This window comes from Adiantum capillus-veneris, chromosome 15 (assembly GCF_014529385.1).
Source record: "Adiantum capillus-veneris isolate H3 chromosome 15, ASM1452938v2, whole genome shotgun sequence".
NCBI classification, from domain to species: Eukaryota; Viridiplantae; Streptophyta; class Polypodiopsida; order Polypodiales; family Pteridaceae; genus Adiantum; species Adiantum capillus-veneris.
In genome coordinates, this window is record NC_140945.1 from 133,547,894 (window position 1) to 133,619,982 (window position 72,089).

Below are 72,089 nucleotides of genomic sequence, written 5' to 3' on the forward strand. Positions count from 1 at the left end.
CTGGTTGCCAAGGAAAGACATGTACCACTTGGCCACATATGATGATGGTCAAGGTGGTTTTGAAGGATTGTTGATCTTGTACCTTGAAGAAAAGGACTTCGTATAGCCCTGAGCCATTGTAAAATACCTTGTCCACGGCAACCCTCCTAAACCCTTGATCCAAGTGACCAGCTATCTCATTCAAAGCAGGTAATTTTCCCGTGAAATACAAGACGATAGCCCGAGTTGTGAAGACAGACACCTGGCTGAGCACTACATTTGCAGGCAAGGTTACTTTGTGCTGACCTTGTACTTTAGGATCCGTTGTAAGAGTATCCTGAATGCTAAGGGCAAGAGTTTCTTTATCCAGAATCATTTCTGACACAGCAAAGGATGCTGCTGCTTGACGAGGGTTAAGTAGGAATGCAGAAAGAAGTGCCATGGATGCTCTCCTTATCACTCTCTCTATCTCTGTGCTGTCATTTTTGACTGTGCTATCTTATTTGACTGCCTCGCGAAGCCCTGTGGAGACTCGTTAGCCTCCGGAGACCATCGCGTGCCTCTCTCTTGCTGAAATGGACTCCGCCTCTCTCTCTCTCTCTCTCTCTCTCTCTCTCTCTCTCTCTCTCCCCTTCCCCTTCCTCTCAAATTCATCCTCTCCTACATCCGAAAGCACTAGCGAGGTCACTAGTTCTCCAATGTATAATCTCTCTCCTTTAATAAATGATTTGGGGGGAGGCCAATGGGCACCCACTACTTGATATCAAGCCATTAGGAAAGAAATGGACTCATTTTTGGGCCTTTTAGCTCTAGTTCCTCATCCAATAGGAAGAATGCTAATGTTACGTAGAAAAAGCCTTTTTCCTTATTTTTGAAAATTTCTTTGAAAACTATTTTGGTGAAATTGTCACTATCACTAGAAAAGTAATGCGCTTGATTATGACATCTTTCACGAGTGTCGAATGCCTTTTTATGACCCTAGCTGCTATCCTATAAAGTGAGGTACTTGCACGTGATGTAACATTTAATGGCCTAGTAACTTGTGTGTAGCGGAAAATAGCATGAACATAGTGAGCTTTTCATTAGAATGGATTCCTAATGAGTATAACGAGAGTGCTTGGGTGGAGAGAGCAACAAAAAGCATAACACCTAGTTAGATAGCATGAAAAATACTTCAAAAGAGAGAGAAATTAAGCTATTGACAACAGTTGAGGACCCGATTTACATGGAGTCGGTCCCCCTAGTGTTATGAAGATAGAAGATTCAAGCACTAAGAAAAACACTTATAAAACACAACATCAATTCCCTCACGGTCTCAGACCCAAGACCTCACACAACTTCAAAGATGGTGAGAGCTAGTGGGGTATGAGAGTAGATTGAGAGGAAGAAGGAGTAGTCTTACGCAAAAGATGTACATCTCCTCACATAATCACTCATACTAGCATATCATAGCTTAGTAATTAGCATGCATGGTAGAGGAGATGAGCATGCATTGAATCTTGGCTCTTGGTTGGATTTGCATCACAAAGCCAAGAGTTGTTGGTGTAGGCCTCCCTTCTCACAAGCTTGGAGTAGGTGATAAGCTTTCCATTAAAGCTTGAGAAGGAGAGAGAGAGTCTTCTTGGTTCACACATGAGCTTGTGTGAGTGTGTGTGTGTGTGTTAATAAACTTGAGAAATTCAGTCCCCCTCTCTCTCTTGGTTGACCCCTCTTGCATTTTACTCATGCTCACACCCCATTGGACCTTTCCTACAAAGAAAATTAAGCAGCATAAGTGATAACCTTCTGACATGTATCCCCCTTTCCCCTTTTGTGAGAGCTTTAGGTAATTAATTAATGCAACTAAACTCTCATCGGACCCCTTTGTCTCGTGGACAATAGGAATCAGGCGAGCCATTGGGCTGTTGAATGCTCCTTGGACCCATTCGGAGACTGTCCAATAGTCTTCTAGAGAGCTTAATTCTTATTGGTTCTTTTATTAAGTGTTTTTAAATTAATTAAAATAGATTTAATCTAGCCTAATTCACATTGGTACACCTCCATAGCCAATCAATAGGATTTGAGTACACCTAGTTGGCATTTGGGCTAGGGAGCTGACATGTGTCCCTCATTCCCTTTGTGTAAAGGAAGTTTGTGAGTGTGTGTGTGTGTGTGTTTCTCTCTCATCCTCTACTTCTAGGGCTTGCCACCTCCTATGTAGGACTCATTGAAGACTTTTTGTAAGCACACAAAGCATCCAATTTTCCTAAGCTTTGACCTTTGGACACAACCTTTGAATTTTGGAACCTTAGCATTTTGGAAGTCTTAAGGGCTGAAACTTAGGGTCTTTAAAGCCCATTCTTGCACATAGTTCTTTTGAAGATGGCCTCCCTTTTGGATTCCTATTTTCCCTCCTTTGGATCCCTATTGTGGCCTGTCTACCAGCTTAACCAATATTCTAGCTTTATAAATATAAAACATTGATATTAATAAAAATCTCAATTTTACTGTTCATAGACAGACTATCTGTTATTCATTAATCTTTATCAAATCCATCTTTAGTGTATTATTTAAAAAAAAGAATATATGTTCTCTCTTAATATCTCAACTCATTCATATAAGCTCTATTTAATAGACTATTTAACAATCTTTCAGATCGTGCTAAACGAAAGATATGCCCTGCTACATTCTTTTCGACTTTAAGAACTTCAAAGACTATTCCTATTACATTCTCCCCTTATCAAAATTAACTCTGTCCTTAGAGTTGGTCTAAAGAGAGGAAAACTCTCTTTGCAAAACACTAAGATCAACCCATAATGCATCCTCTACTGGATAGTTCCTCCACTTAACCAAAACTTCCACAATGTCTCTATTTCTAAGATGTTTAAAATTCCTATCTATATAGCACTAAGTCTGGTTCTACAGTCAATGGTCCGTCATCTTTCAACTTAGAGTTGTTTTGTAAAACATGATGCACATTAGGAACATACTCACATGAAATACACGATGCACTTTAACATGAGAAGGCAATTCCAATTTGTAAGGTAATGAACCAATGCGCTTCAAAATTTTAAATGGCCCTGCAAATCATGGAGACAATATTCTATCCTTTCCAAGAATCAAATGAGACTTCTCAGGAATGACCTTTAAGAAAACCATATCACTAGTTTCATACTCCACAACACGATGTTTCTTGTCATAATACAGTTTATGTCTCTTTTGAGATTCTCTAATATTCCCCCTGATTTTGGCCAACTCGCTATCCATTTTCTCAAGCATCTCACATGACAGTTCTACCTTATTCCTCGAATTAAGAAAATGAATAGGTGTAGGACAGTTATAGCCATACATTGCCTCAAACGGAGTCATCCTAATAGATGAATGATATGAACTGTTATATGCAAATTCAACCAAAGGCAGATATTCATTCCAATTAGATTGGTTTTCATTGACATACATTCGTAACATATCTTCTTGAATATGATTCACTCTCTCCATTTCCCCATCAGTTTGAGGATAAAAAGCAGTAGACATGCGATACTGGGTACCTATAGAGTCAAAAGTCGCTCTCCAGAAATGAGAAGTGAACTTAGAATCTCTGTCAGACACTATACTCTTGGGCATGCCATGCAAATGAAATATCTCTTTCACAAACAAGCGTGCAATGGTCAATGCAGCATCACTTATTTTTACAAGAAAGAAGTGAGCTTGTTTTGTGAGTCTATCTACCACCGCAAAGATCGAATCATACCCTCCACAAGTAGTAGGAAGTCTAATGATAAAGTCCATGGATATAGACTCCCACTTATGTAAAGGAATGTCTAAGGGTTGAAGGTCACCAGCCATCATCTTATGTTCAATCTTAACTTGTTGACATTGAAAGCACTCACGTACATAATTCTTAACATCCAATTCCATACACGGCCAAAAGAATGAACTTTTAATCTTTTCATATGTCTTATTCAATCCAGGATGACCAGAAAAAGGTGAATTATGACACTCATGCAGAATTTGCAAGAATACACAAGCGGTCATAATGATACAGATTTTCCTTATACAAGTGATATCTTTTCTCATACATCTCACCAATATTTTCATTCAAGAATTTCAAAATAGGCATAGAAAAAGAATCATTTTCAACTTCAGCATGTATATCATCAACCAAATTAAACCGCACAACAGTCCAGAAATTACACATGGACCTACGACTCAATGCATCAACAACTTTATTTTCTTTTCCACACAAATACTTCAAATCAAAATCATACTCAACCAGCAATTCAATCCATCTTCTTTGTATGTTGTTTAACAATGGCTGAGTGAAAATATACTTCAATCTTTGATGATGATCAGTACGCAATTCAAATTTGACACCAAGAAAAAGATGACGCCAATGTTTCAATGCATGAACAACAGCAAGCAATTCTAGATCATGAGTTTCATAGTTCAATTCATGTCGTCTTAATTTCCTAGATTCATATTCAACCACTCTTCCTTCTTGTGTCAAAACACAACCTAATTGTTCACCACTAGCGTCACAGGACACAACAAATGGTTTGCCTATCTAAGGAACTTTTAAAACACAATTTTCCGCTATTTTAGCCTTCAGGGTCTCAAAAGCAATCTCATAGCTAGAAGTCCACACAAAACCCTTGTCTTTCTTGGTCAATTCGGTCAAAGGACTTGCTATCTTAGAGAAATCTTTAATCTGTGCTCTCTCATATTGTGCTAGACCAATAAAGCTTCTTACATCCCTTACTGACATAGTCTTAACTTTATCAAGATCAATGTGAATCCCCTCTTTAGAAATCACTCTTTCCAAATACACAATCTGATCCTTTGCAAAAGAACACTTACTTGCTTTGGCATACAATTTATATTCACATAAAACTTCAAATGTTTTCTTTAAATGCAATGCATGATCTTCTTCATTCTTAGAATACACAAAAATATCATCCAAAAATTATAGAATGAAGTCATCAAGATACACGTGAAAATTATTATTCATTAAGCACATGAAAGTTGCTAGTGCATTAGTCAAACCAAAAGCCAAACCAAAAGCAAGAGCTGTACATTCATAATGCCCATAACATGTACGAAAAGCAGTCTTTGGAATTTCCTCGGCCTTAATGCGGATTTAATGGTAGCCAGAACAAACGTCAATCTTCAAAAATATTGTGGCACCACTCAATTGGCTAAGCAATTCATCTATGTGAGGAAGAGAATATTTGTTCTTAATGGTCTGCTTGTTTAATCCCCTATAGTCAATGCATAACCTATATGTACCATCCTTTTTCTTTTGGAATAACATAGGACTACCCCAAGGAGATACACTAGGTTTAATGAAACCCTTTTTCAAAAGATCATCAAGTTGTATCTTGAGCTCTTTAAGCTCACCAATATTGAACCTGTATGGAACCGTTGAATAAGATGTTGCTCCTGGATATAGATTTATAGCATGGTCTATACCTCTAGGCAGAGGTATACCAGGAAGATCGTCCGGAAACACATCCTTAAATTCATGTAAGAGATCCTCTACAAATTCTGGATTTTTCTCTTTCTGTTTATCCCCAGATTCTTCTTTAATATCATTAGCAAACACAAGAAATGTCTCACACTCTTATCTAAGTCACCTTATCAATTCCATGGCCAAAACTAGATTTAGAATCTCTTTCTTTCCACGAAGAGTGTGACTTATCATCATCAAATGATTAAAGATATATTTTTCTTTCTTAACAATCAATCAAAACATGATTTTCAATTATCTAATTGATACCAATGATAACATCATGCATATTAATGTGAATAATATAGAAATCATCTTTATGCTTCCGACTCTTCGACAAAGAAATTCTACTAACTCTTTCGTGAAACTATTATTACCACTGGTTAAGTCCAAAAGTCTTTTAACTTCTCGATTTAATTTCAAGTTTAATTTATCAATCAATTTAGACGATAAGAAGCAATGAATACTATCCAAATCAATTAAGAAAATCAAATTTAAATCTCAACTTTTACGCATAAATTCCATCACAGAAGCTTTCAAAGGACGTATCAAAGACATAAAACATCACAAAGAAGGGGTAGATGACTTACCTTTATCGTACTTATCGCCAAAAGTCTCCAATTCAGCCATCTTGGTATATATTGTCTTATCGGTCACCTTGCTCGAGCATTCGAAAGTCTAGTGGTCGTGTTCTCGATATTGAAAGTATAATCCAAATCTTTGAGTTCTTCAATCCACGCTTCTAAATCTTCGCATATCTTTCTTATGCCATCAAACTCTTTAAGCTTAGTCTTCATTAAGAATGATTTGGTTGTCGCTTTTCCCATATCGTCATCGTTTCTTTTTCGCGTTGACGACCTCTACGTCCACCATCACCGTTTCCACCATCACCACTTCCACCATCGCCAGGTATCCGAGCGTCGCCAGAATGATTATTGTTTCCAAGTGGTGTAGCATGGTTTTCGCCTTCATGTTTGCCATCAAGGTCCACATAGATATCAGGCTCTCGTGCTACTTTGCCCCGCAGAGCCTCAACACGCTTCCGATTTTCTTATTCTAAATCTTCTCATAGTCGCAGAATCAGGTCTTCTTGCTCCTTCATCCTCCTCTCGTATCCTTCCATGTCAAGAATCAACCGCTTTCTCTGATACCACTTGTCACAGGAACCGAATAATAGAGATAGATAGCAAAAGGTAGAGAAAGAGATCTTTGTATTGATGAATCTTTGCAGACTTTTGATACAACAGAGGAGCAATTGAATATGGGCGCACTCCGTTGTACGGAGCTCGAACCTCCCGACCACCCCCGAGCTTTAGTTCGCTTGCATGCAGCGTCTCACTTGCACTCGCACTCGCACTCGCACTCGCAGAAGAGGAGATCTCTGAATGATCCCCAAATGCACCACCCGTCGTGCTTTTATTCTTCTTTTCCTCGAAAATCCTGCGCGATTTTCGCACCAAGTATACCTGCGACAATAAGATAAGAACGTGATCGCTAAGCGATCCATAAAGGTTAGATTTTTATCATGAAATTTTGCACAGATCCTGTTTCACACACTGATTTCTGCATTGCCTACCAAATATCCAAAAGAACATACTCGTGCAACCAATTCAACATGATAATCAAAGTAAAAAAACATAATTATATACCTTCATAATCTCAATTGCAATACTCTACCATGAAGAAACAATCCACTTCTTGGTTGATAGCAAGAAGAGCTGTATGATGTTGTATGTGTGTCTGTCCCTGTGTATACTACACTGCTGTTGCCTTTTGTTTATTTTCATCATAACTTTTACAAGCAAACTCAGAACAGTGCAATCCAGGTACTCAAAACGACGAGAATAGATCTGGTCTACAAGGTTGCGCGAACAGATTTGCGAAAAACGTTTTTCCTTTGGCTGAAAACGCAACTTTTAGGTCGTGACTCATAAAAGCTCTTTTTTTGGGTCTCCACTACTTTTTCAACTTATTTTAAGCCTACCCATGCATTTTGAACTAAAACACATAAATATAAAACATTGATATTAATAAAAATCTCAATTTTACTGTCCATAGACAGACTATCTGTTATTCATTAATCTTTATCAAATCCATCTTTAGTGTATTATTTTAAAAAAATAATATATGTTCTCTCTTAATATCTCAACTCATTCATATAAGCTCTATTTAATAGACTATTCAACAATCTTTCAAATCGTACTAAACGAAAGATATGCCGTGCTACATTCTTTTCGACTTTAAGAACTTCAAAGACTAGTCCTATTACACTCTTATATGTTTGATTCCACGGTAGGCCAATAGAAATATGTTTCAATCCGTTTTAGGGTAGACTGAATTACTCTATGCCCTGCATAAGGAGGAGCATGAGATTCATACATTACTTTCTCAGGTAGTGAGCTAGTAACACATAGTCTATTGCCATAGAGAAGATAACCATCTTGTAAAGTAAATGGTTCCTCTTCCTTCTCTAATGCAAGGGCTGAAATCACATCTCTAAAATTGGGATCAATAGCGTACTCATCTATCATAGAAGATAGATCATTGTGAGTTGCTATGGAAACTGCATTCACTCTCGGCCGTCTTGAGAGTGCATCGACTACTTGATTATGCTTGCCAATAATGTGACCAATATGAAAATGAAATTGCAAAAGAAAATTTTCCCACCTAATTTGTTTTGTCGCAGAGCTTGGTCTACGTCACGAAGTACTTAAGACTTTGGTGATCTATCCGCAGAATGAAAGGAGTACCCAATAAATAATGCTTCCATGAGTCTAAGGCATGTAGAATTGCGAGGAGTTCCTTTTCATATATACCTAGATCTTGCTCAAGAGAGTCGAGCCTTCAACTTTCATACGCTATGGCATGCCCTTCTTGGAGCAAAACAACTCCAAGGAAATGATCACCACAAGCATCACATTGGACCTCAAATGGCTTTGAGAGATCCAGCAATGTAAGCACAGGTTGAGAGATAAGCTTTTCTTTAAGCTTTTCAAAAGCATTGTTCTCCTTCGCAAACCATGTATACCTAACATTTTTCCTTGTTTTTCTTTCAATTTGTGAGAACTTTTCTATGAAGCGTCTATAGTATGAACACAAACCTGTTAGGTCATTTAATGGTCTTGCAATTTGTGAGAAATTTTCTATGAAGCGCCTATAGTATGCACACATACCTATAAAGCTTCTTAGTTCATGAGGATTCCTTGGTTTAGGCCATCCTTTTATTACCTCTAACTTTGATGGATCCATTTGGATGCCATCTTGAGATAATGTGACCTAAATACTGAATCTCTTGTAAGAAAAACTCGCTTTTCTTTGGATTAACATAAAGTTTATTCTCTCCTAAGACTTGAAATATTACGTGGAAGTGTTGCTTGTGTCCGTCAAGTGAATTAGAGTAGATGATAATATCATCAAAGAACACTCTAGTAAAGGTTCGGTGAGGCTTGAATAGCTTCTCCATCAAGTGATTGAATGTGGTTGGTGCATTGGTCAAGCCAAAAGGCATGACAATGTATTTGTAAAGACCAAACGTAGTGCGAAATGCTGTCTTTACAATGTCTTGATTAACTATCCTTATTTGATGGTAGCCACTTGTTAGGTCAATCCTACTGAAGTAGGTCAATCGTTGTAGCTTATCGAATAGGTCTTCTACCCCTAGAACGGGAAACCTATTCTTGATAGTGATCGTATTTAGTGCTCTATAGTCGACACACATAGGATATGTACCGTCTTTCTTTTGCACTAGTAATACGGGTGAGCAAAATGGAGATGCGCTAGGCCTAACCATGCCCTTCTGAACTAACTCATACACTTGCCGCATAATCTCCTCTTGTTGAGCTTGAGAAACTCAATAAGGAGGATTATTAGGTGGTGAACTTCTTGAAAGAAGTTCAATTGCATGGTCATCATTGCCTCTTTTAGGAGATAGTTCATAAGGGATGTCGTAATAAAGACATCTTGAAACCCCTTGAGAAAATTAAATAACTCTAATTCCTTGTGATTTTTTATATTTTCTTTTGCTAAAGAATTAGGATCATTTTGAGAATCTTTAACGAAAATCATGTACACGGAAATAGAGCTCTTTACTGACTTATTGAAAGCTTGTGTATTTACAATGGGTATGGTGTTATCCATTTCTTTGGCATGTATGTACATATCTTTTTCCTTGAACCAAAAGTAGATTCTCCTTTCAAGGAATTTAACATTGGCACCCATGCGGTCAAATCATGGTGCCCCTAGGATTACATCCTCATGCTTGAGAGGAGAGATAAAGAAGTCCTCTTTGTCCACATAGCTTTGTACATGGAGCCTCAATTTCCCAATTAAGGGAGTGACTAAAGATTCTTGCCCCTTGAAAGACCGTCTGCGGGTAGGACATCTCCCATCTCATAGGTTTGGATGCCTAGCTTTGTGGCCAACTCTGTGGATATGAGATTGTGAGTAGAACCAGGGTCAAAGAGAATAAAAGCATCATGTTCTCTTACCTTTCCCCAAGCATGGCATAGAGGAAAGTCTTTGTGGGTGAGATTCCTCTTCGTGGATTTCAACCAAGGTAGCTCTAAGAGGCTCATGGCAGGTGTTCTTTTGGGGACAAGCACGGTACAAATGCCCTTGGTCCTCACACTTGAAAGAACGGTTATCCTTGTGATAACGCTCAAGATCTTCATGAGAGTGTTTGTTTTTGCTTTTGTAAACTCCCTTCTCCTTAGCTTTGTTGTTATTGGAATTGGCCTTAGGAGACTTTTGGACCTTGTCCTTCTCCTTAGGCTCACTGGAACCCTTGTTTTCTCTAGCCTTAAGATTTCTCTTAGCCCCTGTTTGGAAATTGATTTGAGAAGCCACCATAGTATGGTGTATAACCGCAGATATGGTGTGTGGCCTTGGGGAGTTGACATACTCTACCATTTCTTTAGTTAATTAAGCCTGCACAAAATGTAAGATCAATGTTTATTCTCCCTTTCCTCTGACTCTAGTTCCAATGTGAGAGCCCTCTCTCTCTCTCTCTCTCTCTCTCTCTCTCTCTCTCTCTCTCTCTCTCTCTCTCTCTCACACACACACACACACACACACACACACACACACACACACACACACAACATGATTCGCATGGACCATTCTCTATTTCTCAGCACAATCATCAACACATAAAAGTATAGAATAGTTCTCTCTCTGTCTCTCTGTCTCTCTCTCTCTCACACACACACACACGTACGCACGCGTGCACACACACATGTACACACACAATGTGTCTAAGACATCCACAACAAATTATTAGACTCCCATGGATGAATTGGTGAACTCATTGCACTTCATTAATGCAATGCAAATGTGGAAGACCTCCGCAACGCTCCAATACCACAACAAATGGCACGCCAACTCTATCTCTCATACACACACCTGCAACGGGTCTCTCTCTCTCTCTCTCTCTCACACACACACACACACACACACACACACACACACTAACACGGATGTGCCGAGATCGAAGATCATTCACCGCATGGAAGGTTGATTGTGAAAACGTGTTGAGAGAGGTTCATTGTGCAAGTGTGTTGAGAGAGGCTAATTGGGCGACACGTAGAGGGGAGTTCTTCATGGCCTTCAAAATGCAAAGTAGAGCTACTCTTCAAATGTCTTTTAGAAAAGAAGTAGTCATTGGTCACCCTTGACATTTGAGGACAGAAGTGACACTCCATGGATGTAGATAGAGTACTACTTTTTTGACTTTGAATTCCCAAGACTAAGTTCTAATCTTTTGACGTTACATTTGTTGGAATTAGGGTTGCAGAGAAACACACACAGCTTGGAGAAGACGAAGGAAGCTCAAGAACACAATAGAGAGTGTGTTACTTAGTGTGCAATAGAAAGATAGATAGCCCTAGAGTGATGGGCATTTATACAATGCTCGAGGGAAAAAACCTCCTAAAGAGGGAAAAAATGCCCCGGCGGTCCTAGTGTGTTAACACACATCACTACCACATGTAGTTGGTAACAAATCCCCCCTGAAGTGATGCGGTGAACGAGAGCTGGCACATGATTAAAGGGAAGTGCCATGACCTGAGGACAGGAGCAGTCCACAAAGGGGAGTAAGCCCAAAGCTTTGCGGAAACCTTCAAGCTTCTCATGAGACAATGCCTTTGTGAAAAGATCTGCAAGGTTGTCCACTGTTGGCACATAAGCCAAGCTGATCTCTCCTGCTGAGAGCCTCTCCCTGACATAGTGGTAATGAACCTCAATGTGCTGACGGGAGAAAAGCGAACCCCGAACCCCGACGGCCTCTAAAACACCGGAGACTGAATGGCGCGCCTCGAGCCTATCATGGCAAAGCAAACAGGGGGCACCACCTAGCTTCAGTAGCTAGGACGCAAACAACACACCACCATAACAAAGTTTTCATCCAAGAGAGATGGATGCTTGGGAGTAATGATGAAGAGGAAAGGGAATGAGATCAAGTGAGAGAGAGAGAGGGTAAGGGAGGGGGTATAGCGGCTTAGTACTTAGGCACCACAAAAGGATGGCGAATCCGCACACCCTTCACACATACACAATCTCACTCCAAACACAAGACTAGGTGGCGATTCCGCACACCTCACATGGGCAAAACATTGCAAGAAAACATACTCACAAAACCTCAAGCTTTATTTAGAGAATAAGGAGATGAAATGGGGAGCATAGGGTAGGGGAATGAGAAGGGAGAGCGTGGTAGAGCACATGGCGGATAGGTGGGAGTTGATGGCAAAGATTTTCACGAGGGTTATGGCCATCATCCTTCATTTAGTTTCCCTTCATCTTCCATAGCCCAAGGGTGTAGAGGTCATGCTCAAGACGAGCATGGTGATTGCGGTGATGGTGATGGTGTGGGTGTGTGTGTGTGCACTAGGCACACATAGTGCATAGTGTACTCTTTGGTGATGGTGTGTGTCCTTAGTGTGATGGTGACCCCTCTTTATATAGGGGAGGAGGGGGGAGAAATTCTAGAATTTAGAAATGAAGAAATCATTATCTACATAGGCCATATGACTGTGGGCCCCACTTGTCTGGCTGTGTGTATATGTGCCAGAATAGCAGTCTCATGAGAGAGAGACTAAGAGAGAGAGATGGGTTGATTAAAAAAAAAGTGAGAGGTGACATGGAGAATAAAGTAATTACAAGAGGGGAGAGAGGGGAGTGTGTTCAGAGGTGAATCTGTGTGCAGATGTGTGTGAACACAAGAAAAATCAGGTAACCACTGGGTGGGGATGGGTCTGTGGGCACCTTTTTCAGTGAAACTGAGTGTGTGTGAGTGTGGGGGAGGCCATCTGGCTACAAGACAAGAGAGATTTCGAATTTTAGAGAGAGAGGGGGGTATTTGGGTCATGGGATATGATAGAAGAGAGAAAGAGGGGGTGGGGTATACTATGTTGGAAGATAGGGTAAGTTGCATGTGAGTTAGGGTGCATTATTGGTGAGAGGTGGGGTAGCTTGAGGGGAGAGAGAAAGAAGAAAGGACAAGGGAAAGAGAGAGGGGGTTGACCTTTTGAGTGGAGGAGAGGAAAAGGGACACCCGGCGGGGCAACAGTGAAGAAAAAGGAGGCAAGGTGGGGATGGGTTACCTTGCAGGCATGAGGTGGCCTATTTTACCTTTCTTATATATTTACATAATCATACTTTATTTTTTCTTACTTTTTCCAATGCCTTTTATCACTCCCTCCCTAAGAGGGGGTTTTCATGGGGTGGGGACGAGAGAAGAGGGGTATGGGAGCTTGGCTTGTGAAAAGCCCCCCATCAGTGCTTTGTGCGAGCATGAAAAACTGGGTTCCTCGCAACTGCCAATGCGCTTTGACTGTCAGTGTAGATAGTGTTGGCATTGTCCTGTCCAACACCCATATCAGCCATAAGGCGTCTGATCCATACACACTCAACCGTAGTAGCTGTGAAGACTGCTCTATACTTAGCCTCACAACTCGAAGTGGCCACAGTAGGTTGCTTCTTGCTCAACCATGATATACATGAACTGCCAAGCATGAAACAAAAACCACTTGTGGACACTCCCGTGTCAAAATAACTAGCCCAATCTGAGTCCGAAAAAGCATGTATGTTTGGCGGCAATGATCCCCCCTTGGGATAAAACTAAGGTAGAGATGTAAAGTGCCACTAAGGTAGCGGAAAATTCTCTTGACAGCCTGTCAATCTTAGACCCTAAGCTATGCATAAATCTGTTGACCTGTGAGACTGCATACATAAATGAGGCAGCCAGCAACAGTTTGGTAAAGAGTGACATCAGCAGGATCGCCCGCATCATGTAGACTCAACTTCAAACCTGTTTCCATGGGAGTGGCAATAGGTTTGCAATCCTCAAGTCCAAACTTACATAGAAATGTCTCTATGTAACTTTTCTGACACAAGGCAATACCACCATCACACTGCTTAAACTGTATACCCAAGTAATGATGCAACAGCCCCAAATCTTTCATCTTGAAAGTAGCATTCAAATGAGCCTTAAATTCAGCAGTATGTCTCTCATTTGGTCCAGTGATCAGTAAATCATCAACATAAACGAACCACAATGAGAAGTACATCACCCTCACGCTTTACATACAATGTTCTTTCTGCTGGACTGTTACGAAAGCCTTGTTTGACCAAATGAGTGTCAGCTTTCTCATACCAAGCATGAGGAGATTGCTTCAACCCATACAAAGCCTTCTTACATCTGCACACTTTGTCCTCTTGTCCTTTTATGACAAAACCGCGAGGCTGTGTTACATAAACTTCCTCAAATATGTCACCATTCAAGAAAGCAGTAACATTTGTCTGATTGATGTACATCCCAACCAAAATGAGCTGCCAATGCACATAGAAAACGTATAGTAGTCATACGACAAGTGGGAGCAAAAGTCTCTTTATAATCTATGCCTTTTTTTTGTGCATAACCCTTTGCAACAAGTGGAGCCTTATGGCGATCAATCTCACCATCCGGTTTGCATTTCAGCTTGTAAACCCACTTCATACCAATGGACTTTTTACCAAGAGGCAAATCACATAAAGTCCATGTGTCATTCTCTATAGGTGCATCATATTGTGATTGCATGGCAGCCATCCAATTTTCTGAATTCTGTGCTTCATCAGAGAAAGAGGCTCCTCAACATCATGTAATCTAGACACAGCCAGAGCATAACAATCTGATGCATAAGATGCATGGCGAGAGACTGAACGATTACGACTAGACAAAGGTGCATCCAATTTACTGTCACGCAAAGTGTGCACCAGCCATTTTGGCATACCTCTAGCCTGCTCATTTTCAGCCCTTTCCACATCAAGTACATCATGTACATTTGTATCAGTAATAGGCTGATCTAAAACATTTTCAGAAACCACCACAGGCTGTACATTTGCCTCATTGGAACTTACATTCGTATTTCCACCATTGAAAAGAGGCAACAAAGTGTCATAAATGTCTTGTGAGCTTACATTATTGTCTCTAGTACATGACAGCAAGGGCTGAATAGAATCTTCCACAAACACTACATCCCGAGAAACCAGAATACGTTTTGTTTGTAGATGATACAACTTGTAACCTTTGCTTTCAGCACTATAACCAACAAAAATACATTTGACAGCCTTATCATCCAGTTTTCTGCGTTGCACTTGTGGCACCAAAGCATATGCCAAACAACCAAAAACACGCATGTGCTCAATAGAAGGCTTTCTATCATGCCATGCTTCATATGGAGTAACAGACTGCAAAGCTTTTGTAGGACACGTGTTAAGTACATAAGTGGCACACATGATGGCCTCAAGCCAAAAAGAATGCGGCAAAGCTTGACTTTTGACCATACATCGTGCCATTTTCGTCAGTGACCTATTTTTCCTCTTAGCAACACCATTTTGTTGAGGTGTATAAGGCACTGTACATTGGTGTTTTATCCCACGATTAGCCAAAAATGCACAAAGGCAGGCACACTACAAGGATAAAAAATCTACACAAAGGCAGGCACACTGCAAGGCTAAAAAATCCCTATTCTACTTCCTCAGTTGCAATTAATAGTACCAACCATTTATAGCTAGCTTGAGGACCTCCATTCTTGAGCAAGAAAAGAGAAACCTTGTACTTGGATACTAGTGTAGCATTTAATGTCCTAGTAACTTGTGTGTAGCAGAAAATAGCATGAACATAGTGAGCATTTCATTAGAATAGATTCCTAATGAGCATAATAAGAGTGCTTGGGTGGAGAGAGCAACAAAAAGCATAACACCTAGTTAGTTAGCATGAACAATACTTCAAAAGAGAGAGAAATTAAGCTATTGACAATAGTTGAGGACCGGATTTACATGGAGCCGGTCCCCCCTCCAAAACGCCTTGTATTATAGGTTTCTCCCATCCAGAGAGACATTATACAATACAATTCTTTGTGTTCCTTCAATACTAGCTAGTCCCAATGAAGATGGAAGCTTCAAGCACTAAGCAAAACACTTATAAGAGTAGATTGAGAGGAAGAAGGAGTAGGATGTACATCTCCTCACATAACTAATCATATTAGCATAGCATAGCTTAGTAATTAGCATGGTAGAGGAGATGAGCATGCATTGAATCTTGGCTCTTGGTTGGATTTGCATCACAAAGCCAAGAGTTGTTGGTGTAGGCCTCCCTTCTCACAATCCTAGAGTAGGTGATAATCTTTCCATTAAAGCTTGAGAAGGAGAGAGAGAGTTTTCTTGCTTCACACAGTTCTCTTTTGTAGATGGCCTCCCTTTTGGATCCCTATTTTCCCTCCTTTGGATCCCTAATGTGGCCGGTCTGCCAGCTTAACCAATATTCTAGCTTTTTCTCTCATGGCACTTCCCCATATTAAATGATTAATTTAACATAAGAAAATCATTCGGGAGAATTAGATATTAGTTATTATAACACATGTACATCTCTTGCAAGCATCAATCACCTTTCCATGAGCTAGTTTCTATTCAAATTTTAATCAATTGTACTTGATACCGATTGATAGGTACTACTTAAGACTATGAAGGGGTCAGGACCAAGAAAATAAAGACCCATGAGGGGTCTCTTGGGCCTCTATTCACTTAGACTCTTGCCCAAGCAAGCTATTGGTAATACTACGGAATCCCCACATGTAGTAATCCAAAATTGTTGATAAAGGTAAGAGAGTGGTGGACTATGAGGAATTAACTACCCATCAAAAACCTTCATGACAAGAGGATACTCATCTGGTTATAGCTCAAAGAATTATTATGTAGCCTTAATGGAGGACATGCGTTCTCTTGACACATTACCTGCTATAAACAACATTGTGGAGGATCATGACTCATCTAAAAAAGCTAAAATCACTTTTCAGGAGGCTAACCCACTAGATATCTATCTCAAAGTGCACATGCATGAGATAGATAGTGATGATCGAGAGACAGAGGTGGTACGCAATTTTTCTCTATATGAAAACTACACTTACAATGTGAAGGGGCCCACTAGGTTTGGAACTTTTAACAAGTGGATTCTTTCTAGTAACCTTGATATTTGTATGGTGCAAGAGTACAAAAGGCATGATAAATCACGTTAAACTATACATTTTAGCGGGATACGTACCTTGGGAAACCTTTGCTGCTATGGAGGAGTTGCAGGATGCATGACAATCTGCTTCACATCAGAACCAAGGGTCTACTTACCATTCCCAGTCTTATGTCTCCTCACAGTCTAGAATAGATAGGATGTAATTTATGGAAAGTTTATATTTACTTGACATTGTTGAGCTCATTGTTTACATTCAATGTTCTATGTTTGATCATTTTCCCCTTGTGATGACTTTGTCTAATGCATATTCTATTCACGGTATGAGAAATGTTGTTCTTGCTAAACCTCTGATGGTTACAATACTCTACTTAAACAACATTCTTTTCAACTCATTGTGGATGAATTGATTGAATAGGTTAATGTTTTGTTTGGGGATAATGATCCTATGCAAGTTTGGCATTGCATCTTTTCCAGTATGCAGCAATGCATCAGGGAAGTGGATAAACTAGTTTCATATTAGAAATACGAGAAATTAGATGCTGCTTTTGAGTATAATAAATAGGCCTTTTCTACTGATGTGATTTCTCCTATAAAGTGAGGTACTTGCATGTGTACATCTCGTGCAAGCATCAACCACCTTTTTATGAGCTAGTTGCAATTCAAATTTGAATCAATTGTACTTGATAGCGATTGATAGGTACTATTCAAGACTATGAAGGGGTCAGGACCAAGTAAATAGAGACCCATGAGGGGTCTCATGGTCCTCTATTCACTTGGTTCTGACCTCATGAGGCCCTAGGCTTAAAAAGTCTAAATCTTGAGTTGAGACATCATAATTGAGTGTTTCAAAGTGATATTCTAAGATTTTTGTATGTTTCGGATGCATCCTTGGTATTCTTTTTTGTATTTCAAAAACATCTCTTATGTGTTTTCTCTCATCGCACATCACAACACTCATTAAGGTTCATGGACATGGATTTTTGTATACTCTTAAGTGTTGAACCGGAGGGAGAGAGCGCAAGTAGACGAAGAGAGACGAAGGAGAAGAGACAGAGAACTCCATAACTGCAAACCCCAAAGTGTGTCTAGAGCACACATTGAGTACACATATATAGTGGGGACTCCTAGGTATATATAACGTAGGGGTTGGTATATATAGCTCCAACATCCCCACTCAAATAGAAGTCCCTAACTATGGATGAAAAAACCCTTGGGGGTACAAGGGAAAAACCCACAACACCATATATATACACTGTTATATTAACAATTATCAAAGTTTACAAAATTCATTTTTCAAGAGCTACATCACTCCATAATATACAATGTGCGCTTTCAAGCGTCTTCTAATGATCCTATATATACAATTGAATTGATGAAAATTCTCCAATATCTTTGAAAAACCTTCAATATCTTTGTGCAGCTTGAATATGTTTGAATCTCTATACACACTTCTTGATGTGACTTTCATCCTGTAAAAAATATCAACTCAAAAAACACCACATCACATTGTCCTTAGAGATCGTTTACGAGGCCATTCTAAAGACGACATAGAAACAGACATAAGGACGATGCAATCACATATGTAGATGACATAGAAACAAACATAATATCAATGTAATCACATATGCACACATATATACAAAGACGGCATATAAAAACACGATGGGGCCCCTTAGATTATTTGTATGCTTGCATGTAGAGAAAATGCATTCCATAACATAAGGTTGATGAAACGATAGATTTTTAGTGGTGACTGACAAGAAGATAGCGTTTCCATAGCCAGACGAGATGATAGATGTTCAGTTGCCAAACGAGACAATAGATTTTCAGCTATGCCGATCCGCCAGCATCAATCTTTTATGAGATGACAGAACTTCAATGTAGCCATAATATTAGTCATCTTGCCATGTCGAAACGCTTCATGCTAGCCATAACACACGGCTTTGACGAGACGAGAAGAAATGCTTTTAGCCATAAGAGAAGGCTTTGACGACATAATTTGAATGTGTTTCCATACCATACACATGGCAATGGACGTACTTATGCATATCATCAACAATCCATAGCCATGATCTTGAGACGTATTTCATCTGCATCAAAGCCAAATAGACGAAAGATCAATATCAAGAACACTAGTTGTGACGATTCCAATGACGATCACAACATATTTATATCTCATTTTGACCAAACTAGTAATGAACTTGCCAATGAAGTAAGGTTGGAACTTCGAAGAAAATACGCTCTCAAAATTAGACTGACATATGCAACCACGAATGTATACACACAAAATACGTTGTTAAAGATGGTAACGTGGCCAAGAATAGAGAACCTCAAGCTAATTTTATCACGCACACTACAAACCAGTAATCCATGTACACTTTCGAAGCAAGTCTGCAACGGCCTGAGAAGAAAATCTGCGTGCACACGACCTGCCCGCAACACACAACCATGGCCTCTATTGCACGCAAATGTGGTCTTGGCTTGCCACGAACTCAGCTCCACAGTCACAACCGCGCATGCACGACTTATGGCAGCGCAAAAAACAAACAAGCCACGAGTGCATACAGGTGAACCGTAGCATAAGCACTGGAAGCGAGTAAAAAATACCACAAAAGCAGATCAGCCGGCCGTTCTCGCAGCAGCTACCATACTCTTCTGCAATAATATGGTGATGGGAGTTGAAGTACCCTATTAAGGGTAGATCATCACTTCTTGCACCACCTGGAAATGTAGCGAGGGGAAGCTTGGCCTACAGCATGAATTGCGGCAAAAATAAAGGCATGAATTTTGCAGGTCTTGTAAACAGTTATTATTAGACTTGTAGTCTTATGGCGGCGCAAAAAAAAAACAAGCCACGAGCGCATACAGGTGAAACGCAGCATAATAAGCACTGGAAGCAAGTAAAAAATACCACAAAAGCAGATCATCCGGCCGTTCTCGCAGCAACTACCATACTCTTCTGCAATAATATGGTGATGGCAGTTGAAGTACCCTATTAAGGGTAGATCGTCACTTCTTGCACCACCTGGCAATGTAGCGAGGGGAATCTTGGCCTACAACATGAATTGTGGCAAAAATAAATGCATGAATCTTGCAGGTCTTGTCAACAGTTATTATTAGACTTGTATGACTGAACGAACAGGCTTGCAGGTCTCGTAAACAGTTAAAACAAAAACAAATATTCTTGAAACTAACGTAATGTATGGAGAGTGGAGAGTAGAGCGCAGTCGTAGGGACGCCCTTTGGACTTCTCCTTCTCCAAACTATCTTCCAGTTGCCGCATTACAAGGTTGCTGCAGGATGTAGTATGACGGGCTCACAGGCAGACCAAATGCAAGCTTCGTTGGTTGTAGTGTGAAATATTAATTGCGTATTTGCGCCCCGATGCTCGGCGCTGTTGGGTACTGGACGAAGCTGAAGGACGGTTGAAGGAGAGTCACTTTGCAGGTATATATAGCTCCAACATTAAGTTGGGCTCTCCAAAAGCATTCTGTACGAGAATGCACTTAAGTGATCGAGCAAAAGTTTAGGTATGTACTATGAGAAATAAAATTCCAAAAAAATACTTTTGTATTTTCTAGAATTACCTCTCTCTATGCTGAGTTGGAGTTTCTTGCAGGGCTCAATTGAGTCCAAGTTTTTCATAATGCCCAAGGGGTGCCACCAAATGCCACATCACCACAACGACCTGTCGACTTAACATATTGCCAATAGGCATGCCGCCAACTTCCACCAAATTTATCGTACCACTGTCGGACATCACCATAGTGCCCAATGCCATCTGCGGAGCATCGTCACCATGGGGAGCTCCAAGGGGAGCTCTTGCCTCCCTTTTGTGATGCTCATAGAGTCCCCATAATAGACTATAAATAGCATAAGTGAGATGCATGTTCCACCACATGTGGGCCTATAATGAAAGCCATGTGGTGACTCATGGACGTTCCCCACTTGGGTGGTGTTTAAAAACCTTATGGGACTCCATTTTTTTAACAACTTTTCCCTCCCCACTCTGAACTCATCTTATTCCTTGATCTAGTGTCAAATTGGCCTTCCAAAAATCCTGCTTGAATCCTTACCTTGCTCAGTTCGAGCTTTCAGAGTCTCACAACACTTTGACTCTTTGATGGCCTAGCACCTCACATCCCAAAAACATTGAAAGCCATTTGACACCATCCCCTATGCAAACACTCCTAACTTCAACCGTCAATATCTAAACCTCCATAGCTCTTATTGATGCACCGTTGAATCCCTGGGATTCCACTATGTAAAAATTGCATATAGCACGTGCAAACAAGAGGTATTTAAATAATCCCTTACCTATATATTTTCAATTATTATATGTACCCCTTTTGTATACCTTTTTGTAAAAACAAATAGCCCTTATGTACGGAACGTTTCACTTCCTCAATTATAAAACCCTTTATGTAAGTACATTTTTCTATTATTCTACCTAATCATAAATCCCTTATCTTGTTCGCACATGCTACCTTACATATTTCCTAGTGGATGCCTTGGGGTCAAATCTTGCCTACTCCACCCAATGCATACTACTTCTTAAATCTCTGGCAAGTTGAAAGAGCTCCATATAGCACGTCTACCGCGGAAAACAAAATACCACATAACTGGTCCCTGACAAATCTTCAACCGGCCATAACTTGCCCATCTAAGCTCCAATTGTGGGTCTAGAAAGGCTGGCATGCACCACAACTTGAGCATTAGAACTTTTAGAACATGATATTTAAGAAAAAATTGGACCCAAAAAAGGGATTTAGACATGAAATGATGATTAATTGAATAGACTTGCTTGCCCAAAAAAATCTAGCCACTTCTCTTGAATGACAGCCCGCCCGGTGTGGGCAACTGTGCATGAAATAGAAGAGGCTCACACTCTTCTCCTAAACACCACACACATTTCACCCCAACAACTTCATTCTAGATTATATTCATTCCATATTTTGTATTGCGTATTCTCTCTTTTTCTGTGAAGAAATGATGAGCAAGGAGCACAATAAAGGAGCTCTTGTGCAATTGAAGAACTCTATGTGTGTGTGCATGTGAGAGAGAGGTTATAAGTACCCGTCATCTACCTCTAGCATTATCGTGCAATACTTTGGAGCAAAAATAATCAAATTTTAGTACTTCTTTCTATTTTATTGAAAACAAATATAAAGCATTTGATATTTTTCATTAAAAAATGGACAAAACAATCGTAGATATTTGATCATTAGATTACTCATGCCCATTTTATTAACCTAATTTAGCATGCTTAATAAAATTAGAGAGAAAGAGAGACATATGAGGATCTGCCAGGGTTTCAACATGACAAGTGGGAACGGCCATATAGAGATTTGATGCCATGGACGCCGGCTTTGCCCTCTACATTCCAACTAGATCCCCGTGCTGCAGTGGGGAATGTAGTCCTACCTCATTGTTTTGTTGAGTATGACCTTGTTTTCATGCTAATCTTCTAAAAGATGCTTTGACCCCTAATCTTTGGGTGAATGGGGAACACAAAGTAACCCTACAATCTAATGTTGTTTGATCCCGTTCTCATAATCCGGGATTTTATACTTGCAATCTTTTGTTATCTAGCTTTTAAAATTGAAACATTATTTTTGAGCTTTTTAATACTCGTATTTATTGAGATGTAGAGAGAAAGAGAGAGAGAGACGAGACAAGAGACACACCATATACACTGCCAAAGGCTGATTCATATTGAGGACAAGATACAAATATATAGGTGAGACCAAGTTGAGTAGAGTGAGCCATATATAGCTCCAACATCTTCCACTCTCCTACCCTCTCCCAACAAGTGCTTCAATTCCATGTAAGTTCTGTTGTTATGTTTTCTGAGTTTTTCAAACGCTACCTTGGTGTTTTATGTATAAGTTGGGGTCTGACGAGCAAGAGATGAATCCTTTAGAGGTGAGAAAAAGATCAAATTTTGTATACCAGGCTCGCGAAGCTTGTTTGAGACCATATAGTGCCTTATGGAGTTGAGCAACAAGGTCTTCTTTACCTGGAATAACAAACCCTTCTGGTTGTTCCATATAAATTTCCTCTTCCAAGTCACCATTAAGAAAAGCAGTTCGCACATCCATTTGATGAGCTTCTAAATCAAATTGAACAGCAAATGCCAATAAAACTCGAACACTTGTAATGCGAACAACTGGTGAAAAAGTCTCTTGATAATCAACACCAGCTACTTGGGAGTAACCTTTTGCAACTAAACGCGCCTTGAACTTGTCAAAAGATCCATCTGCTTTTACTTTTGTCTTATACACCCACTTACATTTAATAGCTGTACAGCCAGGAGGTAATTCAGTTAGTATCCATGTACCTTTAGAGATAACAGAATCGTACTCTGCTTCCATAGCCTCTTGCCATTGATCCTTTTGTGGTGAAGAGATAGCTTCATCATAAGTAATGGGATCTTCGGAAGTAGAAAAAGCATTATCAGCAATATCGTCATCATAAACATGACATGAGCCATGTTCAAAATCAATAGGCAGATCAACAAAAATATCAATATCTTCATTGGAAACATTCGGAATGGATGGTTGTGAAGAGGAAAGTTGCTCTATAGGAAGAGTTTCATCTTTTGAAAGAAATGGAAAAGCATGAAGCAATGATTTAGTATCATCAGAATCATCCATGGACCATGAGCCTCCCATTAGCTGTTCGTTAAAAGTAGCATCACGATTCACAATTACTTTCTTGGAGGAAGGGTCATAGAATTTGTAGCCTTTGGAAGTGTCAGAATATCCAATAAAAATAACTTTAAGACCAGGAGCATCAAGCTTTGTTCGTGTTTCTTTGGGAACATGAATATAAGCAATATATCCAAAGGTTCGAAAATGAGATACAGAAGGAATGTCACCTGTCCATGGTGTGATGGGTATCTTACCAGAGGGTGCAGTAGTAGGAAGATGATTTTGAATAAATACTGTTGTCAAAGTAGCTTCAGCCCAAAAAACACGAGATAAGCCAGAATGAATCAACATACATCTTACAGCATTGAGAATAGTGCGATTCTTTTGTTCAGCAACACCGTTCTCTTGAGGCGAATATGGAATAGTATGTTCATGATGAATTCCACTGTCAGCACAATAACTCACAAACTCTCGAGAAGCATATTCGCCTCCATTGTCACTACGAAGCTTCTTAAGGCGACGACCAGTTTGAAGTTCCGCAGCCTTGTGGAATTGTTTGAAAACAGTTAAGGCTCCAGATTTTTGTCTAAGTAGAAATACAGTCGTATACCTTGAGAAATCATCAATGAAAGTAATGAAGTAGCGATATTGTGATCTCGAAGAAGGTAGAGGTCCACATATATCAGTATGAACAAGATCCAATATGTCAAGAGAATGAGTTGTATTTGAAAGAGGAAAGGGTGTGCGATTTTGTTTCCCAAGAGCACAAAATTCACAAATTCCCATATGGGGATGGGCTTTAAGATCCATGCCATGAACAAGATCACGACGTTGAAGATCAAGGAGTTTTGAGAAATCAGCATGAACAAAACGGTGATGCCATACTTTGCAATCATGATCACCTGGAGCAGTGACAACATTTGCTACAACATCGTTGAGAGAGAGTTCAAACAAATTACCATTTCGAGGAGCAGTGGCTATAGTCTGTCCATCTTTCTCAATTCAGCATTTGGTATGATCAAATCCAACAAACAGACCAAGATCAACAAGTCTAGCAACTGAAAGAAGATTACGTTGAAGATCTGGTACATGTAATACTCCTCGCAAAATTCTAGTGGAAGAAGATAAGGTACCAAGATATAAGTCTCCAATACCCTTTACTTGACAAGTAGTATCATCAGCAAGATAAACAACACGTTGAACTGGCAGTGGATGATAGTTATGGAGCCACTTAGACTGATATGTCATATTTCCTGTAGCACCAGAATCGACAATAAAAAGTGATCCATCGCGTACATGAAGTAGTCTGTCTGGAGTTACTGAAGATAGGACGCAGCTTGTTTCTGGTACAATGTTGTTTCGATGTTCAGTAGCATATGCTCTATTTCGATCTGTGTCGAATCGACGCTTATAGCACATATGAGTGGGATGATCAGATCGTCCACAATATTCACAAGAAGAAGAAGAAGAGTCTCTAGATAAACGTGGTTGTTTTGTGGTAATATTGTGTTCTTCATCATATTGACGTGCCCAACAATCATCTTCAGTATGGCCATTTCTGTTGCAGTAAGAACATTGCTTATTAGGAAATTTGAGAGGAGAAAAAATATTACCGCGACGGCCACCTCTGCGGTTTCCTCGTTGAAATGGACGCCTTCGAGCATAAAAAGACCGTTCCATCTGTTGTGACTCAGTCTCCTCTTGTGAAATCATAGCTGTATCATGACCAGCATTACGACGTTCTTGACGTTGAGAGTATTCAATTAAAGACATGCAGGCTTGGTCGAAATCAAGACCATCTTTATTAGAGAGAATAGTAACAATGTTATCATAAGAAGAGTCCTTCACCGTATCAAGGAGAAGTGTAATCAGTTGCTTTTGTGGAACAGGATCACCGGCAGCAGCAAGTTGATTAATAATAGATTTGAAAGATTCAATATGTCCCGTCATGGCAGTACCAACTTTATATTGTAACTTGTTAAGCAACCCTCTCAAATAAAGTATTTTTGTGACAGATTTCTTATGAAAGTTTGCAATAATCCAATCTTCAAATATAGGTCCTTCAGTGATAAGCACGTTATCATTATCCGTATCAACAAGCTAAGACGGACAAACACGATTTTCAAGAACAACATCGGAGAGTTCATCGCCTTCAAGAATTAACAACATCTTTGCTTTCCAGCCTGGAAAACCTTGACCTTGGAAAGGAGGAACAGAGCGCTGGTCAGAAGGAAGCCGTTGACGAGAATATTCATAGCCGTATCTTGTTGCGAGAAGACGTATAAGATAAGATCGCAAAATTTGCACACCATATAGGGTGAAGGCCTCAATTGAGAATGAGAGAGATATGAGGACTGCGTTCTGTCAACGATAAACGTAAGAAGGATGCTCAAGGAACGTCCAAAGATGTGAGAGACGTCACCCAAAAAAGGCAGGGTAAAGGAGACGTTAATAATAAAAGAGTCCTAAAAATAGAGTGGCGTGAGACGCAAGATTGACCGCCATAATACGAATAGCAAAAAGCTAAATCTTCTCGAAAAAGTTAACGCCAAAATAAGAAAAACGATCGCGGACACTTAACGAAGAAGTAGGACAAAGAAAGCTGCGTCAAGCTCAATTGCAGTAAAAACAACATAACTTCCTGCTGCGAACTCCGATTGACGCAAACCTAGAACTCAAATCGAAGAGCTCGAGGAGACGAACAAGTTTTGGATGAAAAGTGCCATTGTGCTACGCTCCATCGCGCTTTTCCCGTTTCTCCAAATTTTGAGCAGAACAGCAAGAAAAATTGAGATGAAGTTCAGGGTGTCATCAACAAGAAAACGTAATCAACAATTAGATTGATTAGCAATAAACGCCACACAAAACACTAATCATATTCTTCTTAACACAAAACAACCACAGTTAACAAGAATCAATGCTCAAAAATAAAATTTGTAGCAATTTTTGAATCTTACATGCAAATCGCATACACATACTGTTTTGTCACCATGAATTGAATCGGCACCTGATCGTTACTACTCTGATACCATGTTGAGATGTAGAGAGAAAGACAGAGAGAGAGACAAGACAAGAGACACATCATATATGCCACTCGTCAGTAGATGACTTGGTGTTGTCTTGGATGTAAATATGTACGATGTTTGACCACAATCGGACATTTTTAAATTGTTCGTTGATGGTTGTGTTGTGCGTTCCACACACTTTATCAAGGATTAGATTGATTAAATTATTGATTAAATTAGATTGATTGTCAAACCTCCTTATAGGTCCCCTTTGAGAGTCCAAATTTTCCCTAATGCTCTTGGTTTGCTTTTGGTTGTTGCCCGTGTGCCCGCCACCAACCTCTGCCTCACTCGCCGCCCCTCCCCCCCCGGAAAAAAACTTTCTTCTTTCTCAGTGTGTCGACCTCCCTTGTCCTCGTTCGGTTTCTCTTGTGAGAAAGAATTCTATAGAGAAAAGGTCGTGTTTGCACCTCGCCCCACCAGCAGTAGTAGACACAAATGGATGCTCTTGGATGGAGTAAGATGAATCCCCCTTGCGTGACCCCGCCGAGCCCACCATCTAATTTGCTCCATCGCAAGTAGAGAAAGCAAGCCTTGTAGTAGAGGTGGAGCTCCTTTAGGCAACCTCTATTATCTGCAAGATCATTGGCAATTCACCCAGTTGGGGTGAGGTACACAGCCTAGTCCATTTCCACCTTCTAGCAGAGATGGAAAAGATCATTGACATCCAGCTTCTTGTGTAAGGATACTACCAAGTTGAGTTTGAGACTCTGAACACTAGAATGGTAACAGGACACTTTTATGTCCTTGGACACTTTTGTGTCCTGTTAAGTGACCATTTTGCTTGAATTATTTGAAGAGTATGAAAATGAATTTCTAGGTGCTATGTATACACAAAGTTTCCTTATGAGCTGAAAAAAACTTAGCATATTTTTTGGAGTATGGATCTCACCATTAACCTTACTCTTGCACAACATTCTGGAACCTAAACTGTGTGAAAAAAAAGGGTCCTGTTTTTGGTTTTTTTTCAATTTTTGGCAACTATACCACTCTAAACTTTATGTTTGTGAGGTTTAGATGGCTAGAGGTTAGGCCTTCATAGTTCTCAACATGTTTTGATTCTTGTAGGGAGAGCTAAGTGTTAAAATTGAAAGTTATGACCAATTTACAAGAATTGCATAATCCTGTTTTTTGGCCAAAATTAGCACTTTTATGATTTTTTTGGTGGCTTTCTTGATATCCTTATTCAATTTTGATTGTGTAAGTGTAATATATAACATAAAGCTAATATTCCTTGAGTTTTGGGGGATCTAATATGCTATATAGCATAGTATATGATGATGGTTGAGTTTTTTGATTGCTGAAGAATACGATACATTTTAGAGTAGCAAGTATAACTTTCTCAATATTGCTAGTTTCTTAGGACAATTGTTTGTATTTTGTAGGTAGTAACCATATATAATCATAGACTACAAACTTGGCTAGATATTGAGTAGTTTCTATGGGTTTCTAGAGGTCGTAATGCTGAACCCAATTTTTTCATGTTTGTTGTATTTAGCACTTTATCATTGCCCCCAAGGTTCCAATTGTAAGAGATCCATTATCCTTTTGACATGCTCCATGGATCCTTTTGAATCCAAAGGCCCAAAGGGAACTAAGAAAACATGTATATAGTATCTGTATTGAGCGTGACTATAGAAAATTTGATGATAGGTCTGCAGAATGACAAAAATGCAACTTTTTTGTACCTATTTTTTTTGCCCAAAAAAAAAATAGTGAGGTAAAAGCAACCATATGTTTTGGTCACCAACCCATTGAAGTTAACGGGACATTTTATCTCAAGTCCTACAAAAATCCCCACTCTTATTTATATGCAATCAACCATAAGAAATTGCTGTTTTGGGCAAAATGCACTGGTCCATCAACTTTGGAGGCTTGTAGTGACCAAGGGATGAGAAAAATTACAAGTTGCTCATTTTTTCCATATGTAGTAGTTATTGAACTATAAGCTCATGAAAGGATTTTTCAAAATGAGTGGATCTACTATGGTTTTGGAATTTTTTCCCAAAACCCTGAAAGGACACTTTTATGTCCTATTAGGTTACCATTCTAGTGTTAAGATGGCTACCAAGGTCGTTTTAATGAGCCCAATCGCCATCCCAATGGTTCGATCTTATTTTTGAGAGTGGCACCATGGTTTTGATGTAGCTTCGTATGTTCTTATTGAGGAGCACTATCTGCCCATTTTGGCATGCCTCCCTGAGTTGAGGACGGAGTTACTTGCTGCTTCTTTTTGGGATTGTTTCCAAGATCGGGACAATTTTTGAGACCCCCTACATGAAAGCTTCAATTGCATCCAAGGCTGCTAGTGTGCTTGGAGTATTCAAGTCTCCTCAACCAATGCTTCATTTGCAGGAAGACGGGCCGCTTAGCAAAGGCATGTCCTCGCAAGAGATCTCAACCCACACCGCATGCTTAGCCTCGCAAGGCTGAACATGCCTAGTAGATAGGTACCCATGACATGCAAACTAGCACTTCAACAGAGGTCACCAATCAGCTAGCTAATGGCTGGTGGTAAGTGCCCGATCACTGTCAATAGGGACGCGCCTGACAACACACACACACACATCTCCATAGATTAGGTGGAATCACAACACCCATATCCTCTCCAAGAAAACATTGAGTAACAGAAATTCATTGAAAACACTCGTTTGAGCATAGCCAAGCATAGAGTCACACACAAAAGCATAGCTTATTGCGTTCCAATGGAGGTCCCAATCAGCTTAATTTCCTCCTAATTCTCAACCACACACATAACACCTCTTTATCCCTCTCTGCACACACACCAATTTTCTCGCACACCTATACAGTCTAGTGCGTAGGTTTAAATTAGTGAATATTATGTATTCACCAAATTCAAGGGGCCGAAAGAATGAATTTCCTTTCTCGATATTTAGGAAATTCATGTATACTTTGACTTCCTTAATCCGCTCAATGAGTATTCATAACATTGGGCCGACCTTGTAGGGAACAATTCTAGCAAGTTGTTGTTGATATAAATACATTGGGTATTGTATAACTCGACAGGCGTCGAGCGAGTGAGTGGAGCAATGTTGCCCATAGTGATCACGATGTTGAGCTTATATGTGAAGCTACTCAATATATGGCTTCTCTATATATGGCACCCAGGTCCCCTCTATATATACATCATCTCATGTGTGTATTCTACACACTTTGGGGTTCTACTTCTGTGTTCTCTCCTTCTCTCTCAACATGGTATCAGAGCAGTACGGTTTTGTTTTCATTTTTTCTCCTGGTCAAAATCGATTTTGTAAAAACTACTCGAGTGAGGGATCGGAATCGATGTGGTCTACAACTTTGCAGAAGGAAGTTTCTTCAAACTCTGCACCGATTTTGAGTTATCTTTCACGGACTGCGTACATACCTGAAAAACAGCTTCCGCGTTTTGTTTTTGATTTTTCTGCTAATTGGAAATGATTTTGCGGAAACTATTTGCGCGAGAGACCGGAATCGATGTGGTCTACAACTTTGCAGAAGGAAGTTTTTTCAAATTCAGTACCGATTTTGAGTTATCGTTCACGGACTGCGTACATACCTAAAAAACAGCTTCCGCGTTTTGTTTTTGATTTTTCTGCTAATTGGAAACGATTTTGCAGAAACTACTCACGTGAGAGACCGGAATCGATGTGTTCTACAACTTTGCAGAAGAAACTACCCACGATGGGGATTGGAATCGATGAGGTCTATAACTTTGTAGAAGAAAGTTTCTCTAAATTCTGCACCGATTTTGGGTTATCGTCTCGGACTGCTAATATGTTTGAAAATCAAAATTTTACTTTTTTGCTTTTGATTTTTCTCATAATTGAAAACTTCTCAATTATATTTTTCTTCATCAATCATATATTTGTTACTGACGTAACTTTGCTGCAGAAGCCAGTTACACATCGTTCCGATTCAGTCGAGCCGTTGATGATCGTCCAAATTCTATCGAGCTACTGTTGGTACATGATCTTTTGTTATATGATATACTCGTTCATTGATTCTCGTATAATTATTCTTTTAGAGATATAGTTTACGTCGTTTTATTGATAATTTCTCATTTATACCATAGTGATTTTGATGGTACCATGATGATGTTTTGTTAATACTTTGGTCATGGTGATTTTCGTTGATACCATGATGATATGTCATTGATACCATGGTTATTCTCGGTGGTGCCATGATGATATTTCATTGATACCATGGTTATTCTCGATGATTCCATGATGATATTTCGTTGATTCCATGGTGATTTTTGTTGATACCATGATGATGTTTTGTTGATACCATGGTTATTCTCGGTGATACCATGATGTTGTTTCGTTGATACCATGGTTATTCTCGGTGATGCCATGATGCTGTTTCGTTGATACCATGGTTATTCTCGGTGATGCCATGATGTTGTTTCGTTGATACAATGATTATTCTCGGTGATATCATGATGCTTTTCGTTGATACCATGATCATTTATTCATTTTTATTGATATAATGATGATATTTTGTTAATACTTTGATGGTATTCATTGATCACTACATTGATAAATGTTGTTTTATGTAGTATATACACATATCATTTTGTACTTTTACGTTTATACTTTATGTACCATATGTTGTCGTGCGTATATATGTCGTCAAAAGAGTGGCGTCGCGAACCATCTCTTATGGCATTGTGAACGTAATTATTTCATTAACAATGCTAATAATTTTCATGACATGTTTTTTTTTGGAGTCTATGATCTATGTAGGATTGATCAAAGAATTGATTTTATGAAGAAAAACTTGGTGACAATAAAAGATTTATGAAGATATGTTTGGTGATGCCATATTGATGACAACATGAAGACATGTTTGGTGATGCGATATTGATGACAAGCTACACAGCAGATTCACGGAGACACTTTTGATTACAAGCTAATCGATAGCTTTTACACCTCTTTATTGAACCTTTGTATTCATTATTGTATTTGATAGGATAGGAGTAATGTAACTCCTCATAAAACATTCATTGTAAAAGGAGTGATGTAGCTCCTCGTAAACATTTGTATATTCAATGATTTTTATAATATAACGGTGGGTGTATATAGAGCTGTGGGTTTTTCCCTTGATCCCCCAAGGGTTTTTTCATCCACAGTTAGGGACCCTTATTTGAGGGGGGGTGTTGAGCTTATATGTGAAGCTACTCAATATATGGTTTCTCTATATATGGCACCCAGGTCCCCTATATATATACATCATCTCATGTGTGTATTCTACACCCTTTGGGGTTCTACTTCTGTGTTCTCTCCTTCTCTCTCAACACACGACACTGTAGATCAATGAGAATAGTAGTCTGAAATTATAGTGGAAAAATTGGAGGCTGAGAATATCAGTAAAAAAGAAAAATGTTTGGTTTCATTTATAAAATTGAATCTTCTTATTTCACAATCGAATAGTCACCATTATAGTCTCATAAATTGAATGGATCATGGAATAATCTGCTTTACAAACTGGGCAAAGCACTCTTGTTTGATAAGACTAAACTACCTCAATAACAAAGAAACCAATACTTCTCAAGCTAATTGAAAGTTTACTATGGTATACAAAAGACGTTAAATAGAAAAAGTATTATGGAGCAATCTCCTACACCAGTCAAAGCACACTTGTTTGACAAAACTAGACCACCTCAACAACGACGAAAGCAACACTTTTCAAGCTAATTGAATTCTACATTTTTTATACAAAATAACTTCAATAAAAGATTAAGGAGCCACACTTGAATGTTATGTGGGTGCTAAAATGTTGTGAATATGTTTTTTCTCAAGGGGCTAAAAGAATCATTTTCCTTTTTCGATATTTAGAAATGTTATGTATACTTTTAGCTTCTGTCGATCCTCTCAATGAGTGATCATAGCTGTTAGGCAACCTTGTAGGGAGAAAGTCTAGCTTGTAAGAACTGGCTAGCTGCTGTTGACGAAGCCGCATTGGGTGCATACCTCTCCTTGCGTGGAGCCGGTGAGGGGGGCGATATTGCCCATCTTGATCATGGCGGTGGTGAAGAAGGCGGCCTGGCTCTTAGCGTAGCAGGCCACCTGGTCACGTGTGGTGCCGACGGTGGAGTAGAGCACTTGGTCGGAGTGGAGTAGTCCGCGGTTGCTGAGAAGGTTGGAGTAGTAGCCATTGTCAAAGAGAGTGGGGGAGGCGACGTCGAGGTCCACAAAGGCAGCATTGGCACCGGTAGGGCACTGAGGCACAAGCGACGCGCGGTAGTTGGACTCGAGGGCGGTGGGGTCGTCGGTGTTGGGGGTCAACCGTGCAGCGAAGTGTAAAAGTAACTTATGATTTTAATAAGTGTGGACTTACTTTCCACCTACCTCTATTCCCTAATTCCCACATGGACCCCTTTTTACCTATGCAAGTCTCAACATGTGTTCCCACCTACCTATAATTCCCATGTGATGGATAATCCTCACTCCCTCAACTTGTATATAAATCCCATTAGCTGCCCTCATTTGTAACAAGGTCTTGATTGTCCATTCAAGTGCAATCTATTGTCATTGCTCTATTTCTATCTTGCACTCTCTGATGTATTGACACTAGCATATTAGTTAATAGTGATATTAATCACATTTATGTTAATCTCTAAGTTCTCACATGGTATCAGAGCGATAGAGCTTAAGATTAATTTTTCTAATTAGCGCTAAGGGTCTTCCATCTCTCTAGCCCATACTCGAAGCCTCACTCTCCATTCTTTTCAAGGAATCCGGAACCTCGAAAGATGGCCGAGTTAGCTTCTAATTCATCTTCCGCATCCACCTACAAGCCCCGCTACATTATCGACAAGCTTAACGGCACTAACTACCAAGTGTGGAAGATTCGGATGGAACTCTACCTCAAGCAGTTGCAACTTTGGGACGTCACGTCAGGAGTTGAAGAGCGACCTGACCACCCCGAAGACCCCGAAGACAAAGATTCAACATACTTCATCGACACCTATAATACTTGGCATAGTAAAAACAATAGTGCCAAGATGGAGCTCATTCTCCATTGCCAAGATCGGCAAGTCCAAATGGTGAAAAAGCTAACTACTGCTAGCGCCATTTGGAAATTCTTCGAGAAGAACTACGAGCACTCTGACCTCGTCTACCAAGTTTCCCTAATCAAGAAATTGGTAAACACTACCATGCAAGAGGGTCAATCATCCTCTAAGTTTTTGGAGACATGGCAAATACTTCTAGATGAAGTACTTATCTCAGGGCTTACCATCCCTGAAGAGCTTCAAAGTATGCTCTTATTGGCTTCCCTACCTGCATCATGGAGAGCATTTATCACTACACAGGCCACTACGGCTAACTTGCAGCTACAAAATCTTGTAGCCAAGATCCATCAGGAGGAAACGCTTCGCGACCACACTAGCAGCTCGCAGAAGTCCACGGAACTTGTCACTATGACAAGAAACTCATGCCCTTACAACAACTAGAAGCCTCAACATTCGGGCCCTCCTCGACAACACGATAATTCTGGAAGAAAGTCACAATTTCAAATCCACCACAATCACCAAAATTCAAAGCAATGCACCAATTGTCATTGCTTTGGACACCTCACAAAGGACTGTTGGCAACCACGCAATCAAGGTAATCATCCTATCTCTCACCCTAATCTATATCCTTCTTACTCTCAAGGGGGAACACACCATGGCCAACCATCTCCTTTTATTTATGGTCAAGCTCATTATGCTGACATATCTACTTATGATAGCCCATCTTATCCTTTGTAACTATATGCCACCACTATAGCCACTTCATATCCCAATATATGGCTACTTGATACGGGTGCCACCCATCATATGACATATCACCTACACTGGCTATCCAACATCACTTATCTAGAACACTCTCTAGAAGTATGCCTCGATGATAACAACCACCAGCTCGCCAAAGCCTATGGAGATGTTTCCATTAACCTACCTAATGGCCTACACACCACTATTTCTCACGTATATTATGTCCCTGGTCTCAAGAAAAATCTCATCTCTGTCAGCGAGCTAACCGACAACGGCATCATCATCAAATTCGTGCGAGAAGGCTGTCACATTTCGGCACTAAACAAAGATGGTCAGTATGTCACACCTTTGGTCCCCAAAACTGGGCGTCTTTATCCATTGGGTGACTCATCGCCTGCACATGCATATGCATCATCCATAAAAACACAAGAAAACACACTCAAATGGCATTATAGACTAGGACATATTTCTCAACAGGTTTTGCACCAACTCACTCATCGCCAACTTGCACTAGGTCTTCTCAAGCACCTGACTCACGTCACACTTTGTGAGGGCTGCATTCTTGCTAAAGCACATCATGTCCCATTCCCCACTTCATCATCACGAGCCACTGCACCTCTCGACCTCATCCATTCTGATGTTTGTGGCCCATTGCCCGTCAACTCCCTCACTGGCAATAAGTATATGCTTACTTTTATGGATGATTTCTCAAAATACACAACTACTTACTACACGGCCGAGAAATCCTCAACCTTCTCTCATTTTTGCACGTTCAAGGCATTAGTTGAGACTAAACATGGTTGCCACATTAAAACTCTCCGCACAGATCATGGTGGGGAATACACTTCTCATGCATTCAAAGATCTATGTCTTTCTGCTGGTATTCGACATGAATTCTCTATCACCGACCACCCACAACAAAATGGTCATGCCGAGCGTAAGAATCGCACACTATTTGAAGCTTCTCATTCCATGCTTCTTCAAGCTAGCCTCCGAGACACCTATTGGGAAGAAGCTACCGCCACTGCATGCTACATTCAAAACCGCATTCCATCCACCCGCAATCCTACTACTACACCCTACACCCTTTGGCACGGTCACCCACCTCATTTTGGCCACCTTCGCATCTTTGGAAGAATTGCATACCCACTTGTGACACAACCTTTATCAAAACTATCACCACGTGCTCAACGCACAACTTTTGTCGGCTATGGTGATCGCTTTGGCATCAAGGCATACCGCCTCTATATCCTAGACCATCACAAGTTTATCTTTGCCCGTACTGTCGTCTTTGATGAAGAATTCATCATCTCAAGAAAATCTTCTCCACCATTGCACCCTACATTCTCATCACCAGTCCACTCTTCTCATCAATCTTTGTTGACGGCCTCACCCACACACACACCCATGCAAATTTCCCACCCTTCTAGGCACAATCTTGAGTCTCCCTTCACCATCCAAAGGCCTTTCCTCATCGCCCATCCACCTCCTTGTGTCTCGCATTCTCATGCACAGCCAATCGGCAACACTCTTGCACCACCTCTTGCACCCATCTCCTCACAGTTGACACCATCACCAACACCGTCCATCCCGACTGCCACTACTTCCATCACACGCGCAGACACTCGGTGCTCCACCTCGTGAGCTCTCATCACCTTCGCTACCGGTCTCACCTTTTTTCCGCAACTCCCACGAAACCTTGCCAGTTACTCCCATCCCAGCAGATGTCGACGAAGTCGAGCCTCATAGCTCTACTTCTGCCACCTTGCCATCGCAACACACTTCGGCTATACACTTGGACCAAGCCGCCTCTAGTTCACATGGCCGCACCCTCTCTCTTCGCGAGATCTATGAAGCCACCAATTTCTCTGCTGTCCTAAGTGATGAAATGATTCTTGAAAATCCACCAGAGCCTCTTGAAGATGCCCTTCCCCTCTCTGTTCTCGATGCCCTCGCTTCTAGCGAGAGCAAGGAGTGGCATGCCACTATATTGGATGAACTCCAAGGCCTCAAAGAATCTAACACTTGGGAGCTTGTGTCACCTCCTAAGAATCATAACATTGTCTCTTGCAAATGGCTATTAAAGAAGAAATACCACCCCAACGGCTTAGTTGATCGCTACAAAGCACGCCTTGTCGCTCGCGGCTTCACTCAACAACAAGGTGTGGATTACTTCGACACCTATTCGCCAGTACTGGGTATGACTGCATTTCGGCTTCTTATTGCACTTGCTGCTAAGTTTAATCTTCTTTTACATCAACTTGATATAAAAACTGCCTTCTTACATGGCTTGCTCCAAGAGCTCATCTATATGCTACAACCTCCTCATTTTGAAGACCCTCACCACCCTAATTATGTATGTAAATTGCATAAGCCCATTTATGGCTTAAAACAATTTGCACGAGAGTGGTACATCCGCATGCACCACTACTTGCTCAAATGTGGCTGGGAACGTTTTATGGCAGACTATAATATCTACATATGGCAGACCTCTAAAGGCATGGCTATCTTAGGCCTCTTTGTGGATGACATTCCTCTTCTTGGCACATCAGAGTACATGTTGCTACAAGCAATTGATTGCATCTCTCATGAATTCCCAGTAACCGACAAAGGACCTATGACTTATTTTCTCGGCATTGAAGTCATAAGAGATCCAGCACGTAAATTTATCCAATTATCTCAATCCAAATACATTGAAGAACTCCTTCTCTTCTATGGTATGTCCTCTTCAACCCCTGAATTTACCCCTTTGCATGTTAAGCACAAGCTTGCTCCTGAATTTCATGATTACACTCACACTGATGCACTCTACTGCCCATCCTTTCATTTCCCAAAATTCCGCGGACAATTACGTTATCTTATCTCTTGCACCCGTTTCGATCTTTGCTACACAGGCCATATCCTCTCTCGCTCTATGTCAAAGCCCTGTAAAGTGCACAAGCAAGCTGCAAAGCGCACCCTTCGCTACTTACGCACCACTCAACACTATGCCCTCACTTACTATTACGACCCCTCTAGCCCCATCTCTATTTCAGGATATGTTGATGCCAACTGGGCTGGCGACGACCCTCGATGTTTTTCTACAGGAGGCTATGTATTCACTTTGGCTGGTAGTCCTATCTTTTGGCAAACCAAACGACAATGTTCTATTGCAAGTTCTTCTACTGAAGCTGAATACGTTGCTGCTGCTCTTGCCTCCTGCGAGGCTCCTTGGATCTCTCAATTGATCAACGAATTGAAGCTACCCTTCAATATCTCGGTTGATCCAATCACTCTTTTTTGTGATAATCAGTCTACCATCGCACTTACAGAATCACCTTCCTTCTCATCCAAGCTCAACACATTAAGATAAGCTTCCATCTCTTGAAAGAATTAGTCGCAAATGGCTTCATCAAGCTAGTGTATGTTCCATCTGTAGAAAATTGGGCAGACTTTCTCACCAAGTTTGTGCCCGCCACTAAACAAACAACTTCATCGCGTAATTTGAGTTTGATCCCTACCGGATGAACTTCTCATTGAGGGGGGATAGCATGTATCTACGACATGGCTACTTCACAAAGCTCTTTTGTTCATCAATCTCAATGTTACAACGAGAAGTCCACCCTTAAGGGGGGATGTGAAAGTAACTTATGATTTTAATAAGTGTGGACTTCCTTTCCACCTACCTCTATTCCCTAATTCCCACATGGACCCCTTTTTACCTATGCAAGTCTCAACATGTGTTCCCACCTACCTATAATTCCCATGTGATGGATAATCCTCACTCCCTAAACTTGTATATAAATCCCATTAGCTGCCCTCATTTGTAACAAGGTCTTCACTGTCCATTCAAGTGCAATCTATTATCATTGCTCTATTTCTATCTTGCACTCTCTTATGTATTGACATTAGCATATTAATTAATAGTGATATTAATCACATTTATGTTAATCTCTAAGTTCTCACACGAAGGTGTTGCAATTGGCTTTGGCGATGGTGTGGCCGCCAGAGAGCACCACCATGTCCTTGGGGGAGAGGCCGACATTGGCGAAGTTGGCGACAAGGTCGCTGACGTTGAAGTTGAATCCGGGCAGGTTCCGGTTGGCGAGGGAGCGGCTGGCGGTGAGGCTGTCACGCCAGTCGAGCAGAACACGATAGGATGGGCCGCGGCTCTGAAATGCAGACAGAGTGAGATCATTAGCACTTACACTTTGGAATATTAGTAGAATAAACATATGAGGATTCAGATTATACATAAGCGGAAGCAGATGCAAGAAGAACACTTTGAAGCGAGCAACAGATTCAACTAAACCTTACCACCGCCACGGAGTCGCGCGCGGCCATGGCCAGGATGTCGGCGCAAGAGACGCCTCCCGGGAACTCCTTCTCCAACGCAGCCTTGATGTCGTCTATCACCTTGAAGCCCCGCATGGAGTTGTCGTTGGGGCGGGCCTCCTATTCGCCTTCCAGCACGCCCGGGATGCTCTTGAGCAGCAACGACCCATCGCACCCCTGCACATTGCAATCGTGGAAATGCAATCGCAGCAGCGAGCCGGCCATGCGGGCCTCCTGGGAGACTGCGTTGCCCACCACCTGCCGCACGATAGACTCAGCGCTGGGGCAGCTGCTCTTGTAAAAGCTATACTGCAGTGGGCCACTGGTGCCTTGCAAGCTGCGGCCGGCGTCGACGCTTCCCAATATGCCGATGGTCAAGCTAACAAGCAGGAGACTAATGACTAGAGTATTCACAGGACGTCCGGCCATGGAAAATTATATCTACCAGGAGCAGATGCAGATCAGCCGAAGCAGTGGGTAGAATAGCAATATCAACTATGTAGAGCTGATCAGCAAGCGCAGCTCTCTGATATTTAGGGAGTAGCTAGAGCGCGATTTGATCTAAAGTACTGTACAGAAATTAGTTGGTTGGAGTCCCCGTGTCCAAAGTCGATATATGTAGTGGTCGAGGAGATCGAGCTGGCCCTCAAGAACGAGTCTTTGCACAGCTGATCTCTGCAATATGCATGCATGCTCAACGTTGCTCATGCATAATCACTTACGTGCTTCTCACGGCTATGTGCAGCACATAGCTTCTCTCTCTCTGTGTCTCTCTCTCTCTCTCTCTCTCTCTCTCTCTCTCTCTCTCTCTCTCTCTCTCTCTCTCTCTCTCTCTCTTGAGATAAGGCTCGGTTCACATTGCTCATGACACAATCTATCCCACTGCAAATCGCCATAGCAACCAATGGCCTCCTAAAGTGTGGATCCACCTCATAGTCACTTTTTCCCCCACCCAAATTGTAATGTTGGAGTGAAAAATGCTTGAGCGGATAGTTTGGATGCTGCCTTCTGCCATTTGCCTGAAAAGAAAAATCGGGTAAGGCCTCTAGCAAAGTCTAAGAATATGGTTTAAAACTCTCTCTCTCTCTCTCACAAACACACACATATTTTTTTGTTAAACTTTCTTGCTTCTATTTTATATTACTCTCTCTCTCTCTCTCTCTCTCTCTCTCTCTCTCTCTCTCTCTCTCACATGTGTACATGCATGCATGTCCACCACATTGAGAGAAACTATCCTATCTTACCATCAATGGAAATTTCCTTGTGTATCCCAAGCACAAGGTGAATGCACAACATAGTGGATGTCACTAGTCTTTGTGATATGACACGGGTTGAAAATTTAAAAATTGAGAAAATACGTAGAATAGATAGGACAAGCTGAGAATCTACCTCCTATCATAACGTCTCGACCACCCCCGAGCTATCTCACTCTCAATCACATTTCACTCACTCTCACTCCCAATCCCAATATCCCAACACATACACGCAGTCACAATCACCATTGCACTCACAATCACAATCATGTAGCTTGTGCCAATGATAGAGACCGTCTCGAAGAATAGCTAGCCCAAAAGTGACTATTTTTATAGTTGACTCTAGTCTTTAGTAAAGAAAAGTCAAAATAGAGTTGAAAAGAGGCATCGTAGGAGCACACGGTCACAAAATAACACTAATAAAATCCCATACACGTTACTTTCTTAGCCATCTTCAACGGCTTATAGCTCTTCATCGGCTCCAAATGTGTCCAAGCTCGTCTCACATGGAATTTTTTTCCTCGTCACGCTCTTTGATAGTTGTGTGATACAAAAGAGACACATCTAGCTTGGATTATCCAACCAAAAATGAAGATTTACAAGTTGGCAATTTCTATAAAAACCATGTAAACTAAACATGCATTTTTCACTTTTTCCATTAATATATATATAAGGGCTTTAACAAGCATCAAAACGATGGAATCTAAAAATACTCAAAGAACCATTCCTTTTTCTCATGTTTAGGGTTGTGTTTCCTACATAAATCACATTTCCAAAATCTCATATTAGCACCCTCAAAAAGTGGCTCTCAAAGTAAACCTTGGACCGAAATTTGTAACTCAAGGCAAATAATTAAAATGGCCTAGATTGTGGACAAACCTCAAAACACCGAAAACTTTTTTCAACTAAAAGTAATTGCTAAAAATTTAAAGATAAGTCCTCTTACATTCTCTCCTTGTCAAAATTAGCGTTGACCTTAGAGCTGGAAGAAGGGGTGTTCAACATGCAAGACATATAAATGAACCCATGAGGCATCTTCTACATGATAGGTACCCACTTGACAAAAAATTCAACATGAGTTCTACTTCTAAGTTGGCTAACTCTACAATCTAGAATGGTTTCTAGTTCAATCTCAATGACCCATCATCACCAAGATTGTAATTCTCCTATAAAACATGTTGAGGATTAGACACATAGTTCTTTAATAAACTTATAATTCTCCCACAAAACATGTTCAGGATTAAACACATAGTTCTTTAATAAACATATACAATTCAAAATCTGCAATCCACTCTTCTAAAATATGGTTTAAAACTATTTCTCTCTCTCTCTCTCTCTCTCTCTCTCTCTCTCTCTCTCTCTCTCTCTCTCTCTCTCTCTCTCTCACACACACACACACACACACACACATTTTTTTGTGAAACTTTCTTGCTTCTATTTTATATTACTCTCTCTCTCTCTCTCTCTCTCTCTCTCTCTCTCTCTCTCTCTCTCTTTCATGTGTACACGGATGTATGTTCACCACATTGAGAGAAACTATTCTATCTTACCATCAATGGAAATTTCCTTGTGTATCCCAAGCACAAGGAGAATGCACAACATAGTGGATGTCACTAGTCTTTGTGACAGGACACGGGTTGAAAACCAAAAAATTGAGAAAATACACAGAATAGATAGGACAAGCTGAGAATCTACCTCCTATCATAACGTCTCGACCACCACCAAGCTATCTCACTCTCAATCACATTTCACTCACTCTCACTCCCAATCCCAATATCCCAACACATACACGCAATCACAATCACAATCACAATCATGTATCATGTGCCAATGATAGAGACCGTCTCGAAGAATAGCTAGCCCAAAAGTGGCTATTTTTGTAGCCACTTTAGGAAAGAAAAGTCAAAATAGAGTTGAAAAAAGAGCCATCATAGGAGCACACGATCCCAAAATAACACTAATAAAATCCCATACATGTTACTTTTTTAGCCATCTTCAACGGCTTATAGCTCTTAATCAGCTCCAAATCTGTTGAAGCTCATCTCACATGGAATTTTTTTCCTCATCACGCTCTTTGATGGTTGTGTGATACAAAAAAGACACATCTAGCTTGGATTATCCAACCAAAAATGAAGGTCTACAAGTTGGCAAATTCTATAAAAACGATGTAAACTAAACATGCATTTTTCAATTTTTCCTTAATATATATAAGGGCTTTAACAAGCATCAAAACGATGGAATCTAAAAATACTCAAAGAACCATTCCTTTTTCTTATGTTTAAGGTTGTGTTTCCTACATAAATCATGTTTCCAAAATCTCATATTAGAACCCTCAGAAAGTGGCTCTCAAAGTAAACCTTGGACCAAAATTTGTAACTAAAGGAATATAATTAGAATGACCTCCTAAATTGTGGACAAACCTCAAAACACCCAAAACTTCCTTCAAATAAAAGTAATTACTAAAAATTTGAAGATAAGTCCTCTTACATTCTCTCCTTGTCAAAATTAACGTTGACCTTAGAGCTGGAAGAAGGGGTGTTCAACATGTAAGACATATAAATCAACCCATGAGGCATCTTCTACATGATAGGTACCCACTTGACAAAAAATTCAACATGAGTTCTACTTCTAAGTTGGCTAACTCTACAATTGAGAATGGTTTCTAGTTCAATCTCAATGACCCATCATCACCAAGATTGTAAATCTCCTATAAAACATGTTGAGGATTAGACACATAGTTCTTTAATAAACTCATAATTCTCCCACAAAACATGTTGAGGATTAGACACATAGTTCTTTAATAAACATATACAACTCAAAATCTGCAGTCCACTCGTCTAGACTCTCCTTGCCTATGAAATTATTCCATACCTTTGCATCGCCATGCTTTCCAATGCAAAAAACTACAACTTCACACCAATCTAGGAGCAATCACTGTGCTCCTCTGTGTGGGGGCACCAGAAGCTAGAAAGGGGGAATGGGGGAACACATCCATCACAAATGAATACAAGGCCTTGTTATATCTCAAGGCATTCACAACTCCCTTGTCCTATCAAAAACACTTGTAAAATATACAACACACACTAGCAGACTAGTGTCTACACACCTCTCAATGCTCAAACACTTGGCAAGACCACAACACAAAGCACACTCACCACACACCATTTGTTTCAACCCTTACACATGCATACACAACCGTTAACAGCATGAATTTGGGGATGCTTCAAGAGAACATATACAAAGCTTCCAATGTCATCAATATGGATACAATCATGAAAAAGGGTGAAAGCATGTTTAGGTGGTACCACTTTTAGCACCTTTTGGTGGTACCACCAATAGCACCTAGGTGGAGGGAAATTCAACATTTTTCAAATTTGAGAAAAGAGGGAGAGGGAGAGGGAAATTCTAAATTTGCATGCAATATAATTTATGTACCTATCATCTAGATGCATGCGAGCCATTAAGTGGTGGAGTGGGTCCCCTTTTTTTGAACTTACAGTCATCATGGCCTAGACACTCCTAGTCCTCTTTCTCCTTTCCTCTCATGCAACTAGCTTGTCACTTGGACGCACGCCTGTACCTGTGTTCTCGCTCTGCTCCCAGAGCTCGTGTTTCCTCCATTAATCGTGCTCCTCCCATTGCATGTTGTAGCCATCGCGGTCTGCCCCCCATTGCACCTGTCGCACTCTGCCATAGCCCTGGTGAAGCTCTGCCTGTTAAGTATGGAGCCTCATTTACCCCTTGTAATTTTCTATGGTAAAAATGCACATTTGTAAGGCCCCCATTATGAGGAGAAGCCACCATGTGTGAAGAAAAATCACTCATCGAAAATAAAAATCACTGGCCGGAATATTCCTTTTTGCCGGAAAGTGTTCGAAAAATGACCAGTCGGTTGGCCGGTTGGCCGGTTGCCGGTGGTTGGAAGTCAATGGCTGCTAGCCGGTGGCCGAATTCAAATGCGGACTCGTCTTCTCAAGGGCGGCCACACATGGGCAGATTGGAGAGTCCGATTTGAACTTATCTACACAAGAGCTGCAACACATGGCTGCCTCTCATGAGAGAGGGCAACCCTTTTGGCCTATTAAAGGATCAGGCCATTTCTACACACATTTCATAGTGTGAAGTTGATGCAACAAGGTGGGTGTGAGGTGGTGAGAGTGAAGCAAGGCGGGAGCTCCAAAAGGATATAATCCCTTTGTAACCTACTAAAGCCATTGAGTGGCTTCTTTCCTGTGGACGTAGCCCACATTGGGTGAACCACGTATATCGTGTGTACTCTCTCTCTCTCTCTCTCTCTCTACTCTATAATCTCTTGTGTGTGAAATCTCTCTCTCCCCATTAAGTAATCTACTCAAATGTCTATTTAGCTGCGTCATATTTCCTAACACTGCCCCCATTGCCCCCGGTACAAAAGCATAAAGCGTACAGCAACACCCTCTACAGAGATGAATCCCAAGAAGAACACTCCCTCTAGGAAGCACAAAAACCTGACTCAGAGCACAGAGGTGGTATAGTAGGTGGCCCCTGCTACAAACACCACAGCACAGTAGACCCCCGTACAGCAACCACACAACAGATTCCTCCACCAGGTGCATGACCACTTTTACGATGTATGCAGGCTTCTGTAACATAAGGTGTATTGGGCTGCCCCCTCCAACGGCGAGCTCATGACGAGGTTTGCAAGCGGGTTCGGATATGAATACTGTGATGCTTCCAAAGCAGACCGTGACAACCATAACATTCCATGGGCTTTGGTCAGGGATCAAGTATAAGAGAATGTTAAGAGCGAGAAAAGGGGGCTCAATCGGAAAATACATAAGTTCATGTCCGATTACGGCGTGAAGGAAGCCCACACATTTGAAGGATTCATAGAGAATTTTGTGGACGGTCCTGCGGCGTCCATGTCAGGACAATCGTAGTTTCGGGCAGCAAACCAAGGGCCAGGGACTGAATGGCTCAGTACGGCTAGGAGCCGAGGGCCAGGCATGCATTAAGGGGACCTACTTGTTATGGCCAAGGGGTATAAGTAGGGAGGCTGGGAGGAGAACCACATGCTAGTCTACCCTTCGCCCTTTCTTTGGTATCAGAGCTCAGAGGAGGGACAGGCTATGGAGGAAGGGGGAACCTTGCATGGTGTTGCATGCTTGCTTTCTCTCTCTCTCTCTCTCTCTCTCTCTCTCTCTCTCTCTCTCTCTCTCTCTCTCTCTCTCTCTCTCGCACTAGGTTGCCATGGTGTGTGCACGGTCCCTTGGAAAGAGAAAGAGAATAGGGCCGTAGGTCTGCAGGAGTAGCCATGCCGGAGCAGCCCCTTCCATGGCGGGCTCAAGTTGCATGACCAAGCACGTGAGCAAGGGTTCGAAGCCGGGTGACGTGTGCAACAACCCTTGCATGAGGGAGGCGGATGGCTTCGACGTGCACAAAACCAGGCGGTGTTGAGCGTGCCGGATTCTCCCTGGGCCAATCAGTTGAATTGTTCACAGCAGCTCAACCCAAAAAACATTACACCGTGCGTCCTGTTAAGAAGTTTCCTTGCACAGACAGCGGCACGCTACCATATCCAGGAGCTTCAATTTTTTTTGTTTTTTATTTTGTTTCTCACACTATTGGGCACCCTAGGGTGCCCGTGGGCTACCCAAGGGTCTCGTCACACTACCATGTGGTCATAAATTTCCGTGCGAAGCTGCATGGCCATACCAAAACGATGATCTACGGTAGGACAGCCGCACGAGGAAGCTACAGCATGCCATCATGCATGCAAAGGCTGTACAATTGGTCGGTAACAAAAATGGTTGGCACGCCTTGGAAAATTCGGCATGCAAAGGGGCATCAACATGATTCAATGATCATCGGCAATGGATATGGGCCAACACAGGCATGGCTTGTCTGTGAAATCATTGCTGATCCTTTTTGGATTTGAATATGATATCCCACTTGATACAATCGTAGATAGACGAGGTAATTCTGTCTCGACTTTTGGTTAATAGAACAATATCCTCAGTGGGTCGACACGGTGTCAGGAAGTGTGCGGTCTAGCTGGGAAGGTGCAAAACCTCTGGCTGTGAGAGTTCGTGATGAGAGTCACAAACACTTTGTGAAAAAGTGTTTGTGGAGAATCACCAACCCTCTTTCTAAGGGTCACTACAACAAAAAAAGGTGTCATCGACGCAGATATCGACGCATTGCGTCGCTATGTGCGTTGATATCCGTGTCCCTGTGAACCTGTCGCTATTTGCGACGCAGATATAGACGCAGATAGCGACGACCATAACAGAAAAAAAAATTCTTGGGCAGAGGGCAGGTAGCCTGGCCTGTGCCCAGTTAAAAGATGGACACAGCTACAGCCAGACTTCGTGCCCTCTGCCCAAGAAAGCGAGCATCACCAAAATCAACCATGCTCCCACACGCAGAAATTTCGATAGAGTTCCCTTTGTTTCACTATGAGATATCGTGGTGTTCACCGCGGGCCATTACTGCAAAACAAGAGAGAGGAATTCAAAATGAGGAGAGAGAATCCTTTTGATGCTGAAGCGGCACTTTACCACAAATGTTACCGCGTAAATTTCCGCGATTATTGCTGCTCACATTACCGCTAAGACAGGCTGGACCCCCTTCCCCCTCCCTCTCCCGCGGGTTTCCATTTGAATCCAATACAACTCCTACACTCTCCAGAATGCTTTCTCACTTCACTTAATCTCTCTTTCACTCTAAAAATTATATACATAAATCATTGAACTCACAACAAAACCATTACAAATACTATTCATAAGCACATAACGAAACATTTGCAAATTAATCATATACTACACCAAGTGAAAGAATAGAGAGTTTTATTAATTCTCATCTTGTATAAGATCTCTACAAGCACTAGGATCCATATTTAGACCCATAGTATTCAAATCAATAAACAAATTTAGAGATTCTTCCTCCTCTCCATCACCTCCTGTAGAATCATCATCGCTTTCTCCCTCTTCCTCCTCCTCAAGATGACTATTTGCAAGGCTTGGCTGACCTTCTTCAACTTCTACTACATCTTCCTCTGTATCTTGTGGTGATGGTATGATGGGATCAATTACTGGCTCAATGTCCGTCTCTGCAAAGATAGATCTACCCCGTGGCGTGACTGGAATAACATACCAAACTCTTCTTTGATATATACATGGCACATAAAAGACCTGTACGTTACACACTAAGAATAAGATGATATACATAACTTAAATTTTTAATTTAAGTTAATTGCACATAGCCTAAATTACCTGCTCGCAACTACTAGGATACACCAAGTTGTCAGTTTTCCCCGATGGAATTGGGTGGAATCCACCATAATGAGCCCATTTTCATGTCTTTTGACCTCACCCGCAAACCATCGAAATTCAAAGAGGAATTTGTGAAAATATCTGAAATCCACTTTGATTATTCTCTCTATAGTACCACAATATCTGACCTCATCTATTGTTGTGTCAAAGTTTCCCATCACGCCACAATCATTAGTGGTCCGACGCTCATCTATCTTGCGGGTGCGAAAATGTCGGCCTTCGGACCAAATGGAGTTGAAAATGAGACCCTACAATCACAATGCATAAGAGGTTACATCGCATTTCATTAAGTGATTTGCATACATGCATACATAACATATACACACTCACCTTGCGCAAGCATCCTCGCGCATACTCCCATTCTTTAGGGCTTATTTGTTCTCCTTGTGCCTCGGCATTGGTCATGGCATTATGGATCCACTCTACTTGAATCAAGTCAGGATATTTTGCAAGCTCTTTAGGAAAAGGAGGTGCACGTCTACCTCCATGGGACCTCTTCCATGCATCTCTATCCCTTTCTCTAGCTGCGTGGGCTTCCAAGTACATATTGACCCATTTGGTCATGATAGTGGCATTGAGTAAAGAGTAGTTGTTGACTATGGCATGAAACTCTCTATCCATGACCAAGAGTGAGCCTTTTCCACTGGGAATGGTTGAGTGGTTCCTAGGATCCTCTTCTTCACTCCACGGACGAGGCAATGATGGATCCACTGTGATGAGATACTGTGAGACATACACAAATGCCTCTTGCACCACCCAACCTTCTGCCATGCTCGCATGAAAACATTAAAACCACATATTTTTATTAGTAACTCCATAGGTATAAATGCTATCTATATTGTATTTATTTTTCATACCTCCGGCTGTGACCTCAATCTATCAAAATCCTTTAAATTCTTCAAGAATCTCTCCAAGAAGAACATCCATCTAGAGTGAACCACCCCACAAATGGCAATATCCTCAACAAGGTGAAGCAATAGGTGTATTTGGCTAATAAGGATTGTACGTGGGAATGCATCCTCAATAGCACACACTGCCTCTACTGTGAGCTGATGGGCTACTGGTATGGCTTCTACTTCTATCTCCTTGGAGCTCACAAATCTACAGGGCAAACGTTATATAGTAGATGAAAACAAATTCTAAAGTTCATGCATGCACAACATGATATAGTACTTGAAGAAAACCCATTACCTCACAATCTCACCCACTTTGAATATTGCAGCCTTCACCTTAGTGTCCCCATAACCACTAATAGTTATGGGAAGTACAAACTACAAGCAATAAAACATCTTAGTGAATGTCAACCTATATATAAGGACACATAGACACCACAAACTGTTCTACTCTTACCTGAAGGATTTTATGCCAATCATGGGATTTCAATCCATACAATTGAGTGGAGCCACCCTTTTTGGTTTTTGTGAAAGCACCTTTGAGTGACCGCATATATCCCATTGGAGTTCTGATGGATGCAATAACTTTCTTTGTCCGCTCTTGGTCTGCCTTTGACATTATCCACGGTGCTTTTGGAAGAATCATCTTTCCCCGTTGCCCCATGCCGGGCGTGGCTGAAGGGGGGAGACATCTAATGGCTCTTAAATCTTCTGTAGCACCCAATGAATCCTTCTTGCCAATTATGTGATCCCATATAGCTTGCCCAACATTTTTGAATACATGCATAGGGTCGAATAAGTGTTGAATTTTGAACGAAGCCCAATAGGGGAGCGACAAGAAGATTGAGTACCTCAACATACCCTTTGGCAACCCATTGGGAGGCGGTGAGGTACCATGATGCTCCTCCCAATGCTTCGCCCAATCAGCCATGTTCCAATGGAACGGCTGCACTTCATTGATAGGGGGAGCATATCTACGATGTGAAGGAGGTAGTAAGCGATGGTTGTTGGGATAGATCACCTTCCCAAGAAGAGGAGGTCTCTCTGTCACAAGGGAAGGGCCACAAGTAGGACACGCACTATGTCCAGATGTTTCCAATCCTACCAAGAGGTAAACAAACGTTACACATGAGACGATAAACCTAAAGCAAAGAGTACAATTAACATGTGCATACTTACCAGATACCTCTCCAAATCCTGGGTAATCATGCATGGTCCACATGAGGATGCACTTGATGACAGCTTTGCGGTCTTGTGGTGGCCATGAAATGTCAATGACATCTATGCCTCTCCATAGTTCTTGAAGCTCATCAATAAGAGGCTACAGATATACATCCATGTTTTTTACCTTGTGCTTTCCTGGAATGAGAAGTGATAGTAAAATGTTTCCCTTTTTTGTTACCTCCCAAGGCGGAATATTGTAGTTTACAACAACCACCGGCCAAGTGCTCCATGAAGTAGAGCGGTGCCCAAATGGATTCACTCCATCACTAGCTAACCTAATCCTCAAGTGACGAGGCTCATCCCTGAACTCTGGCCATGTATCCTCTATGTGCTTCTACGCTGGTGAGTCAGCTGGAACTCTCATAATACCATCTGTGGAGCAATTTTTTGCATGCCAACTCAAAATCTCCCTCGTACCCTTCGATCTAAACATGTGTTGGATGCGAGGGATGAGTGGAAAATGCCTCAAAACTTTACGTGGAATTCTGTTGCTCTGCATTCCTTCTTTGAACCTAGGCTCCCCGCACGATGGACATGTGTCACAATCGGCATGCTCATTACGAAAGAGCACACAATCGTTCACGCAAGCATGAATGCGATCATAATCCATCCCTAATGCAGTCACCACTTCGCGGGCTTTTCGTCTGTTCTCTGGCATGTGATTGCCAGCTGACAGCATCTTTCCTAGCAATCTATCACAAGAAGAAAGTACATTAGAAGCTAATTTATGCACTCCACAAGCATCCTTCACAATCTGTATACATACCTCAAAAGTGCGTTGACACTAGCATTGCTCCATCCAAACATCGCCTGAAGGTTAAGGACCGAGAGATTCCCTTAAAATGGAGTAAGAGCATCTATCATATAGTGCGGTGTGTGTCGAATCGAGTAGCTCACTCCTCGTTCGCTCGGAAGCTTCTTCGCATACACACTCCGGTTTATGCTCCTCCTCTCGTGCAAAGAGATCCTCAACCATTCTATACAAATGGTCGTCTTCTGCATCCACGTAAGGAGATGGGATGTGGTCACTCAGATAAGAGGGAGCAGAAGTACTTGGCTGATTTGATGTGCTTCCTCCCTCTCTAATGGATTCTTGGCGCATGCGATCTTCCACCCTCCTCCACCAACCACACGCCAATGAGGGGTGACTTCAATAGCCGCTACAATTCGCGGATCGTTTGTTTCCATCCGTGCACGCTTGCGAGGATCGTCCCATAGTCCATAATCTTCTACATGGCTCAAGCATATCCGTCGAAGTCGAGCAATGGCACATTTGCACCGCACGCATGGGCATGGTAATTGCACGGCCAACCACCGTGATCTATCCGGTTCAGTGGACGGGCCAAAATCATCCCAAGCAACCTACATTAATAAATTACATACACTAATTAAAATCAAATTACCAAAGAATGTTAAAAAAATATCAGTAAAAAGTAAAAATTAAACTTTTAGGTTTCATTTTCAAACTCCTAGTAATACTTTCATTTTATATATATTTTATAAAAACATAGTACCAATAGATTTTGAGGATCAATAGTAATAATGTCAGAACGTGGCCATCTGTTTATATGGCCCAAATTTGCGCCGCGGTAATAGACGCGGTAATGATTGCGGTAAGCCACGCGGTAACACTTGCGATAATAGGAGCAGAAAATCAAATTTCAAATTTTTTTATAAATAGGGGCACCCGCATGCCCCGCGAAGATCAAAACCCTAAAATTCGAATTTCATCGTCTTCTCCACAGAAGCCGAGAGCGCGAATCTCACAACCTTGAGCTCTTCCTCCATCTCTACTCTTCTACTCTCCACCATCTCTACTCTTCTGTTGAGATGTAGAGAGAAAGAGAGAGAGACGAGACAAGAGACACACCATATACGCTCGCAAAGACTGATTCATATTGAGGACAAGATACAAATATATAGGTGAGACCAAGTTGAGTAGAGTGAGCCATATATAGCTCCAACACCCCCATTCAAACAGAGGTCTCTAGCTTTGGATGAAAAAACCCTTGGGGAGTTCAAGGGAAAAACCCAAGCCCCTATACAATGTGAAAATATGAACCAGCGATGATGATGTGAAAGTGAATTGTGCATCTATGTACAAATATTCAAGTGACTCAGAGATCACAATGTGAAAATGTGGAGTGTGCATAGTGCATGGTACCTAAAAGATTACAATGTCATATGTACAAAGCTATTACAATAGCAAAGAAGCTAATCTAGAAAGAGTGAGGTCGAAGAAACTCCAAGCTCCGAGCGCAAGAGGATGAAACGTGACTCGTTGAGGCCTTTGGTCAAAATGTCTACAATCATCTTGTCACTTGGACAGTGGTCAACCATAATGGTTCCTTTGCGTACTTCATACCTGACATAATGATAATGGACAACAATGTGCTTTGACTTATTATGTTGAACATAGTCTTTTGCAAGACTAATAGCACTTTGGTTGTCACACCGCAAGGGTGTGCTAGAAAGAGGAGAGTGACCAATATCAACCAACATTTGTCGAAGCCAAATCAACTCACGAGCTGCAAGTGATGCCGCAACATATTCTGACTCAGTCGTAGAAACTGCAACACAACGTTGTTTCTTGCTGGTCCAAGAAACAAGACAACCATTTATAAAGAAGAAATTTCCACTAGTAGATCGCATAGATAAATGTGAGCTTGCCCAGTCTGCATGTGTGTAACCCAAAAGAGAAAGAGATTGCATAGAATCCGATGTGAGTTGTCGTTGATAGACTAAACCAAAATCTGTAGTGCCTTTCAAGTATTTCAACACACGCTTTGCAGCAGACCAAAGCTTAAGAGAAGGACATGCAAGATGTTGTCCAAGATAATTAGCAGCAAACAGAATATCAGGACGAGTGTTCATGCCGACAAACTGAAGACATCCAATCAAGTTATCATAAGGTTGATTTGTGACAAGTTGACCACCATTGTCAGAAGTGTTCTTTGTAGAGCTCGCAAGACAAGGTGTGTTGGCTGAATGTGCAGATTCCATACCAAATTTTTGAATAGTATCTACAATAAACTTTGACTGTCGAAGGAATAAAATACCTTTTGTACGGTTCCATTGGATTTGAATGCCAAGACACGAATGAATCTCTCCAAGATTCACCATATCAAATGCAGAAGACAATAACTTTTTCACTTGCTGAAGAAATCCCAAATCATTGGAAACAAGGATGGTATCATCCACATAAAGAGCAAGAATCACAAAACTGCTACCTTGGAGTTTTATGTATAAGTTGGGTTCTGACGAGCAAGGGATGAATCCTTTAGAGGTGAGAAAAAGATCAAATTTTGTATACCAGGCTCGCGAAGCCTGTTTGAGACCATATAGTGCCTTATGGAGTTGAGCAACAAGGTCTTCTTTACCTGGAATAACAAACCCTTCTGGTTGTTCCATATAAATTTCCTCTTCCAAGTCACCATTAAGAAAAGCAGTTCGCACATCCATTTGATGAGCTTCTAAATCAAATTGAACAACAAATGCCAATAAAACTCGAACACTTGTAATGCGAACAACTGGTGAAAAAGTCTCTTGATAATAAACACCAGCTACTTGGGAGTAACCTTTTGCAACTAAACGCGCCTTGAACTTGTCAAAAGATCCATCTGCTTTTACTTTTGTCTTATACACCCACTTACATTTAATAGTTGTACGACCAAGAGGTAATTCAATTAGTATCCACGTACCTTTAGAGATAAGAGAATCGTACTCTGCTTCCATAGCCTCTTGCCATTGATCCTTTTGTGGTGAAGAGATAGCTTCATCGTAAGTAATGGGATCTTCGGAAGTAGAAAAAGCATTATCAGCAATATCTTCATCATAAACATGACATGAGCTATGTTCAAAATCAATAGGCAGATCAACAAAAATATCAATATCATCATTGGCAACATTCGGAATGGATGGTTGTAAAGAGGAAAGTTGCTCTATAGGAAGAGTTTCATCTTCTGAAAGAAATGGAAAAGCCTGAAGCAATGATTTAGTATCATTAGAATCATCCATGGACCATGAGCCTCCCATAAGCTGTTCGTTAAAAGTAGCATCACGATTCACAATTACTTTCTTGGAGGAAGGGTCATAGAATTTGTAGCCTTTGGAAGTGTCATAATATCCAATAAAAATAACTTTAAGACCAGGAGCATCAAGCTTTGTTCATGTTTCTTTGGGAACATGAATATAAGCAATATATCCAAAGGTTCGAAAATGAGAAACAGAAGGAATTTCACCTGTCCATGCTGTGATGGGTATCTTACCAGAGGGTGCAGTAGTAGGAAGATGATTTTGAATAAATACTGTTGTCAAAGTAGCTTCAGCCCAAAAAACACGAGATAAGCCAGAATGAATCAACATACATCTTACAGCATTGAGAATAGTGCGATTCTTTCGTTTAGCAACACCGTTCTATTGAGGCTAATATGGAATAGTGTGTTCATGATGAATTCCACTGTCAGCACAGTAACTCACAAACTCTCGAGAAACATATTCACCTCCATTGTCACTACGAAGCTTCTTAAGGCAACGACCAATTTGAAGTTCCGCAGCCTTGTGGAATTGTTTGAAAACAGATAAGCCTTCAGATTTTTGTCTAAGTAGAAATACACTCGTATACCTTGAGAAATCATCAATGAAAGTAATGAAGTAGCGATATTGTGATCTCGAAGAAGGTAGAGGTCCACATATATCAGTATGAACAAGATCCAATATGTCATGAGAATGAGTTGTATTTGAAAGAGGAAAGGGTTTGCAATTATGTTTCCCAAGAGCACAAAATTCACAAATTCCCATATGGGGATGGGCTTTAAGATCCATGCCATGAACAAGATCACGACGTTGAAGATCAAGGAGTTTTGAGAAATTAGCATGAACAAAACGGTGATGCCATACTTTGCAATCATGATCACCTGGAGCAGTGACAACATTTGCTACAGCATCGTTGAGAGAGAGTTCAAACAAATTACCATTTCGAGGAGCAATGGCTATAGTCTGTCCATCTTTCTCAATTCGGCATTTGGTATGATCAAATCCAACAAACAGACCAAGATCAACAAGTCTAGCAACTGAAAGAAGATTACGTTGAAGATCTGGTACATGTAATACTCCTCACAAAATTCGAGTGGAAGAAGATAAGGTACGAAGATATAAGTCTCCAATACCCTTTACTTGACAAGTAGTATCATCAGCAAGATAAACAACACGTTGAACTGGCAGTGGATGATAGTTATGGAACCACTTAGACTGATATGTCATATTTCTTGTAGCACCAGAATCGACAATAATAAGTGATCCATCACGTACATGAAGTATTCTGTCTGGAGCAATTGAACATAGGACGCAACTTGTTTCTAGTACAATGTTGTTTCGATGTTCAGTAGCATATGCTCTATTTCGATCTGTGTCAAATCGACGCTTATAGCACATATGAGTGGGATGATCATATCGTCCACAATATTCACAAGAAGAAGAAGAAGAGTCTCTGGATAAACGTGGTTGTTTTGTGGTAATATTGTGTTCTTCATCATATTGACGTGCCCAACAATCATCTTCAGTATGGCCATTTCTGTTGCAGTAAGAACATTCCTTATTAGTAAAATATTACCGCGACAGCCACCTCTGCGGTTTCCTCGTTGAAATGGACGCCTTCGAGCAAAGAGAACCTAGAGAGGATGAATTACTAAGAATGAGAGAGATAGGTTTGGTTAAGGAGATGAGATTAGATACATATATATATGTTGGATTAGAGATGAAAATGAAAACAACAAGAAATCAAGAAAATATCAATGTAGAACACATCTTACTTGACAAACCCTTTGGCACCATTATTGATGGAGAGAGAAGAAGAGTGGATAATTCCACTTTGATTGATACACCAAGTGCAAGACCTTCTTTGATTAGAGTTGATCTTCCAAGGTTAGCTTGTTGCAAGAATGGCTAGTCTCCCTCTAGGAGAAAGTGTAGGCTTGGGCTTATGTTAATGGCTAAGTACAATTAGGCATTACTGCTCACTCCCTCAAGAATTCCTCTCATCAATGGCTTGAATGCTTGAGTTCTTTCCAAGGAAGAAGAGGTCCCCTTTTATAGGTGAAGGGAACCCACAAGGGTTTACACAAGAAGAGAGGAGCCAGTGTGAACATGAATTGGAAAAGTTGGAAATGAGCTGTCCCTGCATGATGTGGGCAGACTGGGGTCCAGTATTTTGATCATATCTCCTCAACCGTGGCTCCAAATAAAAAAGTAAAAATATGGGAAAAAACTTCAGCTTATTAGCTACGATTTTCATTTTAAAATCGTTTTCCAATTCGGATTGGAACCTTGTGTAAAAAATTCATCAAAATAGGGTCCATTTTTGGCAGCAAAAGTCTTCCCGTGGTGCCCTTAGCCTAGACTTTCATTTAATTCAAAAGGACACCTCATGCCATATGAAAGCATGACATTACTCCTTGACAAAGTTTTGTAATCATGCTTGCAATAATGTATTAAAATAAGTGTATCTTTGAAATCATGCCACCTAGTGTCCCACTAGGATTTGATTCCCTCCTAGTAGCTATTTAAAAAGAAATATAAGAAAAGTATAAAAAATACATAGAATATATATATATATTGGACTTTACCCTAGATATAGGATCTAGCTAGGGTGTGAGATGATAATGAGATAGTAGAAATAAAGAATCAATGCTTTTTGCCCCAAGTTAAAGAGGCGGAGCTATTGATGCTTTTCCCATAGTATTTTCTGATGGTAAAGTAAGAATAGGTTACCCTTGAGAAAAATAATAGGATGAGATAGAAGGCTTATTATTATACTTAAATATGCATATGTACATTATAGGAAAGATAATTATGTATCTAAAAAATTACAAGATAACTCTTGTAGCATGCGTTCCCACTATGTACGTGTCACAGCACGACATCCACCCCCTCTAAACCTGCACATCCTCCGGCATGTGCCAACCTCATGGTAACTTGTGAAAGCAATTGTATCCCCTGTCATCCCATGACCTCCTCCAGGATCATATGGGTAACTCAAAAACTTGTATTGTACTAAGCATTGAGATTCTCCGTATCTTTTAATTGCTCTCGGATCAGAAGGAATTGTTATATACATCAGTCTCCAAAACATCTGTAACAAATCTCCATTATGCGCAAAATCTTCATGACGTAGAGACATAAGTTCCTCATCCTCCTCTTCAAAAAACACTTCCAGGCTTCCTGTAATATACTTGAAATATTTTTGAAACTGCACTTCAATCTTTTGACCAACCTGTAAATCCATATGTACCTCTTTCGCATAGAAGTCTGAATCTGCATCTTCATTCTCAAAAGAATCCTCTAGATAGTCTTTCTCAACATCGAGAGAAACCTCAGAAATGTGCATGGTAAACCTCTCATCAATTCTCTCACCTTTTACCAAATACCTCTCCAGATTTATGGCATAAAACTTTACATACCTCTCAAATATGGTGTCTAATTCCCTTTCCAAATCATCCTGGTAGGTATGCTCCCGGTCACTTGTAACCGACTGCTCAAAAACCTCCTTGGAGTTAGTATCTGACACAATATCTTCACCCCTTCTTCCTTTCTGACTCATCGCTAAATTATCTTCAACTGAATCATGTCTCCACTTATATAGGGAGAACCCTTCTTCATTACATGACTCTGGTGTTAGCATAGAGCTAGCATCCTCTTCTTGCTTCAAGGAATCACCATGTATACCCTTCCTATCCATAGCAGATAGATGCTCACAAACCTGCTTGCAATTTATACCCTGTGACACAAGACCTAAATCCCTTTTACGCCTCAGATATTGTTTGCATACCTGCAGGCAACCCTGTATAGTAGGCACTTTATGGCAAGCATCTTTATTTGCATCCTCACACAGATAAGAAATATCACCCCAATCACAGACCATATCCCAAAAGGTTTCTTGCTCTTCTACTCTATCCTCTGATGTCACTTCAACCTGTATAGCATAACCAAACACTTTTCTATCTTTGATTTGTGAATCTTGAAGATTCATAGCTTCATCCGCAGAACCCCAATCCTCATGCAGAGAATCTACATCTGTCATTCCTTTCTCTACTATGGAATTGTGAAAGCTTGCTGCATCTAGCTCTAAATAAGGCACAATTTCATGAGTCATCTGCATCACATCTGCTACCCCATATATACAAGACATACATGTTACTCTGTCAATGCACTCCTCTTCTTCCACCTCGTCTAGCTGAGGTACTTCACAATCCGCAATGCTACTAGCAGAGCTATACTCACAAAGGAAGATATTTTCAGTCACCCCCTCGAAATAAGCACTTTCGCAACTAGGCATATCCATTTGGGTAGTACCACATGCATCAAACTCGCATAGGAAAGCATTGATAATGACTTATTCATCCTGGTATATGTCTTCAGCATAGGCATCCGGCTCTTCTAAACTTGGTAAAAGTTCCTGGATTTGCTCAAAAGTAGATTGTAGCATATCACTAATATAGCCGTCTTCCACATGTTTTCCCTTCACATCCTCTGTCAAAACTATAGCATCCTCATCCTTGTATATACACTCATGTGCATCTTAAAACGAATCAAAAGGAGCGTCCAAATCATCTATCATAGCCGACGAGTTTGCATCATCCTCTAAGTCTCTTTGAGCCATTTCAAGCGCTTGGATAGCATCATGAGAGTCATTATCTTGAGATACGAAGGTTACAAGACCCAAACGTGCATAAATAGCTTCCACTATGTCTGCTTCATCTGCATACAATAAATTTGCATCTTGCAAAAGATATGCATCTATTACTGCTTCTAAATTAGCCTTTATGGATGTGTTGACACTTGCATGGCTTATAGGAGACACCAACTCTAGCTGTTCACATCCATTTCCACTTTGCTCCATCTCTTGGTCTTGATGTTCCAAGCATACCTGTGTTATAGTTGTAGAAAACTCACCCCAGTTGCTTGCATATACATTTGCATAGTATTGAACTTGGTGCTTGAAATCATCACTCACAAGCTCAACAAATGCTGCAATCATCCGAGATTCTGGAATTGCTTGAAGCCTCATCTCTGTCACATAGCACTCAAGATATCCTTCTAGATCATAGCCTTCGAATATATTAATCTCATTATATACGGATTGCATAGCGCTTTCAATTGCTTTTTGAATCCGGTCTTCTTCTTCAAGCCATTTGCATCTGTCTTCAAGCTCTTTCATTTCAGCATATAGCTGCTCCACTTTGCTAACCATCTTTATGTACTCTCACCCCGGCTTGTTCGCGTCGGGTTCACCAAAAATATGTCGAGAAATTTGCGGTCTTGCCAGGAAAGCACCGGGCTTATGGCTGTGAGAGTTTGTGAGAGAACTCAACAAAAACTATATGAAGGAGTTAAACCATAGATGCCATGAAGACTAGGGTTTTGAAAGAAGTGCAATCAAAGAAGACTCACTCTTTCTCTCTTGCACTCACACACACAAAGAAAGAACATAAAAGAGAATGTCAAAACAATACAAAAATGAAAATATCAAGGCTATGGTCATATCGTATCATGGGTAATATGAAAGGGTTAATAGATGAGTTAATGGCATTCAATCTTGGCTGACCAAATAGGCTACAAATTATTCTTTGGAATTGTAGTTTTGTGCTTACCATAATATATATATTTTGTCTAGAGATTGGGATTAATTGTGTGTACAAATCCTCTTGGTTCATAGCAAGATAACTATGCTTACGTCAAAAGAAAATTTATAATCTATGAGAGGTAGTATGATGGGATCCGGTGATAGAAGTATTTCATTAAGCCTTTCTGGGCCAAAGAGAAAGACTATACGTTCTTGAAAGTGTATTTTTCGGCTAATCCATACGTTAATTCTAATAGATCGTATAGAGTGAAAGCGTTAGAAATGATCATCATGTGGGTTATTCATCTAGAATAGTATGTGAGAAATGTAGATATGAGAGAAGTGAAGAGATGAGAAGTTTACCTCCCAAGCCCTATTCTTGCCCGTAGGCAATAAGGATACTGCGGGGAGAGATGTACCTGTAGCAAGAGAACCTAGAGAGGATGAATTACTAAGAATGAGAGAGATAGGTTTGGTTAAGGAGATGAGATTAGATACATATATATATATATATATATATATATATATATATATATATATATATATATATATATATATATGTTGGATTAGAGATGAAAATGAAAACAACAAGAAATCAAGAAAACATCAATGTAGAACACATCTTACGTGAAACCCTTCGGCACCATTATTGATGGGAGAGAGAAGAAGAGTGGATAATTCCACTTTGATTGATACACCAAGTGCAAGACCTTCTTTGATTAGAGTTGATCTTCCAAGGTTAGCTTGTTGCAAGAATGGCTAGTCTCCCTCTAGGAGAAAGTGTAGGCTTGGGCTTATGTTAATGGCTAAGTACAATTAGGCATTACTACTCACTCCCTCAAGAATTCCTCTCATCAATGGCTTGAATGCTTGAGTTATTTCCAAGGAAGAAGAGGTCCCCTTTTATAGGTGAATGGAACCCACAAGGGTTTACACAAGAAGAGAGGAGCCAGTGTGAAAATGAATTGGAAAAGTTGGAAATGAGCTGTCCTTGCATGATGTGGGCAGACTGGGGTCTAGTATTTTGATCATATCTCCTCAACCGTGGCTCCAAATAAAAAAGTAAAAATATGGGCAAAAACTTCAGTGCATCAGCTACGATTTTCATTTTAAAATCGTTTTCCAATTCAGATTGGAACCTTGTGTAAAAAATTCATCAAAATAGGGTTCATTTTTGGCAGCAAAAGTCTTCCCGTGGTCCCCTTAGCCTAGGCTTTCATTTAATTCAAAAGGACACCTCATGCCATATGAAAGCATGACATTACTCCTTGACAAAGTTTTGTAATCATGCTTGCAATAATGTATTAAAATAAGTGTATCTTTGAAATCATGCCACCTAGTGTCCCACTAGGATTTGATTCCCTCCTAGTAGCTATTTAAAAAGAAATATAAGAAAAGTATAAAAAATACATAGAATATATATATATATTGGACTTTACCTTAGATATAGGATCTAGATAGGGTGTGAGATGATAATTAGATAGTAGAAATAAAGAATCAATGCTTTTTGCCCCAAGTTAAAGAGGCGGAGCTATTGATGCTTTTCCCATAGTATTTTCTGATGGTAAAGTAAGAATAGGTTACCCTTGAGAAAAATAATAGGATGAGATAGAAGGCTTATTATTATACTTAAATATGCATATGTACATTATAGGAAAGATAATTATGTATCTAAAAAATTACAAGATAACTCTTGTAGCATGCGTTCCCACTATGTACGTGTCACAGCACGACAACGTGCGGTCGTTGGTGAAGGTAGGGCTATGAGTGCAGACACCTTACTTGGGTCGGCGTTGATACCTTTTGCTGAAATTTTATGACCTAGTAGAATGACTTTACTCTCCCCAATGTGGCATTTATCCACATTTAATTTCCCACCTAGGCTCTGCAACCTGGCCAAACCTTCAGTTACCTTTTCTAAATGTGAAATACGGGAGCTATATATACAAAAATCATCAATGAACACTCTTATGGGTGTTCCAAAGAATGGTTGAAAAAACATATATGACATATCTTTGGAATGTGGCAGGTGCATTTGTGAGACCAAATGGCATAACCCTGTATGCAAAACAACCCCATGGCGTGATAAAAGTGGTTTTTAGCTGATCTTCCAAGGCTATGCGTATTTGAAAGTATCCTAAATAACCATCATAGACGGTATAGCATTCAAAACCCACTACTTCATTCAGAATTTCATCCAAGAAAGGGAGAGGAAAGTGGTCTCTCTTTGTAGCTGCATTTAGTGGTTTGTAGTCAACACAGACCCTCCACTTACCATTCTTTTTAGGAGTCACCACTACGGGTGAAACCCATTCTGAGTTTTCTACAGGATAGATGAATCCCACCTCCAGTACTTTCCTTACCTCGGCCAAGAGTGCCTTTTCTTGTATGACCCCCAGTCGTCGTAGCTTTTGCACAACTAGTTTTACCCCTTCCTTCAGCTTAATATGATGTTCCACCACTGTAATGCCTGTGATTCTTTCATAGTTGTCAATGAACAGGTTACGAAATCCCATCAACATTTGCAAAAAACTATCTTTCTCCTCAAGTGTTAACTCCGTAGACAACATACCCTTCAACCTACTTCCTCCTAGGCCAAGTGATTTGCTCTCCTCTTCATTGGGTTTCCCTTTTGGTGATGGATCACCAGTTGTGCTTACCCTTTGTCGATCCTTCATAATGATACCCATCCCATCAATGGAACTGTCACTTTCTTCGGTGGATGTGGTCTCCTCCTCAGAACCGGAAGATTCGCTCGTGGTTTCATCTGCCGATGTTTCCAGATTCATTTGCTTCTGCTTGCCAATCCTCATGTCATAGTAGATTGTCTCCTCTTTCTTACCGGTCATGCGTAGAAGGCCAGTACCCCAGTCCTGTTTTGCCTTCATGGCCATCAACCATGGCCTTCCCAAGATTAGTGGATAGCCCTCCCCCTTAGTAGGCATTACAAAAACATCTACCTCTACCTCAGTGTTGAAAGCTTTTATTTTCACGGCACTTACCACACCCACACACTTTACTTTTGCGTTGTTTGCCATCTTTGCCTTGCATGGAGAAGGCCTATCAACCTAGATCCCTAATTGAAGCATCATAGCTTCGCTCATTACACAGATTTGTGCACCTTCATCAATGTAGGTGTTTCCAACCCTCTTTCCTTTTATGTTTACGTCGACAATTGGAAGGATGTCATCCATGTTGCATCCCGAAATTGCTCCGGCTACCTTTGTTTTGGAGTGTCTTGTACTGACCATTTTAGACCATTGTCGCCTTACTTTAGGTACAAGATGTAGCAGTTGTGGCCATGTAATCTTCGGTCCTTGCTCTGCCACATCCAATGTTAGATCATAGGGCTTAGAACTTTCCCCTAGCTGGAAGTCGGTGATGCGCAATTTCCATTGTGGCCTGGATGGCCTCTTGCTAGTTTCTCCTCTCATGCTTCTCTCATCATCTGATTGTGTAGCTTTCTCCCTCCTAGCTCTTTTCACAGTCATGGCTTCAAGTGGTTCTAAAAAGGTTACCTTCTCCTTAACCTTGTCCCTCTCCTTTGCTCTGGGTGGATCCACTACTACGGCTTCTCCTTTCTCTTCTAGCCTTATGATGTTTACAGGGCGATCAGGTGGTGGGGCTGGTGGAATAGGTGGAATGGATGCTTGTAGTGGTGTTTGGGGTGGACGTAGAATTTGTGTTGGTGGGGGTGGTGCTCAGGGTGGGGGTGTTCTTTCTCTAGGGGGTGACAATTGGTTCCTCCTACCTCCTCTATTATAGTTTTGTCGTGGTTTGGGACAATAGTACATACCGTGACCGTCTTCTCCGCAGTTGTAGTAATGATACTCCCTATTTTGTCGTCGTGCTCTTCCAGGGTCTTGATCTCTTTCTTGACTCCTCCCTTGCTGTATTAAGTGGACAGACAAATTCTACAGTTGGTCAGTAATATGGGCCAACATATCTTGTTGGTCATCTCTTACCCCAAGAGCCGGTGGTGGTGGTGGAATGGTGGTTGTCGTAGTTGCTGGTTGACGTGATGTTCTTGCTTGTGTTGACTCGGTTTCTTTGGCTTTCATTCGCAGCTTCTTGTCCTTAAGGCGAGCAATCTCAACGGCTAACTCGTACGTAGCCGGGAATCTACCTTTCACCTTCTCCTTGAGAAGCAGCCATAAGCCATGCGTGAACCGATCGTTTTTTAGGAAATCGGGTGCAGCTTCCCCCCTTGCCAGTGACTCAACCCACCGTTCCCACAAATCCACAAATTTGGACTCATAGGTGGCATATTCTAAAAGACACTCCTGCTTCAAGTCTCTCAACTTGTCCCACAACTTTTCTGAAGTGGTACCTCCCCCAAAGAGCCTCTTAAAAGAGGTTTGTAAGGGTTCCTAGTCATCCTTGGTTGCTTGTGGAAGTGCATTGTACCATGATCTAGCTTCTAGCTTCATGAGGTGCTTAAAGATTCTAACCCGGGATTCATCCGTATCTTTGTTGCTCACTACACATGCTACTTCAAAGTCATCTAGGAAGTCTGTTACCAAATCCTCCCCCTTCTTTCCTTTAAATGTTGGAAATGCTACACTTGCCATGATTACTAAGAGAGAGCTAGAAAGACACACTGCTTAGCTTGCAAAAGTTTTTTTCTTCTTTACAAGGAGACGTGTATACCCTCTTATACTAGGACATAGATTAAAACTTCAAACGGTACATTGCCTTGTACCAAAGGTAAGACAAATGGTTGATCTGATGCCAGAACCTCAAAAAACCGCTCCCCACCCAGTATGGTGTCAATGATGCGCTGGTAGTGAGCCTTCAAGTCCAGTATCACCTTGATTGAGCGTACACGTGTTGGTATGTGTGATCTGTCTTGAGGTAGGTTGTACTGATTCACGTGAAGCTTAGAGGTGCTTAGTCACTGTCCAAGCTTGTGGGAGAGGGTGGCGTTCTTTCCTGAAACAAACTCAGTAGATCCCTAGTTTCTCTAGTGAGAGTGTGAGCCAATGCTTCCGTTATCTGTGCTGCAGCATCAGGTGCGACTTGAAAACTAACTGTGATAATTACCTCGGTGACTTGAGTTACCCGATTCTCAAAGTAGAATAGTGTTGATTATCTATTGTGCAGAGCTCCTTCCATTTTGTTGTTGTTGGTTGGTTGTAGGTTGCGGACATGGTTTCGACCTTCTCCTTCTTCTTCTTGGCACTCGGCCTATGTATATCCACTGGGTTTGGCGTGTTGGTTGACTCTCCCACTGCAAATCGATTACCGTTACGCCTGGCACTAGAGCTTCGATGGACATGCAGAGTTCGTCTAGTTGTGCTTGGAGCTCTTCTTCTTCTGTCGTCCAATTAGCAAATCCTGCTAGCCATTCATCCATTCACAATAGTTTAGGGGTTTCAGTCTTGTAAACTGAAGGGTTTCATGAAAAGATCCTCAGTGGGGGCACCAAATGACGGGAGCAAAGCGAACCCCGAAACCCCCGACGGCCTCTAAAGCACCGGGGACCGAATGACGCGCCTTCAGCGTGTCATGGTAAAGCAAACAGGGGGGCACCACCTAGCTTCAGCGGCTAGGACGTAAACATCACATCACCATAACAAAGTTTTCATCCAAGAGAGATGGATGCTTGGGAGTAATGATGAAGAGGAAGGGAAATGAGATCAAGTGAGAGAGAGAGAGAGAGAGAGAGAGAGAGAGAGAGAGGGAGGGGGTATAGAGGCTTAGTACTTAGGCACCACAGAAGGATGGCGAATCCGCACACCCTTCACACATACACAAGCTCACTCCAAACACAAGACTACGTGGCGATTCCGCACACCTCACATGGGCAAAACATTGCAGAAAAACATAGTCACAAAACCTCAAGCTTTATTTAGAGAATAAGGCGATAAAATGGGGAGCATAGGGTAGGGGAATGAGAAGGGAGAGAGTGGTAGAGCACATGGCGGATAGGTGGGAGTTGATGGCGAAGACTCGCACGGGGGTTATGGCCATCATCCTTCATTTAGTTGCCCTTCATCTTCCATAGCCCAAGGGTGTAGAGGTCATGCTCAAGACGAGCATGGTGATTGCGGTGATGGTGATGGTGATGGTGATGGTGTGGGTGTGTGTGTGTGTGTGCACTAGGCACACACAGTGCATAGTGTACTCTTTGGTGATGTTGTGTATGTGTGCAGTGTGATGGTGACCCCTCTTTATATAGGGGAGGAGGGGGGAGAAATTCTAGAATTTAGAAATGAAGAAATCATTATCTACATTGGCCATGTGACTGTGGGCCCGACTTGTCTAGCTATGTGTATATGTGCCAGAACAGCAGTCTCATGAGAGAGAGACTAAGAGAGAGAGATGGGTTGATAAAAAAAAGTGAGAGGTGACATGGAGAATAAAGTAATTACAAGAGGGGAGAGAGGGGAGTGTGTTCAGAGGTGAATCTGTGTGCAGATGTGTGTGAACACAAGAAAAATCAAGTAACCACCGGGTGGGGATGGGTCTGTGGGCACCTTTTTCAGTGTAACTGAGTGTGTGTGAGTGTGGGGGAGGTTATTTAGCTACAAGAAAAGAGACATGGCACCCTTTAGAGAGAGAGGGGGGTATTTGGGTCATGGGATATGATAGGAGAGAGAAAGGGGGGTGGGGTATACTATTTTGGAAGATAGGATAAGTGCATGTGAGTTAGGGTGCATTATTGGTGAGTTAGAATGCATTATTGGTGAGAGGTGGGGTAGCTTGAGGGGAGAGAGAAAGGAGAAAGGACAAGGGGAAGAGAGAGGGGGTTGACCGTTTGAGTGGAGGAGAGGAAAAGGGACACACGGCCGGGCAACAGTGAACAAAAAGGAGGCAAGGTGGGGATGGGCTGCCCCGTAGGCATGAGGTGGCCTATTTTACCTTTCTCATATATTTACATAATCATACTTTATTTTTCCTACTTTTTTCCAATGCCTTTTATCACTCCCTCTCTAAGAGGGGGTTTTCATGGGGTGGGGACGAGAGAAGAGGGGTATGGGAGCTTGGCTTGTGAAAAGCCCCCATCAATGCGTTCATGACACCTTCCATCGTCAGCTCCATGATGGCTTGAGAAGATTAAGAGATGGTAGTCTTGCCAAACTGTTATGAGCGCGTATAGATCTAGAAAAGAGCAAGTGGAGGTGCTCACAATGTATAAGAACTTGGACTTGATGATAAGCTGAATATTGATTACAAGGCTTAATACTTTATTAAGAAAGCTCGATACAAGACTTGGATTACATGAGTCGAGTACAAGGCAAGGCTTGGTTGTAAGGACAAGACTTGAACATAAGAACTAAAAGAGGGATTTCTTCATAGGATCCTCACAACTGGTGTTGGCAAGAGTGAGGGGCTTGTGGCCCAAGACCCCTATTTATACTTGTGCTTGAGGAGGTTAGGAATTTCTAGGTTCTTCTAGAGGAGGTTAGAATCTTTTAGAAACTTCTTGATCCTTCTAGATCTTCTAGAACCTTTTGGATCCTTCTTCAACTTCCTAGAGCTTTCCAAAAACTTTTAAATTCTTCCGGAATCTTCTCCAAGCTTCTAGAAACTTCTTGATCCTTCTAGATCCTTCCTTAACTTTCTAGAGTTTTTGTTGGGGGTCCCATCATTGCAATAGCTCCAATGAGCAAAAAAAATATCAATCCGGAGGGATGAGCTACCCGGATAGGGCATGGAAACACTCACACGGTTAATGAGCTAATTGTGGCAACACAAATGGTTAACTCTATGAGGTGAGCTTCTCGGCCTATGGAGGAGCGAAGCCGCAATGAAGGGCAATCTCCATATCCACTTCTCTTCATCTCTAATCAACCCAATCACACACACTACGATTGCAAGACGCACACAACACAAATCCTACCATGCAACACACTAATTGCAAGCACAGACATATAGATCTATCGAGCACCACACTCCAATCAAACCTACATGCGCACACAAGCAAAAGAGAGAAATCACACAAGATTAGAGAGGGATTAACCACTAATTAGTTAAGATCTAGTTAATCTAATCCTCATAGGCAATCATAAGAAGTAAGAGAGAGGTATAGTGAGAGAGAATAAATCATTGATTAGTGTTAATCAAGTCTCATGAGCAAGGAGAAGCTCAAGGACTCCATAGGCACACACCTCAAGAGCTCTCACCAAAGAGTGCTCTCAACAAATGACTTGAGAACCCTAATTTCTTTTACACACTGCCTTATATACCTAGGGTAAAAATATGCAATGTACGGGCGCCCAAGGCCTTTAGGGTTAACCACTTACTGAATCTGCAACCAAGGCACAGTAAGTGGCTTATTCTTTACAACTTGGAACTCCCATTGAGCTCGTAACACATTAAAATATTACAATGGCTTGAAATAAATCGAGAATTTACAATACATGAACATTTTGGAAAAACATGAAAAATGTGTAATTCCAATATTTACTGCTTCTTCATATTCATTCTTGATGTGCATCTGTACGTCTTCAGTCTTTAGCAGCTTCTGTTAACTGAGTTGACTCAGTTAACATTCCCCCCTTCCTATTTTAGTGCCCGTTCTCGGGCACTGTTGAAAGGTGTCCGTGGAGGCAAGGGAAGGCTTTTGATTGGTTGTTGATGGTCTGATTGTCTTCATTTCTCGTTGAATTTGTTGATGAGGTTCCATTTGTTGCAGCATCTTCATTGGTCCGAATATGTGTGATGTAAGAGATGATGTTGCATTTGTCTGTTGTAATAGCATAATGATGAGGCTGATGTTTATTTATGAAAAGTATCTACAAGGGAAGTAGAATGATGGGGTTCTAAATTAGGGTCTAACACTTAGATGAACAAAGGAAAAAAACCCAGTGGGAAAAAAGTGCCTTTTGGATACGCGCATCATTGGAGTACTTATTAGCATGGGAAATATTAATAAAGTACTCAAGGGATTATTTGCTGATAGATATGTAATTAAAAAGGTAGAAAATATGAGAGGGTATCATGATGGAACATTGGTTTGCCTGTTGTAGTCCACTCAAGGTGCATAGGTGGAAGCAAAAAAAGAGTGTCTAATGCATATGTTCGATGATGGGACATCCTATTTATGCATACACATAATTGGATGGGAAACAATATGCTGTGCAAGAATGATTTTGAGGGTGTATTCAAAAAGATGGTGTAGCTATAACAGCATTTGATATGAATCTGCAAGCTGGCACCCCTTCAAGAATTGTTTTCGTTGACGAGGATATGTGCTCTCATCTTACTGTGCACTGTGCGTGAGTGTTGGTCTCCACGACACTCATATGACTTAAAGATTTGGGACTAATGCTTTGCTCATTTTATGGCTCAGTAGCCCGACTCTGACTATGCCAAAGAGTGTTTTTTGCACCCTGGCGACTTGACTTTTTACATTTTTGAGCTTACTACTGATAGCCGTTTTTCGGCTCTCCATAATTGCCATAGTAAGCTACCTCACCCTACCAAAATCACCCAAACACTATGGCTATCCCTACCATTTCACTGTAAATAGGCGTGTGTGAATTAGGGGACTTTTTCCATATCTTCTTAAAAAACCCTCAGCTAGCTAGTCACTGGGCTAGGTGAGCCAAAAAAAATAAAAAAAATAAAAAAATAAAAGTATATTATGGCCTCTTTGTGTGTAAATATTTCATTGTATATATGGCCTAAATATAGGGATTTTTTATAATTATTTTGGTATTTTATTTAAATATTTCTACTTAGGTGTGTGTTTTATTAAACCTATGTACACCTTCTTTCATCCTCTTACACCATAATTATATATATATATATTTTTGCCAATATGTACATACTCTAACCTCATATTTTTCCTTTATACAAATCACTCCCACATTTTCACGCTCACCCTCGTGAAAACAAAAAATTGATTTCTACTCATTGGTTACTTTTATTATATTATTTACTTGCATACCTTTTCCTCTTTCACCCAAAATAATTCAAGGAGGGACCATATCATATGATTCCAATATCTTTCCATATCCATAACTCCTCAATATTTTTATTATTATTTTTACTCATTATTCTAACACCATGTGCTCATTGAGCTAAAGTCCATGAATAGTCCATACACTAGTCCCACCATGTATATATTTCTTATTTCACCAATAATCCTCCTCCATGCATGGGTCAAGGGCAACCTGAATGCTTTGTATTATAATATGACAAAGGAGGGGCTCACTCTTGGATGCATTGTACAAATTCAACAAAGGAGGGGGCCACTAAAAGACTTTTGCAGGCATAAACAACAGGCTTTTTGGTGAGAATTTTGGCACCTATCTCCACTCCGAATTTGGAGCGGTGGTCAAAAGCGAAAATGTAGCCCACGCTCTGAATAATCACCTCAAATTTTTTCATGATTTTTGGAGCTACCAACGGTGAGATATGATTTTGGGAGTGGACCCCAGTCTACCCACTTTTCTCACAAGTAGCTTTTAGTCTTCTCTCACCCTTCCACACACCTACTCACTCTTACACATCCCTCCCTCTCCTTCCCTCACTCAAACCTGCAATTTCCATGGCTTCTCCCACCCTCTTCACCATTACCCTTCTCTCTCATCCCTATAGTTCTTTTATGAACCTCTACATACATACACCCTCTCCATGTCTCTCTCTATTGCTTCTATGTTACAATTTCATTTACCTCTCCTAAAATATCTAAAATTCAGTATCTTAACCATGATAACTTCTGCAAATTGAGGATTTTTCATCAACAAATCCTCTTTTCATCGTGGTGGTCAACCGTGGCGGCGGCATAAAGAAGCGAAGAAGAAGAAGAAGACCAGCGGTCATTTTTTCCACAATCTACACAAGGGTGAGTTCAAGCTTCTTCAAAGCTTCACCATCTCAATGATTCTCTTTTAATTCACCCCTCTTCCTTCATCAAATCAACTCACTCTACCCATTGTAAATGTAACATTAACTTTCTAGTGATTACTAACGACTAACATACTAACACAAAATAGCATTGACCTAACCATAAAAGACACCTTACCTCAAGGCATGTATAGTAACTCTCTCTCTCTCTCTCTCTCTCTCTCTCTCTCTCTCTCTCTCTCTCTCTCCCCTTCCTTAAAACTTACTTTTACCTTATCTACCATCAATAATGCTCTCTTTTGAGCCCACACCCATGACTCAAGCAGAGAAAGAAGGCCCGCAATGTTTTGATATTCAAAAAAATCATAATCCTGATTGGTTAGATTGTAAATTAGGATTTCCAATAATCTTAATGAGGGGTCTCCAACCTATAAATAAGCCCCTCTCCTTCTTGTAAAACAACCTCCAACATCTCACATAGCACCCCAACACTCTATGCGTGAGGAGAGACTTAGGTGTAGCAACCACTTGTGAGCTTCACTCTTGGTGTGAGAGAAGCCTTCAAGCTACACATTGCAAGTGAGAGAGCGTGAGTTCCACAAATCTCAAAAACACTATTGTACATGCTCCTTCATCATCAATAAATCGAGGTTTGGTGCATCAAAGGCGTGACTCGACGTTCAAATCTTCGTCCTTCCATTTGTGTAATACGGTTTGGTGAATTCAAGGTGACTTGTGTATTTTGAGTTTTTATCGGTTGATCTTGATTTTAGAAAGTGTTTTAGTGTGTTTTTCATTGCCAGTTTTGTGTCCATTGTAAGAGGGTATTGTGGTGAGAGGTCTCCCACACCCTAAGACAGTGTGTGTGTGTTTTGGCAATGATTAGCAATCACTAAGCATTGAGTGAGTTTTGTACAAGTTCTACGATAGCATCATAACGAACCATCTCCATTTGCAAGTCACAAATAAGGTATTACGCAAGATCCTTTCCTCTCTCTCTTCCCTTTGCTCTAGCTCTCTCTGGTCCATTTCATGTGTGTCTTGGTGTGAGGTTGCTTGTGTGTGTTGTGTGGTGCATCTTCTTGTTTGTGCCAAAATCTCTCTTGCGTCCTAGTTCGCATACCATAACTAGGTGGTACCCCTATCTTGTTTGGGTTTGGCTGTGGGTTTGTTGTTGTGTTGTGCTTGTGGTTGCCCCAGCCCCAATTGAGCAGCACGGGAACCTTGAGGGGTGTTTAGAGGTCGCCTCTCTTGTTGCCCGCCCCGGACGGCCTCACTACAAACATTTCTTCAGGTTAAAGTAAGCTTGACTCCTCAAAAAGAGGATTAGTGAAGGACCAACAAGCTGGCATTGAAGGTTTCTTTTGCCATACCTGTTTGATCTTTTTCGAATCTGCATTCATGTTGGTTGGGTTGTCCTTCTTTGACTATCAAGACTCCATTATCTGTTTGATTCTCCAAGTAGGCCTTTGCTTAGCTTTCCTTTGCTTTCTTGAGTACTTTGGCTGATATATCTTTGCTTTTCTGGATGACTCCTTAAAGGTTTCAGTTGGGTCAGCAATTGACTTTAAGTTTTGAAAGCCTGACTTGCTTGAAGAAGTTGATCCATGAGGGTTCTTTGATGTAGAGGCATACGATGTCACACCTTCTTTGCCTGCAAGATCTGTCTTTGATCCTTGTGACTTTTGCAACTCTCAATCTAACATTTTTTACTCTATTGAAGATCTTTGTTCTGCTTTTTCCATGGTCTCATCTTGATCTAATTGTGTCTCTATGGAGGGTGGCTTGAGACCTTGTTTTCCAATCTGACTTTCATCAGGTGATTCAACTACAATGAGTGATTGATCTTTGGACTTCCTATTGCTTCTTGGTTTTTTGCAACCCTGTTCTTTTTAACTTCTGGCTTTGGTGGTATTCTTTGCTCGATAGCTATTGTGATTGCTCTTTGCTCTGTTTGATTTTCACTTGCTATGGCCTGATTTGCTTTAAGCTCTTTTGAAGTTCTGATTGATGGAGATGAATCATATTCAATAAGCTTTTCCATTTGAATTCTGCTTGAGGACTTTGTGCTGTCATCCGCGGGGGACCAGTCTTGGTCTTCCTTGTTTGTTGTCTGTGATGACTCCATCATGTTTGAACTTTGTATACTAGCATCTCCTGGGCCATTGGCATTCCCATTATGATGTCATCTGGCATATCCTTTGATGTGATCACATAGAATTGAGCTATGATGAT

At 41.0% G+C, this 72,089-nt stretch overlaps 1 pseudogene; it reads right to left on the reverse strand.

The window, feature by feature from the left end:
* Positions 1 to 32,615: 32,615 nt before the first annotated feature.
* Positions 32,616 to 39,181, reverse strand: LOC147441517 (peroxidase P7-like; annotated as a pseudogene).
* Between the last annotated feature and the right edge of the window lie 32,908 nt (positions 39,182 to 72,089).